This window comes from Jaculus jaculus, chromosome 14, assembly GCF_020740685.1.
Source record: "Jaculus jaculus isolate mJacJac1 chromosome 14, mJacJac1.mat.Y.cur, whole genome shotgun sequence".
Lineage (NCBI taxonomy): Eukaryota > Metazoa > Chordata > Mammalia > Rodentia > Dipodidae > Jaculus > Jaculus jaculus.
The window spans coordinates 31,615,161-31,687,249 of record NC_059115.1 but is presented as its reverse complement, the minus strand read 5'-3'; the positions used below and the strand labels follow the sequence as shown (position 1 = coordinate 31,687,249).

Here is a 72,089-nt window from a genome sequence, read left to right as displayed (position 1 = left end):
CACTATTGCACTTGTGTGAGCATCATGTCAGGTTGTTTGCTGCTGAGTAGTTTAGACCACGAGTCGCTTGTACAGATGTTGGTCATTTCCCCCCAGTCACTCATGTAGCACCTTATGGCACTAGATGAGCTAACTGTCTGGGGACTGACTCTCTTCCAGATTCCAGCCAGATCACTCTGTGATCCGTACCTACAGCATATGGTGTTTCTGACAGTAGGGTCTCACCATTGACCTTTAGTGGGTCATCAAGTACTCTGACAGGAATCTGTCTTCTTTTGGGAAACTTTGTAGGTGTCTGTGATCAACAGCTTGTTGTGAATGTTAACCACACTGGTACTGGGAGTTTCAGGCCAGTGCCAAGGGAAAAGAAGGAAGAAAAAGACAAGTAACGTAAAAGACAAGGAGAGAAGAGGGAGAAGAGAGAGGGAGAGAGAAACAGGAGAAGATTAAGGTTAGTCTTCATCATACACTCTCCAAGCCCTGTGATTCAGGAGTTTCCTCTAAGGACCTGATGAAGGTTCAACCCTTTAGTCTGTTTTTCAGGATATAGGATTTTACGGTACCAGTTCAATTTGGGTCCAGTTTTGTGTCCCCCACCCTTATCCTCCCCTCCAGCCACACCTCCATATTGTCCAGTTCTTGAGATGTGTATTAGGTATGTCGGCATCTCAGGCAGGTTGAGGTTAGGAGCCACAGATGAGTCAGGCCAGGCAATGATCGTCTTTCTGTGATTGGGTGATGTTTTCACTGAGAATGATCTGTCCCAAGTTCAACCATTTTTCTTCAAATTTCTTTGTGTGACTTTTTCTTACTGCTGTGTAGAATTCCCTTGTGTAGAGATACCACATCTTGGTTTTCCATTCATCTAATGATGGGCATGTGGGTTGATTCCACTTCTTAGCTATTATGAATTCAGCAGCTATGAACATTGTTGAACAAATTTCTCTGAACTGAGGCATGGAGCTTTTAGGGTAAATGCTCAGTAAGGGAATAACTGGATCTGTTGGTAATTCTATAGTCAACCTTTTTCGGAGTCTCTATATTGCTTTCCATAGTGGTTTGTACCATCATACATATCCACCAACAGTGAATGAGTGTTCCTCTTTCTCTACATCCTCACCAGCATTTGCTTTCATTCGACTGTTTCATGTTTGCTATCCTTACTGGGGTAAGGTGAAATCTCATAGTTGTTTTAATTTGCATTTCCCTGATGGGTAGGGATGTTGAACATTTTCTTAAGTGTGTCTTTGCCATTTGTATTTCTTCTTCTGAGAACTCCCTGTTCAGTTATCTGCCCCATTTTGTGAGTGGTTTGTTTGACTTTTTCTTTTTCTTCTTCTTCTTTTTTTTTTTTTTTTTGTTTTTTGAGGTAGGGTCTCACTTTAGTCCAGGCTGACCTGGAAATCACTATGTAGTCTCAGGGTGGCCTCAAAGTCGCAGTGATCCTACTACCTCTGTCTCCTGAGTGTTGGGATTAAAGGTGTGTGCCACCACACCCAGCTGTTTTATGTTTTATTGTTTAGGATTTTATGTTCTTTGTAGATTCAGAAATTAGTCCTCTGTCAGTTGTATAGCTGGCAAAAATTTTCTCCCATTCTGTGGGTAATCTATTGGCTCTGCTTATTGTATGTTTGTCTGTGAAAAACCTTTTCGGCTTCATGAGATCCCAATGGTTGAGTGATTGTTTAATTTCCTGAGCTACTGGGATTTTGTTCCTGAAGGCTTTTCCCATTCCTATATAAGGGAAAAGTCCTCCTATTTTTTTCTTCCAGTAGTAGCAGAGTTTCTGGTGTTATATTGAGGCCTCTGCTCCATTTGGACTTCATTTTTGTGCATGGTGAGATATGTGGATTGAGTTTCATTTTCCTGCATATAGTTATCCATTTCATCCAGCAGCATTTGTTGAAGATGCTGTCTTTTATCCAGTCTACATTGTTAGGGCCTTTGTCAAATATCAAGTGGCTATAGTTACTTGACTCAAAGTCTGGGTCCTCTATTCTGTTCCATTGGTCTATAATCCTGTTTTTATGCCAGTGTCATGTTATTTTTGTTACTATGGTTTTGTAATTTAGCTTTATATCTGGTATGGTGATGCCTCCAGAGGTCGTTTTTTTTTTTCTTGTTTGTTTGTTTATTCAAGATAGGGTCTCATTCTAGCTCAGGCTGACCTGAAATTCAATGTGTAGTCTCAGGGTGGCCTCAAACTCATGGTGATCCTCCTATCTCTGCCTCCTGAGTGCACCACCACGCCCAGCTACCAGAGGTGTTTCTTTTCCCGAGGCTATGCTTGGATATCCAAGGTCTTCTGACATTTCATATGAAAATATGGAGGCTATTTTTTCTATCTGTGTGAAGAAAAATATTGGGATTTTTTTATTGGTATTGCATTAAATCTGTATGTTGCTTTTGGTAAGATTGCTATTTTCACAATGTTAGTTCTGCCTATCCAGGAACATGGAACCAAGGGAGGGGGTAGGCTAGCCTGCTGACCTGAGTCCACTTAGCCTGTGGGCAGCGCAAGAGGAATGGGTGGTGGGGAGTGTGGCTGGGAAAGCTGCGTGAGGGGTCGGGGGACTGATGGGCTACCTGAGCGCATGGCAATCAGAGAATTCCCTACTTTGTGCCTCCGTGCACGCCTACTGGAGGTCTGCTAGGACCTGCAAAGGGCTAAAAACTCCAAAGAACCCCAAAGAGCTTGCCTTTCCTTTCTGGAGATGTGCAGCATGTTTAGGCAGACACCATCTTGACCAGAAGACCACTTTCTTCCATTTCATCCAAATACTTGTTCATGGCCTCATTAAGATTGTTTAATAATGGGCTGGAGAGATTGACCAGTGGTTAAGGCACTTACCTACAAAGTCTAAGAACCCAAGTTTGATTCCCCAGTACACAGCTAAACCAGATGCACAAAGTTGCACATTTGTCTGGAATTCATTTGCCCTGGCATGCCCATTCTCTCTCTCTCTCATAAGTGAATAAATAAAATATTTTTAACATTTGTTTAATATGCTTATCATAATTTTATTTTGTAATTGTATTTTGGGTTTACTCTATGTTTTCATTGAGGCTTCCATCTATCTTGGTAGAGATTTCTTAGTTTGGTGTCCAGCATTATTTGTCATGTGTTGGCAATTGCCCATCTTAAGACCAACCTCTTGTTTGCTGTGAGTGTCCAGATAGCAGCTTTTGAATGGCCTGTGTTGGGATTTGATCAAGGTGTGTGTGTGTTGGCAGTCTATCTGCTGGATTTGACTAGGTCCACTTGAGCCTGTGGTGGGTCTTATTTCTCCTGACAGTTCTCTTTTTAAATATTTAATATTTAAATTTTATTTTTTGAGATAAGGAGAGAGAAAGAAGGAGAGAAAGAGTGAGAGAGAGGGAGGGAGGGAGGGAGGGAGGGAGGGAGAGAGAGAGAGAGAGAGAGAGAGAGAGAGAGAGAGAGAGGGAAGGAGAATGGGTGTGCCAGGGCAGCCAGCCATTGCAAACAAACTCCTGGCACATGTGCCACTTTGGGGGAATTGAACCTGGGTCCTTAGGCTTTGCAGGCAAGTTCCTTAACCACTAAGTCATCTCTCCAGCCTCAGACAGGTGTTTTAAAGACCTCTGTAGGCCCGGATTACATACTGACTGCATCGGGCTCTGCCTACTCTCCAGTGGTGTCCACTGCTCAGAGCTATTAAGATCGGTTCCACGTCTGTCCTGGGGGCTTGAGTGCAGATGCAGTTGGCCTCTGTTTCTGCCTTTTAGACTTTCATTTGGATTCACAGGCTGGGTTTGCATGAGAGAAACTCATCCCAGTAGATGAGCTATTCCTGGCTAAGGGATGACTGAGACTGACTAGTAGCAATGTGTCCCCAGTGGCTGCACAGCTAGAGGGCAGCTTCCTGTGTGTGCCGGCTGTGATGGGGAAGGGTTCCTGGAACGCTCTGGCTTTGACCCACCCATGAGTTGCCCTGGGGGAACTATCCCAGGTGCTGGCTTTGTTTTTCTTTTTCTTTTTTTTTTGATTGTTTGTTTATTTTATTTACTTATGAGAGAGAGAGAGAGAGAGAGAGAGAGAGAGAGAGAGGGAGAAATGAGTATGTCAGGGCCTCCAGCCACTGCAAATGAACTCCAGATGCATGAGCCACCTCATGCATCTGGCTTACGTGGGTCCTGGGGAATCGAGCCTCGAACCAGGGTCTTTAGGCTTCACAGGCAATCACTTAACTGATAAGCCATCAGCTCCCCTTTTGGTTTTTTGAGGTAGGATCTCAGTCTACCCCATGCTGACCTGGAATTCACTCTGTACTCTCAGACTGGCCTCGAACTCACCTTCTACTAAGCCTCCCAAGTGCTGGAATGAAAGGTGTGCACCATCACACCCGGCTGAGATTGATTTTCTTTTTTAAAGTGTATTTATTTATTTATTATTTTAGAGAGAGGGAGAGAAAAAGAGGGAGAGAATTGGTGGGCCAGGGCCTCAGCCACTCAGTCGAACTCCAGACTCTTGCGCCCCCTAGTGGGCATGTGTGACCTTGTGCTTGCCTCAACTTTGTGCATACTCTTTACATGGGACTTTCCTTTCTATTCCCATGGCCCCAGATTTTCTTTTTGTCTTGTATCCTTCCCCTCTCCTCTTAAAACCTTGTTTGAGGTAGACCCAGCACTTGGGAGGCAGAGGTAGAAGGATTGCTGTAAGCTTGAGGCTACCCTGAGCCTGCCTACATAGTGAATTCCAGGTAAGCCTGGGTAGAGTGAGACCCTACCTAGAAAAACAAAAACAAAAATAAAAGAGAGACCACGCTGGCTCAGAGGGGGAAATTAGAAGCTCCTTGGCCTCCTGCTTATTTCTCACACCATGTGAGAGTGACATGCATCGGAAACTTGTCAGCTACCCTAATGGTTCTAACAAACACTCAGCCTTAGGATCTGTTTATTTACTTATTTATGTAATAACTTTCACCATCTTATTTTATTTACCTTCATATATTTTATTTTTATTTACTTGTTTGATGGAGAATCACTCAAATAAATAAATATTTTAAAAATGAAAACCCCTGGAGAGATGGCTTAGCAGTTAAGATGCTTGCCTGTGAAGACCAAGGACCCAGCTTCAATTCCCCAGTACCAATGGAAGACAGAAGCACAATGTGTGCATGGATATGGAGTTCCTTTGTAGTGGCTAATGGCCCTGGCATGCCCGTTGCTATCTCTCTCTATCTGCCTCTTTCTTTCTCTCTCTCAAATAAATAAAAATAAATATTTATTTGAGAGAGAGAAACAGAAAGAGGCAGATAGAGAATGGGCACACCAGGGCCTCTAGCCACTGCAACCATTGCAAATGAACTAGAGTGAGACCCTGCCTTGAAAAACCAACGAACAAAACAAAACAAAACAAAGAAAACAAAACATAGCAATGGTCATCCAGAGCACTTGCCATCCAGAGTCTGCCTGAGACTCATGAGAAAAAGCATCTCAGCCATTGGGTTTTACTGACATCTGAATGAGGTTCATTCTGGCAGATGGTGAGGAAACAATTTTCCAGAATGTGTCCTGTCACTTCCTTGTAGAGTTTCTCTTTTTGTTATCTAAAATATTTCCAGTGATTGTCCTAAGTCCCCAGTCTGGTCCAGCAACATTCAACATTTCCAGCTGCAGTGTAGCTGTGGAAAGAAAGTGGTGAGAAAGGAGCGCTAATCGTAGATCACCGTGCCACCTACTGTTCAGTATTGAAATTGCATCCTGTTCAAAATTTTTCATTATTATTATTATTATTATTATTATTATTATTATTATATTTTTGGTTTTCCTAGGTAGTGTCTCTCTCTAGTCCAGGCTGACCCGGAATTCACACTGTAGTCTCAGGCTCACCTGGAACAGACAGTGATCCTCCTACCTATGCTTCCAAAGTTCTGGGATGAAATGTGTATGCTGTTACATCCAGCCATTGTTTTTTAAGTGTTAAAATTATTTGGCGTCTGGAGAGATGGCTTAGTGGTTAAGAAACATGCCTGCCAAGCTAAAGGACCCAGGTGGGATTCCCCAGGACCCACATAAGCCATACGCACAAGGTGGTGCATGCCTCTGGAGTTCATTTGCAGCACCTGCAGGTCCTGGCACACCCATTCTCTCTCTCTCTCTCCTTCTTTCTTTCTTTCTCTCTCAAATGAATAAAAAAAAATTAAGAAATTATTTGGAATCTCTGTAGCAGAGGCCAGTAAGCTAGAAGGGGGCTATAAGAGGCAGAGAAGAGCGGAGGACTTAAGAGGATGGTACTGTGTACATGTAAGTAGTAGAACAGATTACTGAGGGTGGAAAGCTCTAAGTGAGGTCAGGGGAAAGAATGAGTAAAGGAAGGGTGGGGAGGGTTAATCAAAATCTAAGAGTGCATCAATAAGCCATATGGAATCCTACTTTTGGAGACAATGACATAGCTAGAAGCTGTAGATTATTACTAGAAAAATTTCAGTCCAGATGTGGGAATACTTTCCAGTGGGTTGTTGGCCAGGGAGGTCCCTGATGTCCTCCAAACATTACAGGCCATTGCCGAGGCTCTTGGTTTCCCACCAGGAATAGATGGTAAGACCCTATTGCTGAGGACTTCACATGCTTGGGCTGCAAAATACCCAATGTAAAGCGGCTTGTCGGAGGAAATGGCTTATCTGATAAGGCTCACGGACTGGAGGGGAAGCTGCATGACGGCTGGAGAAAGCACAGCACGGCAGAGGCTGGCCACCGCCTCCGCAACAGTGCGTGCAACCCCGCAGCGTGGCAGTGAGCTCGCTGACGACGGCAGGCTGGGGGCCAGTGAGTCTCAAGGTTCAACCCCAGCGCGTTCCTCCTTCAACAGAGTTCCACCTCTACTGTTTTACCAGACGGGAACAGCATGCAGATCACGTGACTTTAAGTGGGATCCCTATTCAAACCACCACAGAGGGTGTGATAGATGTCTCAGTGGTGAACACTCAGTTGTCCTTCTTCTCGGTGACTTTGGTGAGCACTGCAGTGGTGACTGCGGTCTATGCTGCAAGCGCAAAGGGAGACATTTTCTGCAATGGTGTGGCCACTGTTACCTTAGCCCTCAGCATGCTCACGAAATGACATTGGACTAGCTGATAAGAAAAGGATTCAGCAGGAGGAGGACAAGCAAAGGCATCAGGCTGACCTGGGGGCCATGGGCTTTTAAGTATCATGTGCCATGTCAAGAGACCAGATCTGAGGTGTCATGGCCTGACCAGTGGGAAATGGCATCTGGAGAATCTTGTCCTGACTTGCCGGGTCTGAGGTGGCATGAACTGCTGGCAGAAAGTACCTAACCACAACCAGTTTTGTGGCATACACACTTGAGGGAAACTTCATGGTGGCAGGGAAAGCTATGGCATGAGCAGAGGCTGACGTCACCTCTGCCACAGCCGGTGGAAAACAGCGGGAGGAGAGTGCAGCCAACACTGGCAAGGGGAACAGCGATGCCACCCCAAAGCACAAGTACAACCCGGTCACGGACTTCCGGTTAAGATGGCAGTGTAGGAACCACGCCAAAGCAGACTAGAGGAGAAAGAGAAGAAAAAGAAAAAAAAAAACCACCAACAAACAAATATTCCCTCCCCCACCCCAGCAAAGTGCACCCTTTTACTAACAAGTAAAGATGCCCAATCACATACCTCCTCCGGGAGACTCCTTTTCCCAGTGCGTCGTCAGCTTGGGACCTAGCATTCAGAGGACGTGAGTTGAAGGGGACATCTAATTCAACCCAGGACAGGGTCTGAAGTGTGATGGGCTGACTAAGGAGCCATAGTTTCATGCACCTAGTGGCAACAGGAGCTGATGTGTTACAGGCTTAAAAGGGAATCATGTCTGCTGAGGTATCCTATTCTGCCAAAGGGCTGGAGGAGGTGTGTGAAGTGTCCTGGGCTCACCATGCTGCAGAGGGCTGGAGGTACCAGGCTGCTAACGACTGTGAGGTAAGGGTTACTATAGCAATGAGCCTATGACCTTCTTCTTTTTTTTATTTTTATTTTTGAGTTAGGGTCTTGCTCTGGCCCCGGCTTACCTGCTGTTCACTATGTGCTCTCAGGGTGCCTCAAACTCATGATGATCCTCCTACCTCTGTCTCCTAGTGCTGGAATTAAGGTGTGCACCACACACCCAGTTTTTAATTTATTTTTAAGTAGGTTTTACGTGGTTTCTTCTGTAATATTCTGGGACAAATATCTTCAAGGGCTATTTATACCCAACAAACTGAAGAACTGGAAAGAAGAAACATGATTATTACTAATTAATTTCCTCGTTGGCACATTGGCATTCCTCTTAAGCCCTGAAAGTGTTCAAGACAATTCCAATACAAAGGCATCCCAGGTTGAGAGTAATCCAAGACTACCACGTCCTCTGTACTTACATAAAGATAAGAAAAAGTATCCTTGGTAAATAGGTAAATAGGCAAAACCCAGAAATTGGCATTGTTATATCCTGAGTAATTACAAATACATACTTCAGTTATGTGACTATGACTTTTTTCTTTTTCAAGGTTGGGTCTCACTCTCACACAGGCTGACCTGGAATTCACTATGTAGTCTCAGGGTGGCCTCAAACTCGGAACAATTCTCCTACCTCTGTCTCCCTAGTACTGGGATAAAAGGCGTGTGCCACCATGCCTGGCTTAGTTATGTGACTTTTTAATATAGAAACTTGAGTGCATTATATGTGTCCATTTCTTTCGGTAAGATTACCATTTTCACAATATTGATTCTTCCAATCCAAGCACAAGGCATGTCTTTCCATTTCCTAGTGTCTTCTCCAATTTCACGCTTGAGTGATTTAAAGTTTTCATTGTATGTAGAGATCCTTCACTTCATTAGTTTTGTTCCAAGGTACTTTATTATTATTTTTTGATGCAACTGTGAATGATTCTCTGATTTCATCCTCTGTTTGTTAGTTATTAGCATATAGGAAGGCTACTGATTTCTGTGTGTTTATTTTGTATCCTGCTACATGGCTGTAGGTGTTTATCAGCTCTAACAGTTTGCTGGTAGAATCTTTAGGGTCCTTTATGGATAGAAATATGTCATCTACAAGTAATGATAACTTCATCTCTTTATTTCCAATTTGTATCCTTTTATGTGTGACTCTTGCTTTATTGCTATGGCTAAGACTTCCAGTATTATATTAAATAAAAGTGGGGACAGTGTACAGCCTTGTCTTCTTCCTGATTTTAATGGGGAAGCTTCAAGTTTTTCTCCATTTAGTATTATGTTGGCTGTAGGTTTGTCATAAGTAGCCCTTATTATGTTGAGATATGTTCCTTCTATTCCCAGTCTCTGTAGGACCTGAAGGTATGCTGGATTTTGTAGAATGCTTTTTCTGCATCTAATAAGATGAACAGGTGATTTTTATCTTTCAGTCTATTTATATACTGTATTACCTTTATCAATTCACATATGTTGACCCATCCCTACATCTCTGGTATAAAGCCTACTTCATCGGGGTGAATGATCTTTCTGATTCATTCTTGTATTCTGTTTTCTTTTTTATTTCTACTTCCTTATTTATGTCTTCCTTATTTCATTAAATTAGTTTCCTGTGTCTTCTTTGATTCCTTTGATATACTCCTTGACTCCTTTGATTTCCTCTTTGATTTCTTTGAACATATTTATAATCATTCTTTTGAATGATTACAGCAGTGTTTAAAAAGAGAGATTAGGACACACACACACACACACACACACACACACACACACACACACTCAGAGAAGACCATGTGTGGACACAGGAAGATGGTTATTGACGAGGGACAGAAAGGCCTCAGGCATTTCCTCTAAATCAGTTCACTGGAGGTCATTTCTGATGTATTAATACCTTTTGTTAGATTTATATTGTCTTGATTTTTTGTATCTTATATTATTATGAGGAGATTTTTGCATCTTGGATTAATTTAATGCTTGGATTTTCTAATCTGCAGTGTTGTTAGATGTATCAATCAATCTGATGTTATATATTTTAAGGATAGGAGCTTACGGTGCTATGTGTGGCTCTTAATAGTCTCAAAGTAGCCAAAAATGTGACCCTACGTGTTGAGTGTGCCTGCTATGAGTGTATTCAAGTAGGCTGAGTGGAACAAAATACAGGCAGATTCTACAATTTAACAAAACAATGTACACATTCAGTGAAAAACAGCACAGAGTATTTATGCAAGAGTAGGTATTATGACAACCAGATCCTCTATCAAAGTCACAGTCCCTAAGGATGTGGTTGCCCCACACCCTAAATCCTGCCAAGTGGGAGACAAAGATTTTTGGTCTGTGGAGAGTTCCAAATCAGATTGTGACCAAGTGAGATCCTTCTCCATCGAAGAACAGAAGAGGGAACAAAGACATTATAAATTAGGAAGTAATAAATGACAAGCCCAAAATATAGCTTATTTAAGAATGGCAAATCTGACCATCCGTCCAATTTAACATATAATTTACCCTGACATGGAAGGTGCAATTGGCACTTCTGATTCAAGACTATATACCAGGCTTATTTGGTGGGTACTGACCTGGTGTAATCCCAGTTACATTTTGGGATGGCTCTGGTCTCAATTATGCTGCGCGCCTGCTTGCGTCCCTCTTTGCTGTGCTGTGGACTCAGGTAGGCTGACTGGGTCAGTGGGTCGGCGCTCTGATTGCCTGGGCCAGATGCTGTGTAGTTGGGCTCCCTTCCCCAGGTCTCTGGCGCTTGCTAGCACTTGTGCTGGTGGTGGGGGAAGGGAGGCTGTGGATGGTGGCTGAAGTTCTCCTGCTGGTCCTGGTGATCCTCTCCTGCACGAGCCGCTCCATTGGTCCTGGCCGTCCTCCCTTCATGTTTCTTGAGTTTGTGGGGCCAATGTGAGTGGAAAATCTCACCTGCCTTTTCCTGTAGCTCAAGCTGAGGTTGTGGCTGTGACCATGAGGACCTGGTGCCGCTGCTGCTGGAGCGGCTTCTGCCTGCTTCTGCGGTCTCTGGACACTGGTCTCTCCTACTTCTCTGCTGCAGTTGATAATTTCTTATACACCTCACTTTTTAGTAGAAGAGGGTATTTTGTGGGTTTTTTTTTTTGACTTTTTTCTCCCTAGGCTGTTTTGGTGTAGTTCCTACACCACTATCTTTACTAGAAGTCCATAAACTGATTTTTATTGTCAATTTTCATATGTAAACAAAATGTAATTTACAAGCACGTGTCTTTAACCACTGAGCCATCTCCCACCCTCATAATGTAATTGATCAATCCCCGTCTAGTATCTTCTTTTGTCCGCCCTGAACACTCCTCTTCCACTGAGCCCTTCTTCCCAACTAGTCCCCTTCTATTTTCATATATTCATATTCCTCCTCCTCCATCATCCATGAGGAAATGTTGAGGAGGCCAGTACTGTGCAGGTCTCATGCAGGTACTGGCAGCCACCATAAGGTCATGAATGCAACAACCACTTCACATCAGAGGACAGAGTTCCGAAGCCCGCCTCCCATCCTCTGGCTCTTACTTCTCCTGCCATCATTTCTGCAATACTCCAAAGCATACATTTTCTCACAGCTCTGGAGACAGGAAGTTCAACGCCAAGGTGTCAGAAGTGCCTTTCTGTCCCTCGTCAATAACCATCTTCCTGTGTCCACACATGGTCTTCCCTGTGTGTGTGTGTGTGTCCTAATCTCTCTCTTTTTAAACACTGCTGTAATAAGGCACTAGTGTAGTTCTTTCTTATTTTTGGTGAGGGAGTGAGAGGATGCATGTGCCAGGGTGTACGTATGGAGGTCAGCGGACAACAATGGGCATTGGACTTGCTCCACCTTGAGTCAGGGTGTCTCAAGCTGGCCATGTTGTTTTGGACAGATCAGCTTTCCTGTGAACTGGTGGCAGTCCTCCTGTCCCCTTCCCTCTCTCGCTGGGAGCATTGGCATTACAGACGCTAGTCCTGCAGTGTAGCCTTGATGTGGGTTCTTGGGATCGGCACTCAGGTTCTCATGCTGTCTCAGTGAGTTCCACTGAGCCGTCTCCCCACTCTCTTTTTTAAGTACTTTATTTTTATTTATTTGAGGCGGGTGGGAGGGAGGGTCTACCCACTGCAAATCCAGACACATGCGCCACCTTGTGCATCTGGTTTACGTGGGTTCTGGGGAATTGAACCTGGGTCCTTAGGCTTTGCAGGTAAGAGCCTTAACCACTAAGCCATTTCTTCAGCCCTGGGACAAGACTTTTATTCTGTCCTTGACTTAGGTAGCTGTCCCTATCCGGTGTCCAGGAGGCAGTCTAAAGGCCACAGAGCTGCAAGAAGCTTCCACAGGATCTGGTTGGAAACCATAGGGAGCCCAAAGCCTCCTGGGGAAGTCTGGCAGTGTCCACATGTCCCAGGCCTGCTGGCCTGGCAGCCTGTCCTCCAGATGCATGTGCCACCTTATGCATCTGGCTTTACCTGGGTACTGGGGATTTGAACCCCGGTCCTTAGGCTTCACAAGGAAGCACCTTAACTGTTGAGCCATCTCTCCAGCCCCAGCCTGTCCCTTGGAGTCTACCACATTGTCCAAGTGTAGACAGCTGCTGGCCTAAGCATGTGGGATATACTTGGGGATAAAATCCTCCTTACACAGCCCTCATACAGAAAGGACTCCAGCCTAGAATTTCTAGTCTATACCTAAACCAAGACTGAGGAAAAGAACAGCCTTATTTTTTTTAATTTTTTTTTTAAATTTAATTTATTAGTTTTCTTTTCAGTAAATACAGGCAGTTTGGTACCATTGTTTAGGCTTCTCTGTGATCTACCCCCTCCCATTGGACCCTCCTTGTTGATGTAAATGGGTCATGCATTGTGGAGTTAGCCCCCAGTTATTGGTATGATAAATGTCTCTGCAAATCATGACCCAACATGTGACTCTGACATTCTTTCCGCCCCCTCTTCCGCAAAATTTCCCTGAGCCATGTTGGGTTCATTTTTGGTCTGCTTCAGTGCTGAGGTGTTGGGGGCCTCTGAGGCTCTGGCTCTCTGATTTGGTAGGAGTTGATTTTTCTCTGCATTGGTCTCCTTCCCCCTTGTGCTGGTATCCAGTTCACAGGAAAATATCACCCTTGCTTGTTTCGCCAATTGTCCTTAGTTTCAGTTGGGCCCCTTTTGAGGTATGTTGGGGCAGCTCTCTCCTTAGGATCTACATCTATCTGAAAAAGAGAAGCAGATTCTCCAACGGAGAGTAAGTTAGCACCTGGAAAATTGAGATAACACTTACTTTTTTGATAGACAGTATGGTAGGTTTAGGCCCTCTTATACCCCGTGATTGATGGTAGCTTGATATTGTAGAGTGGGCTTGTGTTTGGGTATGGTTCTGACTTGAAGAACAGCCTTATTTTAATTATTCCAAAACAAGGGACACAATTTCAGGTCTGGGCTCAGCAGAGGATGCATGTGTATGTGTGTAGAAGACTTGTTTCCCAAAACATCAAAGGGAGCAAGATGGCCAAAGTGGCCTCTTGCTTTCCTGGAAGCTGCCCCACAGGCGGCTACTTGGTCCAGCTGACTTTGGGGATATCACAATGCTCTGTGAGCATCTGTTGACGTCCTCTACTCTCTATTTGTGGGTTTTGGATGCATTCTTCAGGATTTTTTCCATTTGCTGCTTCTCCTGCATCTTCTCGCAGGACGCTTGCTACGGGGTCTGCTTGTCCAGGCAGCGCCTCTTCTCCTCCTGGCTCTTCTTGCTTGTTCCCACAGCTTCCAGAAGCTTCACCTTGTCCTTGTCCTTCTTTTTCTTCTTTCCCTTAGTTACGCTGACCTCTGCAATACCTTTCAGCTTCAGAGGTCCCTTTTGGACCTGTTCCTATGCTTCCATAGCAAGCAGGCAGTGGGGGAGGGGGGAGACTGCCTCCCCACTCTTTACTAGTGTTCTTAGTTAGCACACAAAGCATTGGGTATCATAACATTGTCCTACTGACTTTGTTTTTGTTGATCTTCCTCCCTCAGGCCCCTCCCATCACAGCAGTGTGCTGATCTCTCTTAATTAGAGATCCTGACATATTCCAACCAGGGCCCACCATAACAACCTCATGTCTGCTTAGTTACCTCTTTAGAGATCCTACCTCCAAACAGAGTCACATGCTGAAGGGACTGGGGGCTGGGAGTTCAACATTGTATTTGGGAAAGACACAATCCAGGCTCTAACAGTGGCTACATATCTGTGTGTTTGGAGAAACCTGCAGTCCACGTGTCTGTCAGTGATGAGGAAGAACCCTGCAAAAAAAGAGTGCTTGTGACAGCACCGGGAGCAGCGTGCCCATAGGGAGGAGGCTCGGGCCAGGAGCAGGGCTGCTGAGTGTGGGACTGAGAGGAAGCCTGGCCAGGGCGGAGTGGAGGTGCGGGACAGGTGGTGATGTGACCTGTACTGCTGTCTGCATGCGTCACTTGTGAAGGGATCCCTGAGATTTGCAAACAAATCTACCTACCCTGTCCACAATCTCTGGTGCCCTCTGCTGTACATGAATCACAAAATTCAAGCGACCACAGTAACAACACAGAGAAATGTACTTTTAAATTTGTTTAAATTCAGTGAAAATCTCATTTACAGTACAGGTAAATGACTCAGTCTGCAAAGTTTTTGCCACACAAGAATGAGGACATGAGTTAAGTATAAGGCAGAGTGTGGTGCATCCGTGACCCCAGCCCAGGGAGGCAGAGAGAAGAGGGTGTCTGGAGCAGGCTGGCTGCCTGGCTAGCTACATTGTTGAGCTCCAGGTTCACTGGGAGACCCTGTCTCAAAAAATAAGACGGAGAGAGATTTAGGAAGGAACCTAACATTAACCTCTGACCTCCACACTCACCTGCACACCTGTGTTAACACATCCCCAAACCATCATTTACACGAGTCAGATCTCAAGTTCTCAACAAGTCATAGAGGTAGTGATATACTTTCTGCATAAGCACAAAGAATATTTCCAGCACTCCAGAAAGTTCTGTGTGATGTACTGCCTGTGGCCTTTAAGTCTTCTCAAAAACCTGCAAAAAATGGGAATTGCCAACTTCTCCCATCCACTCACTATCTTCTCCCTGCCCCCCAGGCAGATACAAACACACTTCCAGAGTCTCCATCAGCTTGGGACTGGAACTTCATTTCTCAGGGGCACTTCCACTTCAGAACAATACTGTCCTTGGCTAAAAGCAGACACTGGCACACACAAGGCTTCCCTCCATCAGAGTCTTACCCAGAGCTGGCAATTTCAGTATGTGGAGACAGAGGGCCACAGGTAATAATTGCTGCTTTAATAAGGAAAAAAGAAAAAGAAAACAGGCTGGGGAGATGGCTTAGTGGTTGAAGCCACTCGCTTTCAAAGCCCATGTAACAGGCTTGATTCCCTAATGCCCACATAAAGCTAGGTGCTCAGAGTGTGACATGCTTGCAGTTCACACACTAGTATTCCCTTTCCTTTCCTCCCTCCTTCTCTTTTTATTTGTTTTTTTAAGGTAAGGTCTCATTCTAGCTCAGGCTGATTTGGAATTCACTATGTATTCTCAGGGTGGCCTCAAACTCATGGTAATCTTCCTAACTCTGCTTCCCAAAAGCTGGGATTAAAGGCATGATCCACTATAACTGGTTTCAAATATTTAAAAAAATACTATGAATATGATATAGAAGAGATAACAGTTAAATGCATTCATTCATAGTGTCCAATCAATATCTGGTTTACAAAGCAGTCCCTCTCTCTCTTTCTCTCTCTGTCTTTCTGTGTGTGTATTTAGGGACATGGTCGTGCAGAGAGCGATGGCACTGTGAGGGGACCAGATGCCAGCCGGCTACAGGTTTCCAACGGGAGCTTAGAAGTGAGGTAGCAGCTGTCTCAACCAAGACCCAACAGTAGGCCAGGCCACAACCTTGGTGCTTTTTGCTGGAAGTAGACCCACAGACCCCCAGGGGTCAAAACCCAGGGGTTGCCTGTAGGATAACCCAGTGGTTAAAGGTGTTTGCTTGCAGAGCCTACTAGTCCAAACTTTGGGTTTTCCCAGCATCAATGAAAAGCCTGGTGAAAACAGCACCTGACATTTGTTTGCAGGGGCAAGAGACCTGGCACACTTGTACACATACACACACCCATACATGCAAAAAGAAAGAAAGAAAGAAAGAGAGAGAGAGAGAGAGAGAAGGAGGGAGGGAGGGAGGGAGGGAAGGAGGAAGGAAGGAAAGAAGGAAGGAAGGAAGGAAGGAAGGAAGGAAGGAAGGAAGGAAGGGAGGGAGGGAGGGAGGGAGAAAGAAAGATCACCTTAGAGAGGATCTCCTGGGTTATCTTATGGCTGAGTGTGCTTGTGTGGGTGTATGTGAGCGTGTGCGTGAACAGGCCAGAAAGTGACAATGTCTCCCTTAGAGGCTCTCCATACCTTCTTTACTGGAGCAGATTCTCTCACTTAAACCCAGATTTTATGCTTTCTGCCTGTCACCTTACCCAGCATGCACCACAGATCCCTTCCCTGTCATCCCAGCACAGGGATTATAGGCGGCCATTACACACACAAGCATACGCCCAGGCTCTGGAACAAGGCAAGCACTTTATTCACCTGAATGGACACGAGCAAAGTTACCCACAGGCAAGATGGAGGGCCTGCCTACCCTGGAGCTCCACCCACCAATGCCCCCTTAAGGATCCCTGAACAAAGGGAATGTGACCTTACTGACACTTTTACTCTACAATCCACATGGAGCCCCTGCCCCTAGGATAACTCCAAGGCTCAGGGGACCCACAACCAGTTGTCATTGCATTGTAGGTGAGGCACATAACAGAGAACACCAGGGAGCAAGCAGAGTACAAGCCATCTTGGAGGTGGCTTGTCACGTCTCTGGTTAACTTTCTTGGGTACCTAACTGGGCTGGGTCTCCCTTTGGGCTCTAGGCACAGTAGCATGCACTATTATGACATGGCCATCTATTGCCTCACCTAGATCCTTTCCAGCAGGACACAAGAATCTAGTCGCAGCCAGCCATTAGCCAACAGAATACAGCGAGGAAATCCAACAGTCAGAACCAGACATAGGGAGCACCAGGAGACCCCACCTGGGAGAAAAGGCCAGGTGGTTTGAAATGGACACAGCAGTCCCCTATCCTGGAGTTCTCCTGACTACTGATGGAAGATGTCCACCTGGATGTAATGGCAGCAGTGTCCATCTGGCCAGGCTGCCCTGGAACTGCACCAGGCTCTGTTCTGATCAGATAGTCCTGCACACAACACCGCAGAAATGGCCAACAGAATGCATCTGGTGGTCCACTGGGCACAGTGGTAGAGACTTCCAGGGATGGATGAGGAATACCTAGGTAGAAACAGTGATAGCAATGACACTTGATCGCTATGTGTCATCACCTCAATGATGTCACTATCTTCACTCTAACCTCAGCCTGTTGTCCTTGGCCACCACACCTCATTTAAAGCCTGGCATCCCAGGGTCACATGAGCTCCCAAGTGGGGCCTCCTGAGCCCTGACAGCCTGGGTGGATCTCGAAGAGCTGCAGCTCCACCAGGCCTCAGGTCCCTCTCACCTTCACACCAACATCCCTGGGTACTGGGTCAGGGCAATCAAGGTTTCTGAGAAAGGGTGGGTCATAGCTCATCACAAGAGGTGACTGTCCAGGCCTTGGGTCTCACCATTGCGAGAGGCTTCTCAAGGATACATAAACACATACAGGAATTTGGGGGGGGGGGGAATGACACAGAGCCACATCTGTGAAAATTGCCATTTATTTCCAAAGTTGTCAAATTCATGACCAAGGATTAACTGAAGGAAGTTCAAACAGTGACTGGGAGTGTCAGGAATTTGGAGAGAAGAGGGATGGGTGTGGGAACTACTGCTGTCCATGCCCCTTCTAAGGCCACAGAAAAATGTCCTCCTCTGGCTAGTCTGCTTCCCTTCTCCTGTGTCCAGTCTCTCTCTGGGGAGGAGGTTTGGGGACTTGGGAAGACAGCATAGTGTGAGTGGGCCTCAGGATGGGGAGTGTCCCCCATTTTTCATGCACTCCCAACACTCATCTCCAGAGAGAAGAAACTAGAAGAAGCCAGCTGGGCCAGGCCTCTCTGCAGCCCTGGATTACAGGAGAAAGGGGCTAGTGTTGGGGGCTGGAGGTCTTGGGGGAATCACCAGAGTCAGTCCTGGGCCTTCACCAAGAGGTGTAGGAGAGGGTGATCCAAAGGCTGGGGACACAGGGTAGAGTGAGCTGGCTCAGGTCGGCACCACAGGGGGTTCTGGCTGGGAAGGACTGGTGACAGATAGGCTGGTGAGCAGAGATCCCACAAGGAGAGTCAGTTCAGCACATGCTGGTCCACTCAATTTCAGTCTGGCATGTATCCAGGTGGGAGCAGCATCCCAGTCCCTCAGGCCCCTGCGCTGGAGAGAGTGCAGGGAGGACACAGGGCGCAGGAGGCCCATGCTCCATGCTCACCCCTGCCAGGAGTGTGTTAGAGGACCCGGCTCCTGATGTTGTGCTGCCCTGCAGGCTCACCTGTGAGTCCTGGATGACTAGAGTTGTTTTGGGCTCCTGGAATAATTCCAGAGTCTTCCATGTGGTGTGTGTGGGCAGTGGGGAAGTGACAGGTGAGCATTCTCCAAGGTCTCTTAAAGATCCACCACCCTGCCCAAGAGCTGTGGCAGAGCACCTCTCCTGAGAGCAGCTCCAGCTCCCCTGGAAGGAGCCAGGACAGGGCTCAGAAAGGTAAGCTGGCAGGGGCACCCAGGAACAGAAGGGAGGAGAGCAGGCTGACCTTGTAAGGTTGGCATCTGAGACCTCAGGTAGGACAGAAGTCAAATCCAGGCACCACTCATCCAAGGCTGGCAGACTGAGTGACACAGTCCAGCAGCAAAACTACGTGGGTCATAGAACAGTGAACAGGTGCTGAGAATGATGGACTTGGGGGTGTCACTGATAACCAGAGGGGTGAGCTTCAGTGAAGAACCACCGAGAGAAGGTTCAGTCCCTGAGAGGTAGACAGGGCTGTCTATGGGACACTGCCAGCCTCCTAGGACCCTCCCCTAAGGAAATCCACTGGAAGTAAGTCCCCATAGAGGAATGCTGTACTGGAAATAACTGGCAGGTGCCAAAGTCTGGTACAGTTGATGGCATTTGATGGTTTAAGGTTTGGATTTTCTCTTCAACCATTCTAAGAACTCTAATGAAAAAGGCACAAGGGCTGGAGATACGTCTTAGTGGTTACACATTTACCTGTAAAACCAAAGGACTTTGGTTTGATTCACCAGGACCCATGCAAACCAGATGCACACTGTGGCACATATGTCTGGAGTTCATTTGCAGTGGCTAGAGGCCCTATGGTGCCCATTATATCTCTCCCTCTCTCTTGCTCTTATAAATAAATAAATAGGCACAAATTTGTATTCAGGAGAAAAGTTCCAGAAAGAGTGACTATCACACACTCAGCAGTTAATCTCAATTAATCCTGCTATGAGAGAGAAGGGAAATTTGGGGATCTTTCTCCCTGCAGGACTTAATCAGTGCAAACATACATCTATACCACAGTCAGCTCCTGGACAGAAGCTGATTCCAGGCAAGTAAAACCAGCTGTGGAGGCCCATGTCGCAATCCCAGCACCTGGGAGGCTGAGGCAGAAGATGGACATTCTGGAAGAAATGAAAGACGAAGGGAGAGGGGCATGTAGGAATGAAGTCAGGAAGGAGGGGAGACAGGGAAGAGAGGGAGGAACTAAGGAAAGAAAGGAAGCAAAGAAGAGGGCTGGAGGCGCAGCTGCATGGATGAGAACTTGTCTATCATGAACAAGCGTATGCATCTGATTCCCAATATCAAGAAGGACACAAAGTACAAAGTATAGGAAGGAAAGGGGAGAGGACAAAGAAGAGGCCGAGGAGAGAGAACAGGAGAGGAAGAGAATGAAAGGGGAAAAGAATTTAAAAGCACAGGGAAAATCATGGCTACCGGTGGGTACCTGTGATGTGACCCCAGCTGCTCAGATGCCTGCTGGTTCAACAGGTTCAAGGGGGATCCTAGGAAATTTAGCACATCATCTCAAAATAGAAAGAAAAAAAAGGAAGAAAGGAAGAAAAAAAAATAGGATGGATGTCAGGGAGGGAGGAGAGCAAAACAGTGACCAAGACAAGCACGGCCCTCAAGGACAGATGTGGCTGTGGTAAGACACTAATAAGGAGGCCCAATCTCACTGGGGTTATTTCCAGCCAAGATGAGGACACCTGGCTGGATACACAGAGACCATTGGAGGCTGTTGCTGCCCCACCCCAGGCTGACCTTAGCCAGCTGATTTAGCAGAGGGCTGCCAGAGAGCAGCAAAGAATGCAAGCAAAGGGATAGCATAGGACACCAACTTTTGATTCCTATCCCCACTCAATAAATGATCCAGAGGCAGACCGTAGTGGGAGGGTCATGTGGGTGGGAATCAGCTACACATCCCCTTGTGAGGAGGGGTGTCTGGTTCTGATTCCTTCCACCACACTGCACTACACCAGGAAGCACAGTCAGCCCTGCCTGGAGCAAAGCAGAGACGAGGAGGGGAGGGGAACTTAGTCAGCCAGGAGGAGGGGTCTCACCTGTGCTGCTCCCAGAGATTCACACAGCCATGGGGAGTAACTGGAACTGGACAGCTCCTCCGCTTCTGTCAAAGCCCCTGACAGCCGAGGGGACCAAGGTGGTCAGCTCAGCACTGCCCGTGGCCAGTGGGCAGCCTCCTCCACCTTCAGGTCCCAGGCCAAGCTCTCACTGAACACTCCACTCGGGGCTCTGCAGTGTCGTGAGTGCCTGGCTTGGCTCGTGAGCCCTGCTAGTGGTGCTGGAAGGCAGGAACTCAGTGCCCAAGCATAGCAAGCAGGGGTCCACTGGTGGGGACCTCCTCCGTAAGGAAGGACACATGAGGGGCTCATGACCTCTCCTGTTGGGACAGCCATTCTCTCTAAATCCCTGAATCACTTCTAGGCCCTCCTCCCTAGAGCTCAGTTCTCCAGTCAGGTTAGGGCCTCACTCACCTGTCCTACTGAAAGTCCTCTAGTCCCCTTAGGACTGCTCCCCTCTACTTTGTACTGCCATACTCCTGGCCCCTTCGTAGCCGGCCCTCCACAGCTTCATTTCCTACCCTCTCCAGATACTTCAGTCATGATCTGTGCCCTGGACATCTCGTCTGACCACCCTCCCCAAAGGCATGGTGGACCAAGGAGACTACAAAAGAGTGGTGGTGCTCTCCATCAGACATTCACCTCACGTTGGGTGGGGGCTCCTCTCCAACTGCAGGGTCTGGGCTCATACCCCAAGGGTCAGCAGAGGGACCCACAGGGACTTAAGGCCTCCAGAAGTCTTCAGAGCCTGGGGTGGGGTCAGATCACACTATGGATTACCATCTTCAGGCAGTGTAGGTCTCTTGAAGGGTCTGAGACAGGAGAAGCTATGTAGATAATAGATGCTGGACCCCCTCAGGGGTTTGAGGCCTGCTGAAGGGCCTAAGCTGTGAAGACATCAGCCATGTCCATGAAGGAAGACATATTTGACTACTGGAAAGACCTTTTTATAAAGAAGAGGTTGACTCTAGATTATCTTGGCCTTAAAATTTCTAAATTATAGGGCTGGAGAGGGCTTAGTGATTAAGTGCTTGCCTGTAAAGCCTAAGGACCCCGGTTCAAGGCTTGACTCCCCAGGACCCACGTTAGCCAGATGCACAAGGGGGTGCACGCGTCTGGAGTTCGTTTGCAGTGGCTGGAGGCCCAGGTGTGCCCATTCTCTCTCTCTCTCTCTATCTGCCTCTTTCTCTGTCTGTTGCTCTCAAATAAATAAATAAAAATATTTAAAAAATTCTAAATTATACATACACACACACACACACACACACACACACACACACATATATACATGTTTATGTTTCAAGTCTTTTAAATGTTTGCTTTAGCACTTTATTTTACCTTGATATAAAATCACAGAAATATCTAAAGATCATTTTATTAAATATTTTATTGAGTTTCAGGAGTTAATTATTTATTTTTCATTTCCTCTGATTATTTTTTAATTGAAGAATTCATCATTTTTCTTTTTAGATATGGACATATTTGTATATAAACATCCCATGTTGGTAACATCCTTTTCCTTCTCCCTGCCCCTTTTCTGAAGAGGCCTTCCTCACTGGGGATGCAGGTCAACCCCATGGGAATTGTGGGTCATGCATCACTGGGGCATCAGTCAGTTATGGGGGAGAGGCAAAGTCTCTGTGCAAAATGTCCCAACTTGTGGCTCTAACAATCTTTCTGCCCCCTCTTCCACAAAATTCCCTGAGCCATACTGGGAGCATTTTAAGTCTACATCAGTGATGGGCACTTAGGAACATCTAGATGTCTGGTTTGGCAGGTGTTGAATGTCCTCGGTATCTTTCTCCATCACCCTCGTGCTGATATCAGCTTAACTAAGAGAGCGGCATTCTTGCTCATTTCTCCAATTCTTCTGTGGTTTCAGCTGGGGCTGGGTGGAGTGAATTGGGTCATTTATCTCCTCAAGTCCAGTTCCCATAAGAAAAAGAGAAGCACAAAGAGAGAGATGGAGGGGAAGGGGGGAGAGGGAAAGAGAGAGAGAGAAAGAAGCATATTCTCCAGTGGAGAGTGAAGTCGGTGCCAGTTAAATGGGATAACTGTTATTAATTTAGAGAGAATTATAAGGGTTTAGACACTTTTATGGTGTACGGTCAGTGGGAGCTTGACAATGGAAAGCACAACCATTATCTGGATATGATTCTGACTTGTTTCCCAGTTCTAGATATGGTTTCCTTTCCACTGAGAGGATCTGTTAGCCAATCAAAGAACTGTTGGATACCCACCATGGCTGTGTGCCACTATTGCACTTTGAATTGTCTGGACAGATGTTGGCCACTTTCCCCTGGTAGCTCATGTAGCACCTTCTAGCACTAGATGGGCTAATTATCTGAGGATTGGCTCTTCTCCAGATTCCAACAAGGTCTCTCCATGGTCCGTACAGACAGGTTTTGGTGTTTTCAGTAGTAGGGTCTTACCATTAACCTCTGGGGTAATCAAGGGCTCTGACAGAAGTCTATTTACTTTGTTTTGGGAGATATAGTAGGTCTTTCTGATCAACAGCTCATTGTAGATAGACCACATCCTGGTACAGAAAATTACAGACCAGTGCCAAGGGAAAAGAAAAGCCAGAGATGAAATAGAAACAAGAGAAATTTGAGTCCAGGGCCCTCTGATTCAGGTGCTCCCTCTAAGGTCTGCTTGAGGGTTCCACCTTTTAGTCTGATATCCAGGATAAGGATTTTATGTTACCAGTTCAATTTGGGTTCAAATTTTGTGTCCTCTTCCCCCTTTCCCTACTCCCTATTGTCCAAGCCTCTAGATGGTATTCAGTTATGTCAACAACTTGGGCTGATCCAGGTTAGGAACTTCAGATGAGTAAGATCATGGGATGATTGTCTTTCTGTGATTGTATGAGTACACTTAAAATGACCTGTTCCAACTTTGACCCTTTTTCTACAAATTTCAATGTGTTATTTTTTCTTACTGCTGAGTAAAATTCCATTGTGTAGATATACCACATCTTGGTTATCCATTCATGCAATGTGGGCACCTGGTTTGATTCCAGTTTTTAGCTATTATGAATTGGGCAGCTATAAACATGGTTGAGCAAACAGTTTTGAACTGAGATGTGGCATGTGTAGAGGAAATGCCCAGTGAGGGAATAACAGGGTCTGCTGGTAATTATAGTCATCATTTCCAAGAGTCTCTAAATTGATTTCGTACAAACTTACATTCCCACCAACAGTGAATGAGGGTTCCCATTTCTCCACAGCCTTCCCAACATTTGTTTTCATTTGATTTTTTAATGTTTGCTCTTTTTTACTGGGGTAAGGTGGAATCTCATAGTTGTTTTTATTTGCATTTCCTTAATGGTTAGGGATGTTGAACATTTTCTTAAGTGTGTGTTAGCCATTTGTGATTCTTCCTCTGAGAACTACCTATTGAGTTCTCTGCCCCACTTTTGAAGTGGGTTGTTTGATTTTTTTTTTAAAGTTTTTTGAGTTCTTTGTAGATTCTAGATATTAGGTTTCTGTCAGTTTTATAGCTGGCAAAGATTTTCTCCCATTCAGTGGGTAATCTACTGGCTCTGCTTATGGTACATTTGTCTGTGCAAAAGCTTTTTAGCTTCATGAGATCCCATTAATTGAGTGCTTGTTTAATTTCCTTGGCTACTGGGGTTTTGTTCAGGAAGTCTTTTCCCAGTCCTGTATTTTGGAGAGTGCTTCCTATTTTGTTTCTTTCAGTAGTTGAAAAGTTTCAGGTCTTACATGGAGGTCTTTAACCCATTTGGACTTGATTTTTGTGTATGGCGAAATGGGTGGGTCTAGTACTATTTTTCTACATATGGTCATCCAATTTTTCCAACACCATTTGAAGATGCTGTCTTTTCTCCAGTCTACATTATTGGCAAACCGTTGTCAAAGATCAAGCAGCTGTGGTAGCTTGCCCTAAAGTCTGGGTCTTCAATTCTGTTCCATTGGTCTATGTTTCTGTTTTAATTCCAGTACCATGCTGTTTTTGTCATCATTGCTTTGTAATATAGCTTTAGATCAGGTATGGTGATACCACAGAGGTGTTTCTTTTGCTGAGGATATTTTTGGATATCTGAGGCCTTCTTCCATTCCATGAGAATTTTGAGATCATTTTTTTCAGTCTCAGTGAAGAATGATGCTGGTATTTTTATTAGTATTGCATTAAATATGTATGTTTTGGTAGAATTGCCATTTTCACAATATTAATTCGACCTATCCAGGAACATCGGAGGTCCTTCCATCTTCTTAAGTTCTCCTCTGTTTCTTTCGTGAGTGTTTTTATGTTTTCATTATAGTTCCTTCATGTCCTTTGTTAGTGTTATTCAAGGTATTTAATTTTTTTGTTGCCACTGAAAACGGGAGGCTCACTGATTTCTTTCTCTGTATATTTGTCCTTTGCATATAGAAAAGCTACTGATGCTTGTGCTTGATTTTGTATCCTGTCACTTTGCTAAAGGAATTTATCACCTTTAGAAGTTTTGGGATGGAGCCTGCCCACAACCTTTTTTTTTTTTGAGATTGTACCTAATACAGCTTAGAGAAGTCTTGATTACATATCTACAAAGGAAACATGGTATAAAGTAGTGTTTGTCAAAGGGTTGTTGGAGGGGACAATATTCATTGTATCTCTTCTTGGAGGTGGTGTCTAAAGAGGGTCAGATGTTCATCCCTGGATGTCAGGCATTGGGTTGTGATGACTGTAGTGGCAGCTCAAGGTAAGGTGTCACCAAGTGAGATGGAATCCATAAGTTCCCATAGAGACAAAACTACAGTACATGCTTGCCCCAGGCTACAGGTTAAAGGGCCTTTTCATCAAGATCCATCTTGTATATTTTAATTTTTTAAAAATATTTATTTGCAAGCTGAGAGGTAAAGGGCAAATGGGCAAACCAGGACCTCCAGTGGCTGCAAAGGAACTTCACATGAATGTGCCACTTTGTGCATGTGAATTTACATGGGTACTGGCTAAGCTTTGCAGACAAGCACCCTAAGTATTGAGCAATCATCTCTGTATTGCTGGTATGGTTTAATATATATGAAGCCAAAGGTTTCCCAGAGTAGAGCAACTTTTTAAAAATTTCAGAATGTGTATTTGTTCTTGTAGAATTTTTAAAGTTGAGTGTAAGTAGTCTATTAGCTTGTTTTGTAATGGCTTGTCTTGTGGGATTATAAGTAATTTTAGATATTTGCTGAGTACCCTAATATTTGTAGACATTTTTGTGTTTTTTTTTTTGAGGTAGGGTCTCACTCTACTCCAGGCTGACCTGGAATTCACTATGTAGTCTCAGGCTGGCCTGGAATTCATGGTGACACTCCTGTCTCTGTCTCCCATGTGCCAGGATTAAAGGTGTGTGCCACCATGCCCAGTCTAGTTTAATTTATTTCAGGGTTAATAATTATAATAATAGTGTCTATTTGACATAATTAGCTCCTTGACTGGTATTTTTACAAAGAGGTTGATTTTGGGCCTGAATATTATTATTAATATATATTTTGATATATGTATATTTTCATAAATGTATGTATTTTTAGCCTTGCAAATTCTTACTTTATTATTTTATTTTACTTATTTGTAAGTAGAGAGAGAGACTGAGAGAGATAATAGGTGTGTCTGGGCCTCTATCCTCTGCAAAGGAACTCCAGACATGCACTTTGTGCATCCAGCTTTATTTGGTGCTGAAGAATAGAACCCGGATGTAAAGAGAACCACCTAAAAACTTTAATTAAATACTGTACAGATTTTTAGAGAATTTCCTTATTTATTTAATTATTTTTAAGCAATAAGAATCTTTTTGAAATTTAGAATTGAGACAGTCACATTAATAAAAAGTTCATTAAGCTGGGAGTGGTAGCACACACCTTTAACTCCAGCACTAGGGAGGCAGAGGTTGGAGGATCTCCATGAATTCCAGGTCACCTGAGACTACATACTGAATTCCATTTCAGTCTGGACTAGAGTGAAACCTTACCTACACACACACACACACACACACACACACACACACACACATACATACATTGTTTATTAAGAGTATGTGAATATAGATATCTTAATAAATTATAATATTTTGGTTGTAATAATATTGAATATTGACACAGAAGTTTAGAGTAATTTTCAGGTTTATATAAGAGGAATTTTCTTCAACATTAAAGCAATTTTATGTTTTAATCTATAACAAATTACTTTTCACATATTGCACTTAATTTGTATGTATCTGTTATAACAAGGGTAACTGTAGTTAAAACAAAGTACCTTTTTTGAATTTAATGAATTTGCAGTGATCATAGCTTATACTGTCAGAAATAACCTTGTGAGATTTTAGGGGGGGGTTCTGTGCTTTAAGGACCTTCTTACCTCAGTTTATCAAAGTTTTTATGTCATCCCATATGGGTGTTTGTCACAGGGTTGTTGACAGAGGTAGTATTCATGGTGTGTCTTCTTGAAGATGGTCTCAGGAGGGGCCCGGTGTTCAGTGGTTGATGTCAGGCATTGGGATGTGATGACTGCAGTGTCAGCCCATGAGAAGGTCTCACTAGATGTGAAGGAAATCATAAAGTTCCTGCACAGACAAAACTGCAGCATGTGTCTTGACCCAGGTTAGAAGCTGAGATGACCTTTGCCATTGAGATCTAACTATTATGTTTTTTAAATACATCTAAAACTAAAGGATTTCACAAGAAGAACAATTTAAAAAAAAGAATTTAAGAGATGTGTATTTGTTCTTTGGGAATCATATTATCTTCTTGATTCCTCCTTTTTCTTTTTCTTGTTCTTTTTTCTTTCTTTCTTTTTTCTTTCCTTCTTTCTTTCTTTCTTTTTTTCATAGGTACTGTCTCATTTTAGCCCAGGCTGATGTGGAACTCACTCTGTAGTTCCAGGCTGGCCTTGAACTCACAGTAATCTTCCTTCTTTTGCCTCTCAAGTGTTGGGATTAGGGGTCTGGGGCTGAAGGGATAGCTTAGTGGTTAAAGCACTTGCCTGCAAAGCTGAAAGACCAAGGTTCTACTCCACAGGACCCACACAATCCAGCTGCACAGGGTGGCACATGCTTCTGGAGTTTGTTTGCAGCAGCTGAAGGCCTAGCTGTGCCCATTTTCTCTATATACCTCTTTCTCTTTCTCTCTCAAAGAAATAGAATGAAAGTTAATTTTTTTTTAAAGTTGTGTACCACCATGCCCTGTACCTTTCCTTTTTAAATTGAATTTCAAATTAGTTTGTTTTATATTGGCTTGTCTTGTGGGGTTGTAAGTAATATTAAATATTTGTTGACTACCCTAATGTTCATAGAAAGTTTTGAAAGACAGTGAATTATAGGTAGACCTATTATCTGCTGTAAGTTTTTGAGTTTGTTGTTAGAGACATTATCCAATAATATGTGTTTTTTACCATGTCAGTTACCCTTTCTCGATTGACATGTGGCATGTCAGATAATATGTTGAGAGATACAAAAATATATTATAATTTATTAAAGGGTTTATCATTGTACTTGTGGCTATTTGACATAATTAATTCCTGGAAAGACCCTTTTATTGATCTTCTTGGTTAGAAGAGAAGCTTCTCTTTTCAAATAGCAGTGACCATTGAGATGACTCAAAAGGCAACACAGTGCTGAGAAGAAGTGACAGAGGAGTGCTCAGCAATGAAATATCTCTATCACACCCTCCAAGGCTCAGGATACACTGTGGAAGAGGTGGCAGAAAGAATATAAGAGCCAAAGGAAGGGCACCACTCCTTACAATGCAACTGCCCAGTTGAAATTGGCCTCGATATCCATGACTTCACAGTGCCTAGCAATACCTTCACAGGACCATCATAATAGGAGAAAAAGATGATATCAAAATAAAAGAGGGACTAATGGAGAGAGGGAGGGGATATGATGGACAGCGGAGTTGTAAAGGGGAAAGTGGGGGAGGGGAGGGAAATATGGTTTATTGTCTATAAGTATAGTAGTTGTCAGTAAAAAATTAACAATAATTATTTTTATTAGATATGGACATATTTAGTATGTAAACAACACATGTTGGTACCACCCTTTCCCTCCTCCCTGCCCCCTTTTGGAAGAAGCCCTCCTCCTTGGGGATTCAGGTCATCCCCATGGTGATTGTGAGTCATGCATTGTGGGGGCAACAGTCAGTTAAGAGGCAGAGGCCACGTTTCTGTGCATAATGTCCCAAGTTGTGGCTCTAACAAGCTGGAAAGGCCTTTTTAGAAAAAGAATGATTCTAGATTGTTTTGGCCTTAATATTTTTGAATATACATATTTAAACATAAACATATTTATTTATATTTATGTATGTTTAAAGTCTTGTAAATGTTTAACTTTGCTATTTATTTTTACGATAACATAAAAGAGAACCATCTAAAATCTCGTTATTAAATATTTTATTCATAGAAACTTAAATTATGTGCTTATTTTTATGTAATAGGAGTCTTTTGTGATACTAAACTTGACAGTCACTAAATAAAATATTGGTTAAAGATATTTTTATTATCTATATTTCTATAAATGATAATACTTTGGCTTAACAGTATTGAATCTTGAAAGAGAAATTCAGAGTAATTAATCTGATGAGAGGCATTTTGTTTAACCTAAAGCAATTTTATGTTTTTAATCTATGATTATTAAAATAGATGAAGTTTATATTAAGATGCCCAAATGTTTATGTGTAAATGCTATTAGCATTGTTCATAAATAACATATTTTAGTGTTGTAACTTGGGGTTAACCCACTTAGACCTATGAATTGAGGTTATCTTAGAATATGAACTTGTTTTTATTATCATTCCTGTTATTTTTTTTTCCAAGGGCCAAATGTGCCATGTTTACTTACATGTGAAATGTGGTTAATACAGGCGTGAGGGATGTCGTGCACCCACCTGACAGGAAGACGTCTCTAACGTTGACTTCAGTCTATCATGCAAGTATCTGAAGATACACAAAAGGATGTCTTTGCTTAGGAAAACAAAGTAAAAACATGTTGGGGGATAAATTCAAGTTATAAGATGCAACAGAAAACACAAACCCAAAATCTAACTTTCCCAGAGAACTATACATGGAAGGGACAGAGTGTTCGTCAAGCAGGACCACGGGTGTGAGTGACGAAACCCAGTGGCTCAGGGCGTCATCTGCGGGCCGGTGCAGAGTGCAGGCTGCTGCATTGACAGGTCGCGGTGGGCGGCGCTGTGCATCCCAGCTCCTGAGTACCAGAACATGTGGCAGTAGCACCCAGAACAGTTAACGCCAACTGTGCAGCTAGCAAAGGGTTAAGTCACCCATGACTTTGTGGTTTTTTTCCCTGTCAAGCGCAGAGAACTACTGATATTCTGAGTAGTGTAGTAGTTCCTCAGTCACGTGATAAAAACCTGACGACTGAGCGCTAGGCCCAAGTACAGATGTGTAACTTTAGGCAGTCCAGGCCCCGCCCCTGCCCCGCCCCACCCTTCCCCTTGTGCTCTGTAAGCCAGCCTTGCAGGGGTCCCCAGAAAAAAATCAGCCCCACCTATTTCTTTCTTTAGAATCACTTTGCCATTCTTTTTGCACATGTGCATAATATATTTCAATCATAATCCCATCCTGCCTCCTCCTCTCCACCCCCTCTTGCCCTATCTTCATTCTTCAGGATGGGGGTTAAGGTTGTCCATGCGCCTTACTGGATTGCTGACCTGTTTTACTCACTTTCAAGAAAAAAAGGGGGGCCTGTAAGGCTGCAGGAACAGCAGTGTGTCGGGCATGGCCTAGGCTGGAGCACAGTTGTCCCAGGAACCCAAGGCAAAATTCTTGTTATTTTTATGACAAAACATTATAATGAATGAAAACAGATTATTTTTATATAAAAAAATTGACAAACCTAGTAGTGACTACTTGGTAGAATTAGCATCATTTAGTTTTTGTTGTAAACTCTGATATATATAGGAAAAAATGTTTCAAAATTATAGCACATATATATGTATATGTAATATATATATATAAATACAGCACATATATGTGTGTGTGTATATATATACATACCTATTTATGTGTGTGTAATTGTAGCTTTATCAAAGAAGAAACAGTACTTTACTTTGATTTTATAGTTTAGGGTATTTTTTTGTAGTTGACAGAGAAACATAGTTAACTTGATTATACATTATATATTTAGTTTATGTAACCATTATTGCAAGCAATTTAATATGTTAATTGAATTGTAAGTATAAAAATTAAATATATAAATATATTAGCTTATTAAAACAGTTGAAATCTCAATAAGTTTATATATATATATATATATATATATATATATATATATATGTATATATGTTAGTAGTTTTGTGGTTTTTTTTTTTCAGGTATGGTATTTTTGTCATTTCACTTTTGAGTTAATTCCCTTTGACCCATGAATTGAGGTCATTTTAGAGTATGGAGTCAGTAATAACATAATAATAATAATTTTTATTTTATTTTATTTTTATTTGAGAGTGACAGAGAAAGAGGCCAAAAGATAGATAGAGAATGGGCATGCCAGGGCCTCTAGCCACTTCAAAGGACCTCCAGATGCATGCACCCATTGTGCATCTGGTTAATGTGGGACCTGGAGAATCGAGCCTCGAACCGCAGTCCTTAGGCTTGCCAGGCAAGCACTTAACCGCTAAGCCATCTCTCCAGCCCTAAACATGATCAGGTTTTATTCATTATAGAAACTGTTTGTAAAAATTTATTAGTAGGGCTGGAGAGATGGCTTAGCGGTTAAGGCGTCTGCCTGCAAAGCCAAAGGATCATGGTTCAAATCTCCAAAACCCATGTAAACCAGATGCACAAGGTGGCACATGAATCTGGAGTTTTTGCAGTGGCTGGAGGCCCTGGCATGCCCATTCTCTCCCCCCCCTTTCTGTCTCTCAAATAAATAAATAAATAAAATATATTAAAAAAAAACCTGATCATGTTTATATAAAATTTAAATTATAAACATAATAGTCAATATATGGTAGTATTAGCATCATTCAGCTCTTGTTTTTACCTTTGAGATATATATGCACGTATTTATGTATTTATAAAAAGTGGAATCAAATAAGGAATCACTAACTTTTTTTGTTTTTTTGAGGTAGGGTCTCATTCTAGCCCAGGCTGACCTTGAATTCACTATGTAGTCTGAGGATGGCCTTGAACTCATGGCGATCCTCCAACCTCTACCTCTGAGTGCTGGCATTACAGGTATGCATCACCATGCCTGAGTAACTCATTTTTTAAATTAGATATGGACATATTTAGAATATAAACAACAAATGTTGGTACCATCCTTTCCTTCTTCCCTGACCCTTTTCTGAAAAGGCCTTCCTCATTGGGGATGCAGAGCAACCCCGTGAGGATTGTGGGTCATGCATTATGGGGGTGGAGAGGCAATGTCTCTGTGCAAAATGTCCCATCTTGTGGCTCTAAGACTCTAATAATCTTTCTGAACCCTCTTCTGCAAAATTCCCTAAGCCATTCTGGGAGCATTTAAAGTCTACTTCTGTGATGGGCACTTAGAAGCCTGTGGATTCCTGCTTTGGAACAGTTGAGTGTCCTCAGTGTCTATCTCCATCACCCTTGTGCTGATATCAGATTCACTAAGAAAGCAGCACTCTTGCTCATTTCCCCAATTTCTCTGTGGTTTCAGCTGGGATCAGGGTGGAGTGCACTGGGTCGTTTATCTCCTTAGGGCCAGCTTCTGTCTGAAAAAGAGAAGCAGACTCTCCAATGGAGAATGAAGTCAGCACTGGTTAAATGGGATGACCATTATTAATTCAGAGAGAACTGAAAGGGTGTAACCCCTCTTATAGCCCAAGGTGAGTGGGAGCTTGACAATGGAGAGCACAGCCATTATCTGGATATGATTCTGATGTGTTTCCCAATTCTGAATATGGTTTCCTTTCTACAGAATGGATCTGTTAGCCAATCCAAGAGCAGTTGGTTACCCAACATGGCTGTGTGCCACTATTGCACTTCTGTGAGCATCATATCAAGTTATCTGCTTCTGAGTCTCTTAGAGTTTGATTGCTTGGACAGATGTTGGCCAATTTTCCCCAGAGCTGAATGTAGCTCCTTCCATCACTAGATGGGCTAATTGGGGACTGGCTCTCCTCTGGATTCCAACCAGGTCTCTCCATGGTCCATGCTGACAGCCTATGGTGTCTTCTGTAGTAGGGTATTACCATTAACCTCTGGTGGGTAACCAAGTGCTCTGACAGAAGTCTGTCTTGTTTTGGGAGATATAGTAGGTCTCTCTGATCAACAGCTCTTTGTGGATATAGACCACATCCCGGTATAGGAAATCAATGTGAGCACCAAGGGAAAAGAAAAAAATAAAAAGACAAAAAAAAAAAAAAAGAGAGAGAGAGAGAGAGAGAGAAGCAGGAGAAATTTAAAGTTACATTTCATCTCACTCTCTCCAGGGCCCTTCCATTCATGTGCTCCCCTAAGGTCCTCTTGAGGGTTCCACCTTTTAGTCTGACTTCCAGGACATCGGGTTCTATGATACCAGTTCAATGTGGGCTCAGTTTTGTGTCACTCCCCAACTTTTCCCTTCCCCAAAGCTCTACCCGCCCTATTGTCCAAGCCTCGAGATGCTATTCAGGTATGCTGGCAACTCAGGCTGATCAAGGTCAGGAACTGCAGGTGAGTGAGGCCATTTTACAGTTGTCTTTCCGTGTTTGCATGAGTTCACTTAGAATGATCTGTTCCAAGTTTGACCATTTTTCTACAAATTTCAATGTGTCAGTTTTTCTTACTGCTGAGTAGAATTCCATTGTGTAGATATACCATATCTTGGTTATCAAAGGAATAAGTAATTTAAAAGCAACTGATTTTATGATTTAGTTCCTTTGTAGTTGATGTAGGAACAGCTGACTTGATTTAAACATTTAAAATTAATTTCTATAACAGTAATTATGATCAATTTAGATCAGTTAATTGAATTGGAACTCTAAAAATGAGAGATAATTTTACAAATAAATATATTAAATTATTAAAACAGTTGGATCAGAATTAGGTTCATGACATCATGTAACAAATTATGAATAGTTTTTCCATATTGTACTTAATTTTTATATTTACTTTATAACAAAGATATTCTTAACTCTATTGACTTATCAGAGACCTTTCAATGGCAAAAAAGAAAAATAGAGAGATAAGTCTCTCATTACCTTGTTTGTTCTCCTTTTCCGGGTCACTGGGCCAGGTGAACATGACTGTCTCAGCACGAAGTCAGGAGGAACATGGTACAAACTTGCTTGAGGTCTGAGGTGGGGGGCAACCTCTTCCCAGAATTCAGCTCACCATGGTTTTAAATAACATATGTTTTACCCCAGATTAAACGTTGAGTTGGGCCTTGTCACCAAGGTCCATCTGCTACATTTTAAGTTTTTAAAACTATGTTTATTTACTTATTCATTTATTTATTATTTTCAAGCAGAGAGAGGTAGAGAGCAAATGGATATACCAGTGCCTCTAGCTCCTGCAAAGGAATGACACATGCATGTATCAATGTGCACATCTGGCTTTATGTGGGTACATGCATGACTCACAATCCCCATGGGGTTGACCTGCATCCCCAATGAGGGGGGCTTCTTCCAAAAGGGGGCAGGGAGGAGGAAAAGGGTAGTACCAACATGCACGTACCACTTTGTGCATCTGGCTTTACTTGGATACTGGGGAATTGATCCCTGGCAATAAGGTTTTGCAAGCAAGCATCTTTAACTGCTGAGTTATCTATCCAGCCCCCAATTACAGTTTTTCTAGTTATGGTATTTCATTGTAGCTTTTTTATAAATGAGAAATCAGTAATTAAACAATAAACTTGTAAGTTTTAGGGATTTTGTAGTTGACAGAGAAAGATAATTAACTTTACCACACTTTTAGATATGGAATAAAGGCATCCAGGAAATACATTTTGGCTTGTGCAACTACCAGGGGTGACATGTCACCCAAACTGATGGTGATTATCAGCCCGAATGAAAGCTCTATTTATCAATTATGAAATATCAGAATTTCCTCAGCTCATGCAGAAAGCAGCTGTTCTCAATTTGAGAAGAAATTGCTATTTTCTGGTCTGTTTCTCTGATAATCCAGGTAACAGTGATTTTCAACTCACCTTGGGAACAGTGAGCTCATCAACATCAGGTCAGAGGACACAGTTGAACCAGGTAGGTCTCAGCTCATCAATGTTGGGATGTTTGTTAATGAAAAGGAAAAATCCTCCTGAGGCCATAAGTTAACTGACATCAGAGCAAACAAGCTCAAAAGAAAATCTGAGTTTTCTGTTCTCCGGTGAATAATTATCTAAGTTTGATCATATAATAGCAGTTACGAAGTCACTAACTCATAGGAACCTCAGGTTTTTAAGATTCCCTGTTTCCATATTTCAGGTAACAGTGGTTCTAACTTAGCTTGGGAACAGTGATACAGGTCACATAAGGTCAGACACTGCCGATGAACCAGATGAACATGGTCTCAGGTCACCAACATGAGGATGTTTCTTGCTTTAAACAGTACAATTCTGAGGTGTTGAAGACCATGGACATTGTAGCTCCCATGTCGGACAGTAGTTCTAAATTCATTCAGGGATCATGATCTTAACAACTCCAGGAACAGTGAACTAACTCTGTGGATAAGTTCACTGACACACTTTGTAGAAGATTTAGGGAAATTCGATGAACCTCAACTTTTAAAGTTCTTGACCTTTTGAACAAACACTTGAGGAAACAACCTTCAAGAAGAGTAAGTTATGAATTACAAGGTTTATGTAGGGGAAACTGCTATTCAGGAGAAGGCTAGAAAGACTTGGGCAGAAGGGAATTCCTTCCAGCTGGAAAAGGAGATCCAGGGAATGGAGAGAAGACGTGGAAAGGAAGCCTCCATGGGAGAAGATCATAGAGAAGACATGGGAGGCAGAGCATGGGAGCCTGGGGTAAAAGATTCAGAAAAGGCCCAGAGTTAGGAAAGTAATGGTGAGAAGGAATAAATTTTCCTGCCCCATCCCTGCCAGGCTGAGAAGGAGGAGGACTTACCAAAACATATCCAGGAGCCTCAGGTGCCCTGTGAATGAGTAGTTAAGGGAGTGGCTATGCACGTGGCAAGCCTTTATATAGATAGTTAGAATGGACTTTGTCATCAGACTCAGGTGTGTAAGGGAGAGCCCTGTCTTGTTTGTGGGTTCAAGGACTGAGAGGGGCTGGCCCACTAGGTGTGTTAAGAGTGGGGACGAAGTAGAGGGCACTGTGTCTGAGGAATTGCTTGTAGCCATTTTAGGTGAGACTGGGTCAGATGCAGAGTTCTAGCTCTTCCAGGGAAGGTGAGGTAGTATCTCTTTGTTCTCCCTTTAGAGCTTTGTCCCTGAGTGACTACCTATAAAAATGCTGCTTTGCCCCTGTTTCTCCTTTCACATGGTAACAATGCTGTCTTTCCCTCAGGTTTCACTGGCTGTCCACCCGCTCCCAGTACACACTGGTTAACTCCTCATCCAGTTAACAGTGTTATGAGTACACGGAGAACACTGTTAACTGGATGAGCTTTGAAATCTGCATGTGGGTGATCTGATCACCCACATGCAGATTTCAAAGCTCATCTAATGACTGTGATCTCCACTCTCATCACAACATAGCTTACAGCACAATGACGTCTGCATTGCCAGATATCCACGGTGACATTCTCCTGAGTGTATACACATTCATGTTCTTTCCTTTCACGAAGTAGACAGTGGCTTTCCTCTCAACAATGAAATCATTTCTAATCATACATGTAAGGTCGGTTCAGTTCACATAAGTAACCATAGTGACCAGGCCAGAAGGAAAGTACTGATCTTCTCTCCAGTGTAACAATCTGCTCAACTTAATCATGTCCAGTGCTTCTCAACTCAATGATGAAACACTAATCTCACATCTCAGGGATATAAGTGCTTCTGCAAGTTTGCAGGCCATGATTCTCAGTTGACTTTGGGAAGTGATCTCATCCATTTCAGATCCCCAAGGACAGAGATGAATCAGGGTAACTGTGGTCTCAGTTCTTCAATGTTTTCCTCCATTCAACATGTCCCAACTCCCAGAGGTGACCTTGCTTCTCAACTCATTTCCACCAACAATGTACTCTGCAAGTCCATGTGAGGATGATCATCAACATCATGATGGAGTGGACACTGCTCCTGCAAGTTACAATGGTTGTCAGCCTCCTCCTTCAAAAATCAACACTGGCAGAAGGCCACACAAATAACTGTGATCTCCCACCACCCAGGTTCAGATTTATAGGCCAAGGTAATATAATAATGGACTCAGCTTCCAGATTAGCAAAGATCTCACCACACCCATGTATCTTTTGTCTGTATATTCAAGATAAATTTCTTCTTAATGTATCCACATTAAAGTTGTCTGAGCTCACAAGGCTGACAATGGTTTGCTGGTAAGCAGGAAATATTTTCTGGGCTTGTACACCTATGGAGTAGCATCACCTACTTTGATTGTGTTGATCACCATTAAAGAAAAGTTTACTTGTTGACAATGCAAGACAATGAAGTTTTTACAGAGCTTGGGAAATGCCTCAGAGCTTTAAGGGGTTTGCCTGTTTATACTAATACCCCAGGTTCAAGTCCTGAGTCCCCAACTAAAGGCAGATGCACAAGTGGCATGTGCATCTATTATTGCAGAGCCTGAATGCCCTGTTGTGTCATTACTTTCTTCCATCTCTCTGTGCTTGCTAATAAATAATTAAATTATGTTTTTCAAAAACAAATTTCTCAGCTCATCCATATAAGAATAGTTCTCAACTTGACAAGAAAATACTATTGTCAGGTTTTTTAAAAAAGTTTTTAAAAATATATTTTATCTATTTGTGAGAGAAAGAAGCAGATAGATGGGGGGTGTAGAAAGAGTGTGAACTAGAACCTCTGGGCACTGCAAACAAACTCCAGATGCATGTGCCACCTAGTGCATATGGCTTTATATGGGTTCTGGGGCACTGAACCAGGTCCTTTGGCTTTGCAGGCAAGTGCTTTATCCTCTAAGCCATCTCTCCAGCCCTATCCTCAGGGTTTTGAGGTTTCACTGTTGCTCTGATTATGCAGATAACAGTGACTTTCAAACTACCTTGAAAACAGTTATCTAAGTAACTTCATATCTGGGATGCAGATGACACAGGTAACTGTGGTCTTAGCTCAATACATTTATAGGGTCTTCAACTCAAAAGGAAAATTCTTCTAAGGCCATGTCATATGTTACATACACAACAGTCGGTGCTGAATTCCTTTTTAGTGGCTGTCCCTGCTACTTCCACTGCAGGGGCCATCGCAGAGGAGCTTTAACCCAGTCTATCAAAATTGCACATTTGAAAGCTAAAGAATAGATAAAACCTACACATTGGAACATTAAAAAAATTAACCTCTGCATTCCTTGATCAAGCTAGTATTGATCAAGAAATTCTAGACAGGGAGGAGGCTTTTGAAGCCTCTGTCCTTTGGCTGGACTAACAACATCAGATTCTATGGAATCAAAGCCACCTGTCTTGTGGCTCCACGATGGCAGGGGAAAATGATGGCATGAGCAGAGGGTGTACATCACCTCCTCAGGTGAACAAAATCAGCAGGATGGTTTGTCAGACATTGGCAAGAGAAAAGGGCTATAATACCCATAAGCCCACCCCCAACAATACACTGCCTTCAGGAGGCATTGATTCCCAAACCTCCATCAACTGGGAACTTAGCATTTAGAACACCTAAGTTTATGGGGGACACCTGAATCAAACCACCACAGCATCTCATCAAGTTTTGGGTACCTTGTCTTGTTCCTAAGTTGTTTTTGCTCTCACTTCTGGAGGATATTTTATTAGTATTAAAAGTCCCCGTGGAGGGACTGGAGAGATGGCTTAGCGGTTATGTTGCTTGCCTGCAAAGCCTAAGGACTCATGTTCAACTCTCCAAGTCCGACATAAACCCCGCACCCAGCGACATAAGCACTCAAGGTCACACATGTGCGCAACAAGGGTGCATGTGTCTGGAGATCAATGGCAGTGGCTGGAGGTCATGACACACCAATTCATTACTCTCTCTCATAAAAAAGTCAGTCTGTCAGGCTTGTCTCAAAAAAAGTTTCCAAAGAAAAAGCTGTGTTCATTCTCCTTGGGAGGCAAATTTCAATAAAGAAAGCTTGGATTTAGTTTTTTCTCAATGTATCATATGCTCAAAATTTCCTTCTATCTGTTTTACTAGATGATGATATGGATTAGATTATAGATGAATTTTAGATGAAAGATAGATAACAGAAGAAAAGACAGGAAGATAGAGATCTAGAAATTAGACATATAAATAGATATTGAAAGATAAATAATATACACCTGGTGGAAATATAAATGATTGATAGATAAGAGATAACATAATTGGATACATATACATGGTAGATGGTAAATGATAGGTAATAGACAGTAGACAGATGGTAGATGGATACACATGAATTACATAAGATAGTGAGAGAGGGGTTGGGCGCTGCGGCGCTGCCAGCTGGCTCGGGCTCCCGCTGCCCGGCATTTAAATGGGACGCGGCGGCGGCAGGGGGGGGGGGATGGGGGCTAGGTGGAGGGGCCAGCCCAGAAGCACATCATCCACAGTCCCTTGGGACTGATGGGACCCGGGAGCCCAGAGCTCAGAAACCCGGTGGGGAGTGGACAGACATCGAGTCCCTCCCTCAAATCCCGTAAGCACCCCTGGCTCCATCCTGCATCCAGACAGCTTACCTACAACCCCCTTCCCACTTTACACTCCTAACTCAAGCCGGGACAGACCGAAGCCGCTGCTGCCTCCCACTCCCCTCACACACACGAGTTCTGGACAACAGCTGGAGGCCAACAAAGTCTGTACAGGTGGTGCTCGGGTGATGTGCTAACATGACCAGGAGGGCGGGATGGCTGCGCAGGGCACACCGCGCTTCCTCCTGACCTTTGACTTCGATGAGACCATCGTGGATGAAAACAGCGACGACTCCATCGTGCGCGCCCCCCCCGGGCCAGCAGCTACCCCGGAAAGCCTTCGTGCCACCTACCGCGAGGGTTATTACAACGAGCACATGCAACGGGTCTTCAAGTACCTGGGCGAGCAGGGCGTGCGGCCGAGGGACCTGCGCTCCGTCTACGAGGCCATCCCCCTGTCGTCAGGCATGAGCGACCTGCTGCAGTTCGTAGCCAAGCAGGGCTCGTGCTTCGAGGTGATCCTCATCTCGGATGCCAACACGTTCGGGGTGGAGAGCGCCCTGCGCGCCGCGGGCCACAACGGCCTGTTCAGTCGCATCCTCAGCAACCCGTCCGAGCCCCACGTGCGGGGACTGCTGTCGTTGCGTCCCTTCCACACGCACAGCTGCGCGCGCTGCCCCGCCAACATGTGCAAGCACAAGGTGCTCAGCGACTACCTGCGCGAGCGCGCCCGCGACGGCGTGCACTTCGAGCGCCTCTTCTACGTGGGCGACGGCGCCAACGACTTCTGCCCCATGGGGTTGCTGGCGGCCGCGGACGTGGCCTTCCCGCGCCGCGGCTACCCCATTCACTGCCTCATCCAGGAGGCGCAGAAAGCCGAACCCTGCTCCTCCCGCGCCCACGTGGTGCCCTGGGAGTCGGCGGTGGACGTGCGCCTCCATCTGCAACAGGTGCTCAAGACGTGCAGAGAACAGCCGCCGCCCAAGCAGGGTGGGGGACCCGGAGTTGGGGGGGACGAGGGTGTTGAGAGAGAAAACCTGGGCTGTTTTGGTTTTGCTTTTTTCTTACGAGCCTTTTTCTTTCCACCTTCGCTTTTGCTATGTGCTCTTCCTGAATTTGTGAAATTCCATCTACTTGGGGAGTTTGGGAGCGGGGTTCCAAGCCGGCCCTATCTATGCATTTAAAAACCCAGCGCCGCTGCCTCCCCGCTTCCTTCCACCGCAGCCCAGTCCTACCGTTAGGGAGGGTGTGCGTACCTGGAAAGGCAGCAGTGTCCCCCTGAACTGCGAGGAAGGGTCTCCTGGTAAATGAGAGAAAGAACAGCTCCCACTGCTTTGACCGCTGCCCGGGGACTCCCCTCCCCCAGCATTCCCTCAAGGGGACCCAGGATCCCTAAATCAGCATGCCAACACGGGACTCCCCGCGAACACAGCACCAGGTCTCCTAGATCTCGCTTCAGCCAAGGCAAAACCTCCGCTAGGGCGCTCTACACCTTCTGCCCTCCTCCCATTCCCCACTCCGCCAGCCAGAACGAGCCAGAGGGAACAGTCGCCTCCTGGTGGTGGTACGAGGTAGCGCACTAACCACCCGTGGTAAAGCCCACCTGGGACCTCTGAAAGAGCGACTACATGTCCTCGCACCGCAGCCAGCCTCATCTATGCAGCAAGAAGAGACCAAGGACTTTACCAAAGGAGTCTCTGCACTCCCCCCTCCAATATGGAACAGAAAGCCATGATGATTTTTAAGCAGAGCCAGGGAAGCCCAAACCCTGCCACCCTCTGATAATCCAGACCTATAAAAGTGGTGAAGGGGAAAAAAAAAAAAGATATTGAGAGAGACCAAGACAGATGAATAGTTTCAAGGTAATTATAGATAATAGATGACTGGCATATATATTATTAATATAGATGCATAGATAGAAGATAGACAAGACTTCAAGTGACAAAACTGTCCCCTTGCACACAATGCAAAGGGCATAGTGGGAGCTCTTAAAGAATTTTTAAAAGTAATATTTTACTCAGTTGTGGTGGCACACAGCTTTAATCCCAGCACTTTAGAGGCAGAGGTAGGACAAGTGCTATGAATACACTGCCAGCCTGAGGCTACATGAATTCCATGTTAGTCTAGGCAAAACTGAGAAGCTACTCCGAACAAACAAAAAAGGAATATTTTAACAATCTGACCCATTTTCAAAGACTGAGGAGTTAGTAAATGTTCTGGCCACTTACAGGGAACACCTGAACCACAAAACACTGGAGGGGGTATGATGAAGACTAACCTTAATGTTCGACATCTTCCCTCCCTCCCTCTCCCCCTTTCTCTGTCTTCTCTCTAACTCTTGTATATTAGTTATCTTTTTCCTCCTCTTAGTGGGCACTGACCTGTAACTCCCAGTACCAGCATGTGGCTATCATCCACAATGAGCTTTTGATCAGAAAGGTTTCCTAAAAGAAAGACAGATTTCTGTCCCAGTACTTGATGACCCACCAAAGGTTAGTGGTAAGACCCTACTTCTGAAGACACCATATGTGGTTGACAAGCAAAATGGAATGGCATGGCTGGAAGCTGGAAGAGAGTCAGTCTCCAGACAGCGCGTCTAGTGCCAGAAAGTGCTACATGGGTGACTGGGGGACAATGACCAGTATCTGTCCAAGCAACCCATGGTCTAATCTACTTAACAGTAAATAACCTGTTGTGATGCCCACACAAGTGCAATAGTGGCACACAACCATCGTGGGGAACCAACTGTTCTTGATTTGGCTAACTGATCCCATCAGTGGTATGAGACCCCTAGCTGGAGCTGGGAAACAAGTCAGAACCATATCCAAACATAAGCCTGTCTCCATTATCAAGCTACCATCAATTGTGGGCTACAAGAGGGCCTACACCTATTAAATTCTTTATAAAAAAGTAAGGGTTATCCCATTTGTCCTGGTGCTAACCTACTTTTCATTGGAGAATCTGCTTCTCTTTTTCAGATAGATGTAGATCCTAAGGGGAGAGCTTTCCCATCATACCACAAAAGGGCCCCAGCTGTAACTAAGAAAAATTGGCGAAACAAGCAAGGGTGCTGTTTTCCTGACGAACCAGATACCAGCACAAGGGTGAAGGTGATCAACACAGAGAAAAATCAACTCCTACCAAATGAGAGAACCAGAGTTCCAGTGGCCCTCAACACCTCATCACTGAAGCAGACCAAAAATGAACACAACATGGCTCAGGAATATTTTGCGGAAGAGGGGGCGGAAAGAATGTCAGAGCCACATGTTGGGTCATGATATGCAGAGACATTTATCTTACCCATAACTGTGGGCTAACTCCACAATGCATGACCCATATACCTCAACAAGGAGGGGCCATGGGTAGGGGGTAGGTCACGGATGAGCCTAATAATGGTACCAAACTGACTGTATTTGCTGAATACAAAACTAATTAATAAAAAAAAAATGTTCTGGCCATTCCATTGCTGGGTAGAGTCCATCAAAGAAGTGAGAACACAGACTTGAAGCAATGTTTTCAGAGTCAAGTTCATATCAGCATTATTCATTATAACCAAAAAAGCTACATATCATGACACGGGGGTGGGGGGTTTGCAAAGCTGCAGGCTTCATGTGTAGGATAGAGGGAGAGAGAAAAATCAAGGAAGAAGAAGAGAATGAATATGGGGAAGAAAGAAGGAAGAAGGGAAAGAGAAGAAGATGGGAAAAGCCAGGTGTGGTGGCACACCCTTTAATCCCAGCACTTGGGAGGCAGAGGTAGAAGGATTGCCATGCTTTTGAGGCTAACATGAGAGTACACAGTGAATTCCAGGTCTGCCTGAGCTAGAGTTTGACCGTACCTCAGAAAAAGCAGGAAAAAAAAAAAAAGATGATGGGAGAGAGAGGAGAAAGAAGAGTATGAGAAAGAGAAGGAAGAAGAGAAAGAAGAGGAGAGGAAAAAGGAAAAAGAGAAAGAAAGATCGAGGAAGGACGGTGAAGAGAAGCAGGGAGTGTAGGAGGAGACCAGCCTTTGTGATTCCCTTTAAGCACACTCCACCAACACTCAGATGTTTCCACAAGGCCCGCCTCCTATGAGACACAACTCCCCTACAGCACTACCCTGGGCCCAGGGCTGTAACACATAAAACTGTGGGAGACACTGGGATGGAAACTCCATTCATTGCCAGTCCTTCCCTGATCGACAGTCAGCACTGAGGACAGCACTCCCACGTCTGGCTTCCTGGGTGAGCCCTCTGGCTCACTGGCAACGTGAGCAGCAGTGAATGTCTCATCTACCTTGGGGACCAAGTGGCTGTCACACTGTCAAAGTCTCCTTGTAACCCTTAGTGGACGTGCGGATTGGGCAAGAGCAAGCATCTATTCAATCTCCAACAACAAAGCCTTTGTCTGTGCTTGTGTCCTTAGGGTCCTCAGCATGGCACAATTGAGTGACCAAGTCAGCCCTGGTGTCTGGCTTCTTGTTAGACACTTAAAGGTCTACACTTGACGTCAATACGGGTACTAGCACAGATGGATGTCAGGGTGGGACAGACCCAAGGTGCATCCTGAAGCTCCCACTTGGAAGGTCCCAGCAGTGAGCTGTAGAGGGCATGGGAACACCCCCTCTGATACAGTGTGGTGGGTGCCAGACAGAAGTCCAGGAGACCATGGGCCTCATGCAGAGTGGGAGACTGTGATGGGGAGAGAAGTCTCCTCGAGGGCAGCCCCTGACCTTGTCTCAACAGCAGGGGACAAGTCCACGTCTGTGTGCTGGGAAAGAGATGGTGAATAAATGAGGCTGAGCATGGCCCTTTTCGGCCTCAGAGGGGCCGCAGGCTGCAGGGCCCCGGATATGTTGAGGTGACACCCCCAGCAAGCTATGACAGGGACCTGGAGAAGGATGGTTACATTAGCTCTGGTCCCCTCGGTCAACAAGTGAGTTGACCCCAGGCACACACCACACACGAGAATGACATACACCGTCTGGAAACTTACTTCATATACTGTCAACCAGAACTGCACGGAAGCGCCCACAGGAGTCGAATGGTGATGGATGAGAAGCCACGGGAATGCGTTTCCCTCACACCTGAGCCTCCGTGGAGGTGAATGTCTTCACGGGGACGTCGGACATCCAGTGTCAGTGTCTGTGCGCCTGCAACTCCTCTCCCTCCTTCCTCCATCCTTCTTCCCCATGTCCTCCTTCCTTCCGCCTCCTGCTAATCTTCCGAGGGCATCCGCGGAGCCGCCGACACGAGGGGCCGAGAGGGGTTGCTGGGGGCGGGGCGCTTGGACCTCTCCTGAGCAACAGGCCCGGTGACGTCACTTCCGGCCCAAGCACCACGTGCCCGGAAGTGCCCCGATGGACCTGACGTACGGGCAGGGTTACTTCAGCTCTGCTTTCCGCACGGGTTCTCCATCCCACCCGGCCCCTGTGCTCAGCCCATCGGAGCCCTGTGCCCACCGCAGAGTCCAGACCCCAGGAGGCTCTCGTGCTCCTGCTGTGCCCCAGTTCTACCCTGGGCACGTCCGGGCACGTGGTACCTGGCTCGGAAGTGACGTCACGTGCCCTTGCTCTCAGTAGATGCCCAAGCCCACTGCCTCCAGGAGGTCCTGGTGCTTCCTGCTTGGTGTCGGTGCCTCTCTGGATGCACTGGGAAGATTAGGAGGAGGCGGAGGGAAGGAGGACAAGGTGAAGAAGGATGGAGGATGGAGGTGGAGGATTCAGCAGGCACACAGACACTCTTACTCCGGATGCCTGAACCCCCGTGAAGACATTCACCTACGCGGAGGCTCAGGTGTGAGGGAAACCTGTGCAGTTGCTTCTCAGCCATGGCGATCGTCTCCTGTGAGCGCTTCTGTCCAATCTGCTTGACAGTCTATGAAGTAAGATTCCCAACGATTTACGACATTCTCACTTGTAGTGTGTGCGTGGGGAGGTGTTTTTAATTATCCTGGTGACTCAGAGTGCCAGGGCTGATGACTCTACCCTTCTCCAGGTCCCTGTCAAAACTAGGGTGTCACCTCAACATATCTGGGGCCCTGCAGCCTGAGGCCCCTCTGAGGCCAAAAAGGGCCATGCACAGCCTCATTTATTCACCATCTCTTTCCCAGCACACAGACGTGGACTTGTCCCCTGCTGTTGAGACAAGGTCAGGGGCTGCCCTCGAGGAGACTTCTCTCCCCATCACAGTCTCCCACTCTGCATGAGGCCCATGGTCTCCTGGACTTCTGTCTGGCACCCACCACCCTGTATCAGAAGGGGTCTTCCCATGCCCTCTACAGCTCACTGCTGGGACCTTCCAAGTGGGAGCTTCAGGATGCATCTTGGGAGTTTGTCACACCCTGACATCCCTCTATGCTAGTACCTGCAGTGATGTCCAATGTAGACCTTTAAGTGTCTAACAAGAAGCCAGACACCAGGACTGACTTGGTCACTCAATTGTGCCACGCTGAGGACCCTAAGGGCACAAGCACAGACAAAGGTTTGTTGCTGGGGATTAATAGACGCTTGCTCTTGCCCACTCTGCATGTCCGCTAAGGGTTACAAGAAGACTTTGACAGTGTGACAGCCAAGGTTGATGAGACATTCACTGGTGCCCATGTTGTCACGAGCAGGAAGTGGGACAGAGGTCTGGGAGCACCTCCCTTTTCCTCTCCTTATGAAAACAACTCTTACCACTGTGCTCAGGTCAGTGGCAAGATGGCCCATCCTGATAACCTTATCTAGAAGTGGTGTCTTCTGTGCCCACTAGTAGAGCTGGAAGTGGTGTCCTCTGTGCACCCTGGTAGAGCAGGGAGTGCCGTCCTCAGTGCCGACAGGTAGAGCAGGGGTGCTGTCCTCAGTGCCTAGAGGTAGCGTAGGGATTGCTGTCCTCAGTGCTGACAGGTAGAGCAGGGAGTGCTGTCCTCAGTGCCGACAGGTAGAACAGGAACCTTCTGGCAAAGAATGAGACCTACTATGGAGTTTCCATTCCAGTATCTCCCAAAGGCTCATATCTCAAAGTTTGGCCCCAGCATAGTGCCGTAGGGAGGAGTTGTGTGACACTGGATATGGGTCCTGGGGGAAGGATCTCAGTAGCTATTGATGGAACCCCTTCAAGAGAACCATGGGGCCATGTCTCCTGCTACACTCCCTCCACCTGCTTTGCTTTGTCTTCCTTCTACTTTTCTCTATTCCTCCTCTTTCCTATCCTCCTCTTTATCCTCTTCACCATCTCCTTTCTTTCTCTTCCTCCTCCTTTCTCCACATTCTCCTGCTCTTCCTCCATGCTTTTTCCTGCCTCTCCCCCTCCCTCTCTGTCCTGCCCATGGGGCCTGCAGCTTGGCTCCCCTATGTCATGGTGTGCAGCCCTCTTGGCTATAGTGAGTAATGCTGCTATGCTCTTGGTGGTGCAAGTTGTATTTCAAGTCTGTGTTCTCAGTCATTTGACAGAATCTACAAAGCAATGGAATGACTGGAACATGTAGTCACTACTCTATTCTTTGAGGACTGTTCGGGGTATTAAAATATTATCCTTGGGCTTGAGAGATGGCTTAACAGTTAAATGTTTGCCTGGTTCGAGGCTTGATTCCCCAGGACCCACATAAGCCAGATGCATAAGGTGGCACATGCATCTGGAGTTCATTGGCAGTGGCTGGAAGCCCTGCCATGCCCATTCTCTCTCTCTCTCTGCCTCTTTTTCTCTCTGTCTGTCTGTTGCTCTCAAAAAAAAACAAACAAACAAACAAACTACATATGTGTGTGTGTGTGTGTGTGTGTGTATGTAGTATACACACATATATATGTGTATATATATGTGTGTATGTGTATATATGTGTGTGTGTGTATATATATATTCCATCCTTTAAAATGCTTTCAGAGCTGCTAGTATGTGCTTTGCATTGTGCTGATGAGGATAAATTTGTCAATTGGAGTTATTTCTATTTCTATCTTAGCATCTGTATGTTCTGTCTATATCAATAATCTATTAGCATGTCATCTATTATCTATAAAGATCTAGCATCTATTTATCTGCATGTCTCTCTCAATATCTTTTGCCATCCATGTCTATCCACCTATCATCTATTACTATATCATGAATCTGTTACATATCATCTGTGTATAAATTTGTCATCTGTGTTTTCTACCATCTATATCTATACAAGCATAATAGATCTATAATCTCTCAATTAATGTACATATAGTCTGTCTTTCATTAGTCGGTCTGTCATGTATGTACCTTTTTTTTTTTTTTCGAGGTAGGGTCTCACTCTAGCCCAGGATGACCTGGAATTCACTATGGAGTCTCAGAGTGGCCTCTAACTCATGACAGTCCTTCTACCTCTGCCTTCCAAGTGCTGGAATTAAAGGCATGCGCCACCATGCCCGGCTCTATATGCCTATTTTTATATCTATCTGTCTGTCTGTCTATCTGTCTGTCTGTCTTTTATCTATCTCTCATCTTCCTGTCTATAATTTTCCTCACATCTCTAATCCATATCATCGCTCCGCTGCAATTCTGGGAAAACAAGTGAATGATAACTTGCAGGTATTATATGTGGGAAAAATATAGATATGAGCCTTACTTTTCAGTGTGCCTTCCAGATAAAAGGATCACTATTTTTTTAAATTTTTTGTTTATTATTTATTTATTTGAGAGTGACAGACAGAGAGAGAAAGAGGCAGAGAGAGAGAGAGAGAGAGAGAATGGGCGCGCCAGGGCCTCCAGCCACTGCAAACGAACTCCAGATGTGTGCGCCCCCTTGTGCATCTGGCTAACGTGGGTCCTGGGGAATCGAGCCTCGAACCGGGGTCCTTAGGCTTCACAGGCAAGCGCTTAACCACTAAGCCATCTCTCCAGCCCAAGGATCACTATTGATTCTGCCAATTACAATATTCTTCACAGATGAGAGCAAGAAAGACTTAGGAGCTATATGGCATCCCCACAGCCTTGAGGAGATGTGCATGGACTATATTCAGTTTTGTGTGCTGTGTGTGAAAGAGAAGAGGGGGTGAAAGAGGAAGGGGTAGAGATATGGGTAGACATAGGGACAGTAGTGGAGAAAAATGAAGGAGTTGTGTAAGATTTTATAGTTAAATATCACATTTTGATGAAAATATAAAAGTTTCTTTCAAAAATTTAAGAACAGGGTGGGGGAGATGGCTTAGTTGGTAAATCACTTGCTCTGCTCAACTGACAACCTGCATTCAGAAAAATGATGGGTGGGTGTGTCATCCTACCTGTACTCCAAGGACTTGGGAGTGGGAAGCAGGAGATTCTGGGGGCAAGCTGTCTAGCTAGACTAGCTGAGTGGGTGAACCAAGGGTTCAAGTGAGAGGCCCTGTCTCACAAAATAAGATGGACAGCAGTGGAAGAAGACACCTGATGTCCACTTGTGACCTTCACCTGCATGTGCATACCCACGTGCATACCCACACCCACACACTTGTGCCTCCACACATGTGAAATGTATACACATACTACAAACATACACATGTATAAAAATAAGAATAAATTTTTTTAAAATCCTCATTTTATTTTTATTTTTTTAAAGATTTTTATTTATTTATTTGAGAGTGACGGAGAGAGAAAGAGGCAGATAGATAGATAGATAGATAGATAGATAGATAGATAGATAGATAGATAGGGAGAGAATGGGCACGCCAGGGCTTCCAGCCACTGCAAACGAACTCCATACACGTGCGCCCCCTTGTGCATCTGGCTAACGTAGGTCCTGGGGAACTGAGCCTCTAACCAGGGTCCTTAGGCTTCACAGGCAAGCGCTTAACCGCTGTGCCATCTCTCCAGCCCCAAAATCCTCATTTTAAAGTAGATGTTTTTCCACCTTCATTTGCAGCCATCACCTGAGGGACATCTGTTGAAGTTCACAGGAGAGGTCTGGTTGGACACCACACTGAAGGGTAGGAGAGTCGCAGATGTGACAGATGAGCTTTGAAGTCTCTCCCTGAGAGCAAAGGCGCATGCATGGCCTTCCAGAGCTGCAGGACACACCCTGATTCCAAGGGTGAGTTTAGGATTGGCAAGGTTACTGCAGGTACCTTCATGGGTCTTCTCCATCTGTGGGGTGATGAGTCTGTGATGTGCCTCAGAGACTGGGGTAAAACTGGGTTGGATACTAACAAGACTGAGGGTGAGTGACTGTGGGTCATTCTTCTGAGAGGCTGTCACCACACAGGCTGATGAGTCCTATTCTTTTGTCTCTGTTCTTCTCACTGTGGTTGGGGTCACTGGATTCAGAAGTACTCAGCAATGATTCCCTCCCTCCCTCCCTCCCTCCCTCCCTCCCTCCCTCCCTTCCTTCCTTCCTTCTCTCTTTCTTACTGATTTTTATTGAGGTATGGACTCACAATAACTCAGGCTGACCTTGAAATCCTAGACTGCCCCAAACTCATAGTTAACCTCCAACCTCTGCCTCCAGAGTGCTGGGAATAAAGGCGAGTGGAACCACACCCAGCAGGAACGATTTTCTTGAATGGGGTACACATCCTCTTTATCTACTGTGGTATAATTATCCATGGAACACAGGCAAAAGGGCGCATTTCATTATTTTTGCTCTGGAGTAACCTACTGATAATGTTCAGGTTTCACAGGTGTCCCAGGACAGCTATGACTGTATCTAAACTTCTTTGTAGATGCCAGTGTCATGTTGCAATGCCCAAAGTTGGTGTACCTCTGAAATATAAGCAAGGTGGCTCTGAGGGTCTCACAGTCCCTGTCCTGTTGGTGGTTTGATGGTAGGGGGACTGGAGCACCTGGGACTGGTCCTGGTGTGCAGAGCAGAGGAGGACTTTCTCCCTCCTCAGAGCCTCTCCAGCAGGCAGATGGACTTTAAAATCATTGTCAGCAAACTTGTCTGTAAACAAACTATAGAAAAAATATGGCTAAGGATGGGGTTCAGGGGAAGAGTGCTTGTGTAGCCTGTGGTGGTGGCACATGCCCTTGGTTCAGGCCCTGTGAAGATAAAGATGGATCAGGAGTTCCAGGTGTCCTGTGCTACATAGTGAATGTGAGGCCATCCTGGGTTACATGAAACTCTGCTTTGAATAGCATGATCACCTAAGTTCAAATCACCCATGTAAGTTAGGGTTCAGTGGCAAGTTTTTGTTATCCTAGTGCACGTATAATGAGAATGGAGGCAGAGACAGCAGAATCTTCTGGAAGCTCTTGGGCCACCTAGTCTGGTGAGCAAACATGTGAACAATGACACCCTGCCTCAAACAAGGCAAGTACTACACCAAAGTTCTCCTCTGACCTCCACATATGTTCTGTGTCACACAGATACTCGGTCATTCGGGTACCGTGGCACATACCCACCCTCACTCACACATAAGAACTCACCAAGATTGCATAGAGGAAGAAACACAGCCATAAAAATGTAAATAAATTTTAAAACATCTTCTATATATTTATTTGCAAGGAAGTACATATATATCTGTATCTATCTCTCTATCTATCATCTATCTATACATAGAGATCTTAAGTAGTGGTGTGCTTGGCCCTCTACCCTTTAGCCTCTGGTCCAAGTTCTAAATGTATGGGCCACTTCGTGCATCTGGCTTATGTGGGTACTGGGGAATCAAACCTGCGTCATTAGGCTTTTCAGGCAAGGGTGTTAACAGCTGTGACATCTCTCCAGACCTAAATCAATTTTAAAAGAAAACTATCTGTGGGTAACAGGCCATGTCTTCTTGGTGGCAAGGTTTCAGCTCCATCCTGTGACACACAGGCTACCACCACAATATGAAAAAAGAGGCAGGATTGCGCTAGAGAAATTTTCACATTCTTTTTATTATTTATGTATTTATTCACAAATTACGTCAGTAACTTAAAGAAACAAGTGGGGTTATTGCTGCAGGGGTTCTTTGTCCCATTCCAGCCCCTGTGCCCAGCCTATCAGATCTCCTTGCCCCCTGCAGCATCTAGATCCTGGGTAGAGGTATCTTGAGCTCCAGGCATATCCTACTTCTGATGTTGGCACTTCAGCTCGTATCACTGTACTTTGGTTAGATGCTCTTAGTAAAGGTTCAAACACCACTGACTCCAAGAAGCCCTCTTGTTTCCTCCTGGGTTCAGTGACTTCCTGGATGCACTTGGAAGGAAGGTGGAGGGAGGAGGAAGAGAAGGAAGGAAGGAAGAGTGAAGAAGTATCAAGGAAGGAGGGAGAGGAGTATGCTGGCACACTGATTCCGACACTTTTTCTGGATACCTGCAGACGTGTGTGTGTGAAGACATTCACCTCCACATTGGCATCACTTGTGAGTGAAACCTGTTTCAGCTAGTTCTCTCCCTTCACGACTCATCGCCTGTGCACAATTCTGTGCATGGTTGACAGTTCTAAATTAAGTTCCTAGACAACTTATTTCATTCCCATGTAGCGTGTGATTGTGGGGGTGTGTTTACAGTTTTCTTGGTGGCACAGTGGACCAAGGCCATTGACCACACCCTCCTCCATGTCCCTGTCAAACCTTCCTAGGAGTGTCCCCTCAACACGTCCTGGGTCCTGAAGCCTGAGTCCCCCTATGATTCCCACACAGGTCAAGTCCCAGTTCCACATCCTTTTCACCATCTGTTTCCCAGAACACAGATGAGCACCTTGTCTCCTGCTGTTGAGCAAGGTCAGGGGCTGCCCTCGAGGAGACTTCTCTCCCCATCACACAGTCTCCCAGTCTGCATGAGGCCCCATGGCCTCCTGGGCTTCTGCCTGGCATCCACCACCCAGTATTGGAGCGGTGTTGCTGTGCCCTCTGCAGCTCACTGCTGGGCCCTTCCTCATGGGAGCTTCAGGACTCAACCCAGGAGTCTGTCCCACTTTCTGAGCTAGTCACAGTATTGATGTCCAGTGGAGACCTTTAAGTGTCTAACAAGAAGCCGGGCACCAGGGCTCACTTGGTCAGTCAATCGTGCCATGCTGGAGATAGAATAGATAGAATAGATGCTTGCTCTTGCCCACTCCGCATGTGCACTGAGGGTTACCAGGAGACTTTGACAGTGTGACAGCCACTTAGTCCCCAAGGTTCATGAGATATTCATTGCTGCCCACGTTGTCACTAGCAGGAAGTGGGACGGAGGTCTGGGAGCACCTCACTTTCCCTCTCCTAGAAACAGTTCTTAGGAGCATGCTCAGCTGACTGGCCAGATGGCTCACCCAGGCAGGTGGCTCAGGGATGCTGTCCTCAGTGCTGACTGTAGAGCAGGAGGGACTAGCAGTGAATGAGCCCTGCTGCTGGAGTTTCCATTCCAGTGTCTCGCAAAGGCCTTGTGTCACAGGTTTGTTCCCAGGGTAGTGCTGTGGGGGAGTTGTGTCTCATAGGAGGTGGGGCCTTGTGGGAAAGATCTCCTGAGTATTGGTGGAGTGTGCTTAAAGGGAACCACAAGGGCTGGTCTCCTCCTACACTCCCTCTTCCTACTTCTCTTCACCTTCGTTTTCCTTTATTTATTCTTTCTCTTCCTTTTTATCCCACTCTTATTTCTTTACTTCCATATCCTCATCCTTTTCTTTCTCCTCTGTCCCCCATCTTTTTCTCATTCTCCTCTTTCTCCTTCTTGCTCCTCCCTCATGCATTTTTCTCTTCTTTGACCTTGATTTTTTTCTCTCCTTCTACCCCCCTCTGTCCCGCCCATGACATCTGCAGCTCTGCTCCCCCATGTCATGATGGGCAGCCTTCGTGGCTGTAGTGAGGAAAGCTGCTATGAACTTGCCTGTGAGAACAGTGCTTCGAGATTGTGCTCTCACTTCTTCAATGGAATCTACCCATCAATGGAATTGCTGGAACATGTATTAACAACTCAGTTCTTTGAAAACCATTCAGAATGTTACTTGGGAACCAGGTACATACCTGCCCTCACTCATATACACGCACACACACAAAATCATTATATATGGACACATAGCAAGAAAGAAATATACAACTCAAACATTTTTCTTTTTTTAAATTTTTTTGTTTATTTTATTATTTGAGAGTGACAGTCAGAGAAAGAGGCAGATAGAGAGAAAAAGAGAGAGAATGGGCACTCCAGGGCCTTCAGCCACTGCAAATGAACTCCAGACGCATGCACCCCCTTGTGCATCTGGCTAACGTGGGTCCTGGGGAATCATGCCTCGAACTGGGGTCCTTAGGCTTCACAGGCAAGCGCTTAAATGCTAAGCCATCTCTCCAGCCCAAACATTTTTCTTTTCAAGGTAGGGTCTCACTCTAGCCTGGGTTGACCTGGAATTCACTATGTAGTCTCAGGGTGGCTTTTAACTCACTGCAGTCCTCCCATCTCTGCCTCCCAAGTGCTGGGATTAAAGGCATGTGCCATTTTATTTTCCACTTAATGCAATCTGATGATTTATGATCAAAAGCACGTTTGTATTAGTATATTGACTTTTATTAAGAGCACACCAATTTCCCCCACAATAAAACCTTGACCGTGGGTTGGAGAGATGGCTTAGCAGTTATGGCATTTGCCTGCAAAGCCTAAGGATCCATGTTCACTCTCCAGGTCCCACATAAGCCAGATGCACAAAAGGTGATGGAAGCACACAAGGTCGCACATGCCCACAAGGTCGTACACGTCTGGCTTCCACTGCGGTGGCAGAGGCCCTGGCCTGACAAATGTACCTCTCTCTCGCTTTCTCTATCTATCTATCTCTCTCTGTCTTTCTCTCTCTCTTGCTGTTTCACATAAAAATAAATCTTGACTATGAACTCATGACTTTGCCTGAAATGCATTAGGCAGCATTGAAGATTAAATAAATATTGTTTCTATGAAAAAAATAATCATGGGCTGGAGAGATGGCTTAGTGGCTAAGGCCTGTGAAGTCACCATGGACCTGGGTTCAATTCCCCAGTACCCGCATAGTTCCAGATGTACAAGGTGGCACATGCATCTGGAATTTGTTTGCAATGGCTAGAAGCTCTGGCATATCTATTCTCTCCCTCCCTCCCTCCCTCCTTTCCTCCCTTTCTCTCTATCTCTCTCTCTTAATTAAAGAGATAAAATATTTTTAAAAAACAGAATAATCATGGGCTGGGGAGATGGCTCAATAAAGTGCTTGCCACAAAAGCATCAGGACCCAAGCTCAACTCCCCAGAACCCACATAAAGTGCTGGGTGTGATATCATGTGCTTGTGATTCCAGTACTGGGGAGGGGAAGACAGGTAGCCCCCTGGGGCTTGCTGGCTAGCTAATTTAGCCTAGTGGGAGAGCTCCAGGTCAATGAGAAACCATCTCAAAACAGATGGACACTGTTCCTGAGGATGAGACCCAAGGCTGTCCTCTGACCTACACACATACACACACACACACACACACACACACACACACACACACACACCATATCCATCCATATGTAGCCACACACATGTGCACTCATGCACACAGTAACATGCCCAGAAACAAGTATATAAAATGACAGTCAGCGTGTCTAGTGCCAGAAGGCGCTACATAGGCGAGTGGGGGAAGGGACCAAGATCTGTCCAAGCAACACATTGTTTAACCTAAGTAGCAACAATTAACCAGATGTGATACCCACACAAGTGCAATAGTGGTACACAGCCATGGTGAGGAATCAATTGCTCTTGATTTGGCTAACTGATCCACTCAGTGGTACTAGACCCTTAGCTGGAGCTGGGAAACAAGTCAGAACCATACCCAAACACAAGCCCACTCTACAATATCAAGCTACCATCAATCACGGGGTATAAGAGGGCCTACACCTACCAAACTGTCTATCAAAAAAGTAAGTGTTATCTCAATTTTCCGGGTGCTAACTTACTCTCCGTTGGAGAATCTGCTTCTCTTTTCCAGATAGATGCAGATCCTAAGAAGAGATCTGCCCCAACATACCTCAGAAGGGGCCCAACTGAAACTAAGGACAACTGGCGAAATAAGCAAGGGTGATGTTTTCCTGTGAACTGGATACCAGCACAAAGGGGAAGGAGATCAATGCAGAGAAAAATCAACTCCTACCAAATCAGAGAGCCAGAGCCTCAGAGGCCCCCAACACCTCAGCACTGAAGCAGACCAAAAATGAACCCAACATGGCTCAGGGAAATCTTGAGGAAGAGGGGGCGGAAAGAATGTCAGAGTTACATGTTGGGTCATGATTTTCAGAGACATTTATCATACTAATAACTGGGGGCTAACTCCACAATGCACGACCCATTTTCAATAACAAGGAGGGTCTAATGGGAGGGGGTAGATCACAGATGAGCCTAAATAATGGTACCAAACTGCCTGTATTTACTGAAAAGAAAACTAATAAATTAAATTTAAAAAAAAAAGAAAAAAAAATCATGCTAGGACCAAAAGTGAACCCAACATGGCTCAGGGAAATTTTGCGGAAGAGGGGGCGGAAAGAATGTCAGAGCCACATGTTGGGTCATGATATACAGAGACACTTATCGTACCAATAACTGTGGGCTAACTAATGCACGACCCATATACCTCAACAAGGAGGGGCCAATGGGGAGGGGGTAGGTCATAGATGAGCCTAATAATGGTACCAAACTGCCTGTACCTGCAGAATAGAAAACTAATTAAAAAAAATTTTTAAATAAAAATAAATATATAAAAATTAAAAAAAAATCATGCTGGGTGTAGTGGTGCACACTTTTAATCCCAGCACTTGGGAGGCAGAGGTAGGAGGATCACTGTCAGTTTAAGGCCAGCCTGAGACTACATAGTGAATTCCAGATCAGCCTGAGCTAGAGGGAAACCCTACCTTGAAACCTCCCCCCATAAAAAATCACAACCTTCCATAATACTTCAATATGTTTATTTATTAATTAATTTTCCAACTGTTGTCTACCAGGCTGCCTTAATTTTGTTAATATTCTTGATTTTAATTAATTAGACTTTTTCCTCTTTTCTGAGTTTCCAGCATATGTGAAAGCTTCTCAAATTTGTTGTTAATCTTTTCAAAGAACTCACTTTTAGTTTCACTGATTTTTTTTTAGGATCTTTTTCTCTTCTGTATTTCATCAATATGTGCTGTCATCAAATACATATATATGTATGTGTATATAATATATATATATATATATATTATATACACATACACACACACATATATATTCATACACACACACACACACACACACACACACACACACACACACACATGTTCATGTAAATACTAGAGACAGGATGGCTGGGTTGGAATCTTGGCTCCGCTTCCTGTCTGTGTGACTATGACACTCTTGCTACTTTGTCATCCCTGGGACTCACTAGCTATAAAATGGGGATGATGCTGGTGTTTGCTTTGTATTACCATGATGAGGATTTTAAAAACTAATAAGAGTCTGGGAGGCAGAGGTGGGAGGATCACTGTGAGTTCAAGGCCGGCCTGGGACTACAGACTAAAAATGTTGGAAGTAGGCACAGCAGGTTTAGTAAGGGACTGAGGGATCACTCCGTGGTCAAGAGTGCTTTCTGCACAAGCAGGGCTTGAGACTGTCTGAGTTCGATCCCCCATTCCTACATGAACAAATGGGTATGACAACGCGTACCTGTAGCTCCAGTTCTGTGCAGAGCACACACCAGAGAAGTCACTAGTCCCTTGTAAAAGTGGCCGCTCCAGGCTCAGAGAGAGAAATTCTGTCCCAAGGAAATAAGCAGATGAGTGATAGAGGACGACATCTGACATTCTCCTCTGGCCACCTTGCACAGGCACACAGGCCTGTATCTGCACACACATGTATTCACCATACATGCCGTACCATGTGTCCTACACATGTGCATACAAAAATAAAATGGGGCTGGGCATGGTAGTGCATACCTTTAATCCCAGTATTCAAGAGGCAGAGGTAGGAGGACTGCTGTGAGTTCAAGGCCAGCCTGGGACTCCAGAGTGAGTTCCAGGTCAACCTGGGCTAGAGTGAGACCCTATCTCAAAAAGAAGAAAAACAAAATAAAAGGGGTGGGGAGATGGCTCAGTGGGTAAATCTCTTGTTGTACAGGTGAGAATGCCTGAGTTCGTATCAACAACACCTGTGTAGGCCAGCTGCTGTGGTGGGTGTCTGGGAGATGGGAGACCAAGACAAGATAGCCCAAAAGCTCACAGGCCAGCTAGCCTGACCAGCACAGCAATGGGCAATGAAAGACCTGGCTTCAAACAAGGTGAGGAATGACCCCTAAAGCTATCTTTTAATCATGCTGTGGCATGCTCACACTCACACGCATATGAACATGCATATACACCCACACACACACGCGCACAAGCAAAGTCCTTGAAACACTTTCTGTGCCCCATCATCATGTTCCTTGGTTATTGGTTTTTGGCAGTAGCGTAGAACTGACCATGGGTGATGGAGGTTGAAGCATGAGATGGAAGAATGTGGAGTCAGTGTTCAGAGGGAGAGATTTACATGACAGCCACTGCTGCTTCAGTGTGCTTGTCTAGTTCAGCTACGGAGTCTAGATATTTTGATTTTGTTAAATAAGAATGTCTCTCCCTCTCTCCCCTCTGTCTCCTCTGCTTTCTTTTTTTTTAACTCTCTCCCTCCCCCACCCCCTTGGTCTCCTGATGTACTGCATCCATGCAGCCCAGGATGGCTTCAGACTCTTGATCCTCCTGCCTCTGCCCGAGTGCTGGGTTACAGATGTACACTGACCCTTTCAGCTTCCAAGGCTTGCACCCTTGCTTGCTAAGAGTGCCTCTTTTCTTCTCTGAATTACTGGGCCATCTGTCTGCAGAATGAGTTTAGCTAGAAGTGCGTGTGTTGCACAAGGTATTCGAGGTGAAAGTACCTAGAACGAACTGGTCAGCTGAGTCTGAGGGAGGGATAGGCTATGCTGGAGGAAATTTAGAACACAAAAGTTAAATTATGAGCAGCTTCTAATCTGGAGTGTGGAAGCAGGTTGGGAATTCAAAGGACAGGTGGTGTGAAATGCCATCAGTATGGACAAACTCATCAGAGCCATTAGCTCTCTCCCTCAGCGTCCCTAAAGATAAAAATAAGCTGCAGTGGAAATAGAGGTGGATTATGATTTTTGTTTGTTTGTTTTTGTTTTTCGAGGTAGGTTCTCCCTCTAGCCCAGGCTGATCTGGAATACACTATGTATTCTCAGGGTGGCCTTGAACTCACCGTCATTCTCCTACCTGTGCCTCTGGAGTGCTGAGATTAAAGGTGTGTGCCACCATGCCCAGTGGATTAGGCTTTTCTTTTCTGTTTTTAAATTACTTTATATATTTATTTTTATTTGAGACAGAGAGAAAGGGAGAGAGAGAGAGAATAGGCATACCAGGGCCTCCAGCCACTTAAAACAAACTCCAGGCACATGCGTCACCTTGTGCATCTGGCTTCCGTGGGACTTAGAGCGTCAAGCCTGGGTCCTTAGGCTTCACAGGCAAGTGCCTTAACTGTGAAGCCATCTCTCCAGCCCCAAGGATTGGGCTTTTTTTAGGCCACTGAAATCTGATTTTGTATAATAGAAAAATATAAGTCCATTTATTTATAAGTGCACAGTTTAAATATATACTTTATTTTTTGTAAGAAGTGAGAGAGGGGTGTGTCAGGGCCTCTAGCCATTGCAGCTGAATTCCAGATGCATGTGCCATTTTGTGTATCTGGCTTTATGTGGGTACTGGGGAATCAAACCTGGGTTGTTAGGCTTTGCAGGCAAGTGCCTTAACCACTAAGCCACTTCTCCAGCCCAGTTCATGTAGCTCAGGCTGGCCTTGAATTCCTGATCCTCTTGTCTCCACTTTTCAATTGCTGGGATTATAGACATGTACCACCATGCCCTGCAAAAAATGCACAGATTTCTTAAAATACTGTGTATCATGTCTGAAGAGAAGATCATTGTCTGAATCGTCACTGCAGGTGTTAAAGCAGGACTGGAGTGATTTGCCAGGGTATCTTGGGTGGAGCTAATTGTTGTAAGTCGTCTTAGATTCTGTGGTTCAGTTGATGAAGTTCAACTTACTCATTGTTAGATGGAGATACTGAGAAATCAAATTGTTTGACAGTCTAGTGGCCAAATTTGGGGCACTTTCAAGCCCTGTGTTTAAGGCCTACTCAGATAATAGTAGCTTTGCAGAATCCTTGAGAGAAGCATTATGAAAATTGTTTTTTTCTTTTTTTGAAATACCTTTTTTAATTGTGTTGTTTTCCGAGGTAGGGTCTCATCCTAGCTCAGGCTGACCTAGAATTCATTGTGTACTGTGAGGGTGGCCTCAAACTCTCGGTGATCCTCCTACCTCTGCCTCCCAAGTGCTGGGATTAAAGGTGTGTGCCACCATGCCCGGCCAGATAACTTATTTTTATTTTTGTGTTGGGACTGGCCCATTGCTCCCTGCTCACTCTTGTTAGTATACGTCTAGAAATCATTCCCTGTGCAAATGAGTCCTAGTAATAGGTGCTTTGGATAGTGAGTGGGGTAATTTATGAACATTTTAAATTTTTTTGTTTTTTTTTTAATTTATATTTTTTAGAGTTTTTTAGCCCAGGTTGGCCTTGAACTGGAAATGTAGCCCAGGCTGGCCTTAAATTCCTGATCCTTCTGCCTATACCTCCCTAGTGTTGGGATTATAGGTGTGTACCACCATGCCTAGCTCTGGACATGTCATTGCGAAATCTGGAGTGCATCCTCAGTTTGTTACTGAATTTGAAGATCATAGTCAAGATTTGCACCCTTCGGCTGGAGAGATGGCTCAGCACTTAAGGTGCTTGCCTGCAAAGCCTAATGACCGAGTTTGATTCCCTAGTACCTACACAAAGCCAGATGCATAAAGTGGTGCATGCACCTGTGCTGGGCTCCCCCTGTGGGTAGTGCTGAGGAGGGACCAAGCCTGCTGGTTCCTCCCAAGGGATTGAGGAAGAGGGTGAATGTTGGACGACTCAGTACCTCTCCTAGTCACCGTAGGAAAACCACACTGAGTCAGGAGTCTTGTCGAAGCAGGAACTCGCTTTATTGTTACAGGCGGTTGCCTATATAATGTTGAGAATGAAGGCGGGGATTCTAGGATGGGGGGAGAGGTAAGGGCCAACAGTAAAACTGTGACTATTGAAATGATAATTCCAACTCCTGCGCGGAAGTAGTGGGCAAGAAGCCATTAGGCATCTTGCTGAGTCCTAGCTGGCCAGAGACAGGTCACCAAATTTAGGTAGGCTCAGGAAGTTCCACTAGGCCTCACATCTGGGCCTCTCAAGGCCCAACACACCTGGAGTCCCTTTACAGCAGCTGGAGACCCTGGTGTGCCCATTTTGTCTGTCTCTCTCTTCTATCTTTGCTTGCAAATAAACAAAATAAAAGATTTGCACTGTATGTGTCTGAATTAAATGATCTGGCCTCCTATGGTAATCGTCATGAGGTGCCTAACTGTGCTGCTAGTAAGTCACTGCTCAGTCTTTGACGTGGTGAAAATGCCACGTGGGAATTCTTGGTGATAATAATCACCGTGGTAACAACTTTCAAATGTTCTTTGCAATATTCCTTATATGTATTTGGTTTCCATTCCTGCAATGGAAAGCTGTAATAGTGGCTTCATATCTTCAACTGCCCCATACATATGCAACCAAATAAAGGCATACTCTAATGTCCAAATTTTTATGAGTGTATTTGTCACTATTTTAGTATTTTTTTAGTTGTAAATGCTGTAAGTAATGCCAGGCTCTCTCAATCATGGTTAATTTGTACATATTTTCACTACCACAAAGATTTACAGAAGCTTGGAAAGTTATCTTCTCTTCATACTTCAGGGTACACCATTGTGCCCTTGGTGCTAAAGAGGTGCTGACACTTTGGCTTAATTGTTTTCATTATTGCAGTGCTGGGAATCACACCCATGGCCGTGCGCATGCTAGGAAGTGCAGTACCACTGTACTACACCTGCAGTCCTGATATTTTTTAATTTCTTGATTTATTTTATTCTGTTCTTTGAGATCAGTCTGTTACAGTGTAGCCCAGGCTGGCCTGGAACTCAAGGCAATACTCTTGCTTCAGTCTTCCAAGTGCTAGGACTACAGATGTGAGCCACCATACTTGACCTTTGATTTTATGTGTAGTCAGTTGGTGGTTAAATTTAAAATAATTTTTCCCACAGATCTGGGGATGAAATCTAAGGCCTTACACATAATAAGCAGGTGTTCAGCCAGTGAGTTATGTCCACTAAAGAGTACTAATGTATGCCACATGTATGTTGTATTTTCTTTAAGAAGTAGAGGTAAAGCCAGGCGTGGGTGGTGATGCACACCTTTAATCCCAGCACTTAGGAGGCAGAGGATCGCTGTGAGTTCGAGGTCATCCTGAGACTACATAGTGAATTCCAGGTCAGCTTGAACTAGAGTGAGACTCTACCTTGAAAAACAAACAAAAATGAAGAGGAGGAGGAGGAGGAGGAGGAAGAGGAAGAGGAACAGGAGAGTCTGGAGAAAAGTCTCACTGGTTAAGGTGCTACAAAGCCTAAGGACCTGAATTCAGTTTTCCAGTACCCACATAAAGCCAGATACACAAAGTGGTGCATGCATATGGAGTCCGTTTGTAGGAGTTGAAGGCCCTAGTGTGCCTCTTCTCTCTCTTCTATATCTCTGTGCTTGCAAGTAAGTACAAATATTTTAAAAAAAGAAGTAGAGGTGAGCGAGGATTGATGGCACATGCTTGTATACTCAGCTCTGGGGAGGCAAAGAAGGATTAGGAGTTTAAGGCCATCCTTAGCTACATAGTGATGTCTGGGCCAGCATGAGCTACATGGAGCATACTTTCCTTCCTTCCTTCCTTCCTTCCTTCCTTCCTTCCTTCCTTCCTTCCTTCCTTCCTTCTTTTCTTCCTTCTTTTCTTCCCTTCCTTCCCTCCTTCCCTGCTTGCCTCCCTCCCCCCTTCCCTCCCTTTTGGTTTTTCCAGGTAGGGTTTCACTCTAGTCCAGGCTGACCTGACATTTACTATGTAGTCTCAGGGTGTCCTTGAACTCATTGTGATCCTCCTGCCTCTGCCTCCTGAGAGCTAGGATTAAAAGTGTGTGCCAACATGTCCGGTGAAACACTATTTTAATAAGCAGTAGAAGTGAGGAATGAGAATATAAAATTGGGGGTGGGGAGATGGCTCAGTGGTTTAAGGTTCTTGGTGCAAAGTGTGCTGTCCAAGGTTCAGCTCTCCAGGGCCCCTGTGAAACCAGACGCACACAGTGGCACAAGTCTGGAGAATGCAGAATTTAAGAATAAGAGTTACTGTTTTTTTTAATCCTTGGTATAAATGGTAATTGTTAATTCTGCACTAAAGCTACTCTTCTAGAGCTTTCCCCTTTATGTTACTTGTAATTTTTAAAAACACTTTATTTATTTTTTATTTGACAGAGAAAGAGGGAGAAAGAGGAAAGGAGAGAGAGATAATGGGCCTCCAGCCACTGCAAACGAACTGCAGATGCATGTGTCCCCTTGTGCATCTGGCTAACATGGGTCCTCAGGAATCGAACCTGGGCCCTTAACCTTAACCGCTAAGCAATCCCTTTACCCCCTCCTCTTTTTTTGGACTTTTATGATTTTTATTAAATCTAAGAAAAAAATCATAAATAGTTTTTTTTATTAAGGTAGGATTGTTGGGTTCAATAACTTTGGTATTCATGTTTTTTTTTATTTTTAATTTTTTAAAATTATTTTTCTATTCTGCAAGTACAGGCAGTTTGGTACCATAATTAGGCTCATCTGTGACCTACCCCCTCCCCATTGGCCCCTCCTTGCTGAGGTATATGGGTCGTGCATTAGTTAGCCCACAGTTATTGCTACGATAAATGTCTCTGTATATCATGACCCAACATGTAGCTCTGACATTCTTTCCACCCCCTCTTCCGCAAAATTTCCCTGAGCCATGTTGGGTTCATTGTGGTCTGCTTCAGTGATGAGGTGTTGGGGGCTTCTGGGTCTCTGGCTCTCTGATTTGGTAGGAGTTGATTTTTCTTTATGTTGGGCTCTCCTTCCCCCTTGTGCTGGTATCCAGTTCATCAGGAAAACAACACCCTTACTTGTTTCGCCAATTGTCCTTAGTTTCAGCCAGGGTCCTTTTGAGGTATGATGGGGTGGCTCTCTCCTTAGGATCTGCATCTATCTGAACAAGAGAAGTAGATTCTCCAACGGAGCGTAAGTTAACACCAGGACAAATGAGATAGCCCTTACTTTTATTGTAGAGAGTTTAATAGGTGTAGGCCCTCTTGTAGCCCATGATTGATGGTAGCTTGATATTGGAGAGTGGGCTTATGTTTGGATGTTTCCCAGCTCCAGCTATGGGTCTCGTACCACTGAGGGGATCAGTTAGCCGAGTCAAGAGCAGCTGATTCCCCACCATGGCTGTGTTCCACTACTGCACTTGTGTGGGCATCACAACAGGTTATTTGATGCTAAGTAGGTTGGACCATGAGTTGCTTGGACAGATATTGGTCGTTTCCCCCAGTCGCCCATGTAGCCCCTTCTGGCACTAGACACGCTGATTGTTGGGGGACCGACTCTCTCCTGGCTTCCAGCCATGCCACTCCATTTTACGTGTCAGCTGCCTATGGTGTCTTCAGCAATAGGGTCTTACCACTAACCTTTGGTGGGTCATCAAGTAGTCTGACAGAAATCTGTCATTCTTTTAGAAAACCTTGTATGTTTCTCTGATCAAAAGCTCATTGTGGGTGATAGCCCCATGCTGGTACTGGGAGTTACAGGTCAGTGCCCCTTAAGAAAATGAGGAAAAAAGGTAACTAATATATAGGAGTTAGAGAGGAGAGAGAGAGAGAGGGAGAGTGAGGGAGGGAAAATGTAGAGGATTTATGTTAGACTTGATCCTACCCTCTCCAGTGTCTTGTGGTTCAGGTGTTTTCTATAAGGGCCTGGTGAAGGTTCAGCCATTTGGTCTGCCTTTTAGGAAGTAGAATTTTATGGTACCATTGCCATTTGGGTCTAGATTAGTGTTTCCCACCCCTTCAATGCCTTTCTCTCCCTCCCCATCCCTCCTAGTGTCTAGTCCATGAGATGCTTCCTTGGTATGTAAGGTATCTTGGGTAGATTCAGGTTAGGTGCTATAGATGAGTGAGACTATGTGGCAATTTTTTTTTTCCTGTGATTGGCTAATTTCACTGAGAATGATCTGTTCCAGGTTCAAACATTTTTCCTCAAATTTCTTTGTGTTATTTTTTTCTTACTGCCTCATAGAATTCTATTGTGTAGATATACCACATCTTAGTTATCCATTCTTGTAGTGATGGACATCTGGGTTGATTCCAGCTTTTAGCTATTACGAATTGAGCTGCTACAAACATGGTTGAGCAAATCTCTTTGACCTGTGGTTTGAAGGTTTTAGGGTAGATGCCCAGTAAGGGAATAACTGGGTCTGTTGGTATTTCTACAGTCAGCTTTTTCAGGAGTCTCCATATTGCTTTCCAAAGGGGTTGCACCATCCTGCATTCCTACCAACAGTGAATGAGTGTCCCTGCTTCTCTACATCCTCACTAGCATTTATTTTCGTTTGACTTTTTTGATGTTTGCTATCCTTATTGGGCTAAGGTGGAATCTCATAGTTGTTTTAATTTGTATTTCTCTGATGATTAGGGATGATGAACATTTTCTTAAGTGTGTGTTTGCCATTTGTATTTCTTTCTCTGTGAACTGCCTGTTCATCTCTTTGCCCCATTTTGTGAGTGGGGTGTTTGACTTCTTACTGTTTAGATTTTTGAGTTCTTTGTAGATTCTGGAGATTAGGCCTCTATCAGTTGGATAACCCGCAAATATTTTCTCCCATTCTGTGGGTAATCTATTGGCTTTGCTTATTGTATGCTTGTCTGTAAAGAAACTCTTCAGCTTCATCTGATTCCATTGGTTGAGTGACTGTTTAAGATCATGAGCTACTGGGGTTTTGTTCAGGAAGTCTTTTTCCATTCCTATATTATGGAAAGTACTTCCTAAATTTTCTTCCAGTAGTATTCGAGTTTCTGGTCTTATATTGAGGTCTTTGATCCATTTGGACATGAGTGTAATGAATGGTGAAATGTGTGGATCAAGTTTCAGTTTCCTGCATGTTGTTGTCCAGTTTGTCCAGCAGCATTTGTTGAAAATGCTGTCTTTTTCCAGCCTATCTTGTTCAGGCCTTTATCGAGTATCAAGTAGCTATAGTTGCTTGACCCAAATTCCGGGTCCTCAAGTCTATTCCATTGGTCTATACTCCTGTTTTTATACCAGTACCATGCTGTTTTTATTACTATGGCTTTGTAATATAGCTTTACATCAGGTATGGTGATGCCATCAGAGGTATTTCTTTTGCTGAGGATGTGTTTGGATATGCGAGGCCGTCTGCCTTGTCATATGAAATTTGAGATCATTTTTTCTATCTCTGTGAAGAACACTGTAGGAATTTTAATTGGAATTGCATTAAATCTGTATATTGCCTTTGGTAGGATTGTCATTTTCACAATGTTCATTCTGCCTATCCAGGAGCACGGGAGGTCTTTCCATTTTCTCAAGTCCTCCTCAATTTCTTTTTTGAGTGTTTTCATGTTTTCGTTGTATAGATCTTTCACTTCCTTGGTTAACATTATTCCAAGTTATTTTATATTTTTTGTTGCTATTGAAAATGGGACTATGTCCCTTATTTCTTTCTCTGTATCTTTGTCATTTGAATATAGAAATGCTACTGATTTTTGTGCATTGATTTTGTATCCTGCTACTTTGCTATAGGAGTTAATCACCTTCAGGAGTTTTGGGATGGAGTCTTGGGTCTCTTACATATACAATCATGTCATCAGCAAATAGAGCTAACTTAACTTCTTCCTTCCAAATTGTATCCCTTTTATTTCCTTCTCCTGTCTTACTGCTTGAGCTAGGACTTCCAGTACTATATTGAAAAGCAGAGGTGAGAGAGGACAACCCTGTCTTGTTCCTGATCTTAATGGGAATTCCTCCAGTCTCTCTCCATTAAGTATTATTTGGGCCTTCGTGGCTTTTTATATTGCCTTTATTATGTTAAGATATGTACCAACTATGCCCATTCTCTCCAATGTTTTGATCATGAAGTGATGTTGTATCTTGTCAAAGGCCTTTTCTGCATCTATTGAAATGATCATGTGGTTTTTATGTTTAACCTTGTTTATGTGTGGTGTATTACATTGACCGATTTCCATATGTTGAACCACCCTTGTGTTCCTGGGATGAATCCCACTTGGTCAAGGTGGATGATGCTTCTGATGTGTTGTTGGATTTGGTTTGTGAGGATTTTATTCAGGATCTTTGCATCTAAGTTCATTAGGGAAATAGGCCGGTAGTTTTCTCTGCCTGGTTTTGGAATTAGGGTGATACTGGCTTCATAAAAGGAGTTGGGTATCTTTCCCTGTTCTTCAGTTGTGTGGCACAGTTTAAGGAAGATTGGTTTGAGTTCTTCCATGAAGGTTTGATAGAATTCAGCTGAAAAACCATTTGGTCCTGGACTCTTCTTTTTGGGAGGTTTTTTTTTGTTTTGTTTTGTTTTTTTTTAATTACTTTTTCAATCACCATGAGTGTGATGGGTTCATTGAGGTGATTAATCTGCTCTGAGTTTAGCTTTCATAGGTGGTATGCATCCAGGAATTTATCCATCTCCTCCACATTATCCAGTTTTGTAGAGTAGAGGTTTTTGAAATAAGTCCTGATGATTCTCCCAATTTCAATTATGTCTGTTGTGATCTCTCTTTTTTCATTTTGTAGTTTGTTAATTTGAAGCCTCTCCATTTTTTGCTTGATCAAATTGGCCAGGGGTTCGTCAATCTTGTTTATTTTTTCAAAAAACCAGCTCTTTGTTTTGTCAATTGTCTTAATTGTTTCCTTGGTTTCCAATTCATTAATTTCTGCTCTGATTTTAATTATTTCCTTCCTTCTGGAGCTCTTTGGGTTGGACTTTTCTTGTTTTTCCAGTGCCTTTAGGTGGATGGTTAGGTTATTGATTTGGGATTTTTCTGTCTTTTTTATGAAGGCATTGAGTTCTGTGAATTTTCCCCTGAGGACCACCTTCATTGTGTCCCATAAGTTTTGGTATGATGTGTTCTGATTGTCATTCAATTCCAGGAATTTTGCAATTTCATTTTTTATCTCATCCACTATCCATTTATTGTTTAAGAGTGTGCTGTTCAGTTTCCAGGTGCTGTTGGGATTTTTGGTGGGTCTTTTGTTGTTGATTTCTAGCAATATAGCATTGTGATCTGATACCATGCAGGGAATTATGTCAATTGTCCTAAGTATGTGGAGGCAGTCTTTGTGACCCAGTATATGGTCTATTTTTAGAGAATGTTCCATGGGCTGCTGAGAAGAATGTGTAGTCTGTGGATTTGGGGTGGAAAGTTCTGTAGATGTCTGTTAGGTCTAACTCATCTATAGTTTTTTTGAGCTCTCTTACTTCCCTGTTGAGTTTCTGTTTGGATGATCTGCCTATTACTGATTATGGTGCACTGAAGTCCCCAGCTATGATGGTGTTGGTGGTTATTTCTGTTTTATTGTCAAGGAGGTTTTTTTTTTAATGAGGTGTCCCTGTGTTTGGTGCATACAGATTTATGATTGTAATATCCTCTTGATGGATCGTTCCCTTGATAAGTAGGAAGTGGCCTTCTTTGTCTTTTTTGATTATTTGTGGTTTGAAGTCTATTTTATCTGATATTAATATAGCTACACCTGCTTGTTTCTTATTCCCATTTGCTTGGAATACTGTTTTCCACCCTTTCACCCTCAGAAGATGTCTGTCTTTAGTGGTGAGGTGGGTTTCTTGAAGGCAACAGATTGAGGGGTCTAATTTTTTGATCCATCCTGTTAGCTTGTGTCTCTTGATGGTTGAATTAAGGCCATTAATATTTAGGGTAATGACTGTGAGATTTGATTTGATCCCTGCCATATTGTGATGGTAGATGTGTGTTAGTGTTTTCATGGGCTGTGATGTTCTTTGTGTCTACTCTGAGTTTGGTTGTTGCGATATGCTTCTTGTAGGCATTTGAGTTTGGTTATTTGTTTCTTCTTTGTGGAGAATTTCCTGAAATACTCTCTGTAGGTTTGGTTTTGTGTTCATATAATTGTAAAGCTGAGTTTTGTCATGGAAAGTTTTTCTTTCACCATCTATTATGAGGGATACTTTTGCCGGGTAGAGTAATTTGGGTTGGAAGCCATAGGTTCTTAGACTTTGGAGTGTTTCATTCCAGGCCCTTCTAGATTTCAGGGTTTCCATTGAGAAGTCTGAAGTAATTCTGATGGGGTTACCTTTGAAAGTGGTGTGCTGTTTTTCCCTAGCTGCTTTTTAGGATTTCCTCTTTGGTGGCAATGTTTAGAGTCTTAATGATAATATGTCTTGGGGAGTTTCTCCTTTGGTCCAGTCTGTTTGGAGTTCTGTTGGCTTCTTGTATCTTGATGGGCCTTTCTTTTAAGAGACTGGGGAAGTTTTCTTCAATTATTTTGTTAAATAAGTTCTCCATGCCTTTGGTCTTAAATTCTTCTCCTTCTGGTAGTCCATTGATTCTGATATTAGGATGTTTAAGTGTATCCCACAATTCTCTCATGTTCTGTTCACAGGAACTTTTAACTTACTGAAGTCTTTGAACTCTTGAACTGTTTCTTCCATCTTGTCTTCAAGATCAGAGTTTCTATCCTCCACTTTGCTGACTCTATTCTTGAGAGCCTCTAGAGAGTTTTAGACTTGTTCAATTAAGTTTGCATTTTCTACTACTTTTCTATGTATCATTTCCATTGCTCTGTCAATCTCCCTTTTCACATCATTTTCTGATTTTCTTGATGATTCTTGGAATTCATCCTTGCATTTCTTTATGTCTTCATTTAGCACGGCCAGCTGATTTTTAAGGTCCTCTTTTTTTTTCACTGACCCCCAAATCTCTTAAGGCTCTTTGAACTCCTTCCAATCTATTATCAATTTATTCTAGCTTAGCGATGGTAGCATCCACATGATTATTGGTCCTTTGTTGCTTTCCTGCAAGTTCTACCAGTAGATTGGTCAGGGTTGCATTGTTCATAGATTTAATTTGATGTTCTGATCCTAATGACTCTTCTATGTTTTGGTTAGATTTTTTTTTCTCTTCACTATTTTTATTAACATTTTCCATGATTATAAAAAATATCTCATGGTAATACTCTCCCCCCCCCCCGGGAGGATGGCACCACTACAGGGCGTGGGATGGGGTGCGGGACAGGGCACTGAATGGGGCATGGGATGGGGGGTGGGACGAGGCTTTGTGATGGGGCGCAGGTTGGCTGCATGACAGGGCACCATGACAGGGCATGGCAGCGGGTCACCCAGCTATTTGGTGGAATGTGTGTTCTACCTGCCCATGAGGGGATCCGTGATTCCCTGTTTCCCCCACCTCTGAGCCCTTCCACTGACAAGAAGATCCAGAAAAACCTTAATGTCTTACCTGTCTTTTCCCAGGATTTGCAGTGCAGCTAGGTGGTTGCCATCTTGCCAACCCCTCCTCTTTTGAGATAGGATCTCACTCTGTAGCCTAGGCTATCATGAACCCACTGTGGCCTTGAACTCATAGTGATCTACTTGCCTCAGTCTCCAGAGAACTGATGTTAATGTGAGCTACTTTATTTGCTTTGTATTTTATTTTATTTTTATCTTTATTTGATGTTATTAGTGATAGGGTCTTGCTTTGTACTTGACCTTCAACTTCCTGTATATCCCTGTCTGGCCTTGGACTCCTGATTCTTCTGCTTCAGTCTCTGAGCTCCATGTCAGGCTACATAATTTAACAAACTGTAGAAATGATCCCTGAAAGCATAGTCTTTAGGCTTCATAATTTAAGATCATGGCATTGAAGACAATGATACTGTGGTATTTATTCCATGTTATAAATTTAGTGAACTATTCTACATTGTCTTGTTGCTGTTTCCTTTTTTATTTTAAGTAGGGCAGGATGTCCTGGAATGGGAATATAGAAAACCAAGAACATAATGAAAGCGTGTATTGATTTGAAATGAAATAAACTTGAAGATTCCTTTACCTAGGAGCAGTTCATAGGATAGGATGGCTCATTTTTGTGATGTCTGTCATGATTGTGTATATTGAATCAGATGATTATTTAGTAAATTTCCTAAATCAGAAATACTGAGCCGGGTGTGGTGGTGCACACTTTTATTCCCAGCACTTGGGAGGCAGAAGTAGTAGAAGTGGTGCATGAATTCAAGGCTACCCTGAGATTACATAATGAATTCCAGGTCAGCCTGTGCAGTAGTGTCTCATTGTATCCCAGGCTGAGTTGGAATTCACCATATAGTCTCAGCGATCCTCTGACCTCTGCCTCTGGAGGGCTGGGATTAAAAGTGTGAGCCACTACGCCTGGCTCGAATGAAGCTGTTCTAAACATGTATGTAAGGCACAGTGCAGCCTTCCTGGCTGTGGGGGGTTTGAATAAAATGTCCCACTTAGGCTAATGTGTTTTGAATACTTGGTCCTCCCCTGGTGGCGATTAGGAAAAGTTGTAGTATCTTGGGAGGTAGAGCCTTGCTGGAGGAGGTGTGTCGCTGGGGTGGGCCTCGTGATTAATTACTCCAGCCCAGTGGGTGTTCACTTGCACCACTTTCTTCCTGCTGATGTGGAGATGTGTCTCGGGCTTCTTCCTCAGGCCTGTCATGCTTTCTCCCCTGGAAGCTATGTGCTGAAATGAACCTTTTCCTTCCATCAGCTACAGTTGTTTGGATGTTTTGTCCCAGCCATGAGAAGGTGACTGTGACACCAGCCTAAGGTCACGAGACTGACCCTTTGAGGCTATTTTAAACAGTGAAATGACCAACAAAAATCTAAAAGACATGGTACAAATCAGATCAGGAAAAGGAACTTGGTTTAGACAGGTGAGCTGCTGCAAGGTGACTGAACATCCCCCTTTAACCTCAGCTGGGAACACGTACCTATCAGGTGATGGAAATTTCCACCACTTTGCACATGCCTATTCCCTCAAAAGTGTTGCGGTGTTGGCTTTGGGCCACATTTCAGCAAATATTCCAAATCACAAATATGGAGTTCATGAATAACGAGGACTGCCTGCACTCTGTATAAATGTGTGTGTGTGCAGTGTGATCGTGTAAATGTATATATCAGTGGCTCCCTCAGGGTTGGTAGGGATAGGGAGGACTTATAATTCTGTTCTCAACACTGCCTTGTACTTTTAGATATTTAAAAAATATTTTATTCATTTATTTGAGTTATAGAAAGAGAGAGAATTAGCATACTAGGGTCTCTAGCCACTGCAGACATGCTCCAGATGCATGTACCACCTTGGGCATCTGGCTTACATGGGGCAATGGGGAATTAAACCTAGTTCCTTAGGCTTCACAGGCAAGTGCATTAACCCATGAGCCATCTCTCCAGCCCCTATTTTTAAAGAGTGAGAGAGAGAGGACCAAGTATTCAAAACACATGAGCCTAAGTGGGACATTTTATTGAAAACCACACAGCCAGGAAGGCTGCACTGTGCCTTACATTCATATGTTAGAAAAGCTTCATTGGAGCCAGGCATAGTGGCACACACCTTTAATCCCAGCCCTCCAGAGGCAGAGGGGAGAGGATCACTGTGAGTTCAAGGCCAGCTTGAGACTACATGGTGAATTCCAGCTCAGCCTGGGCTACAGCGAGACCCTACTGCGAAAAACAAAAAAAAGAAAGGCTTCATTCAGGCTGCCTCTGAGTGAAAATATGAATGAATTCTTGATCTATATTAATAAAGTGCCTTTATGTGTTGAGTTAGGATAAAAATGCATGGTTTCAGCTTCCTCATCTGCATAACGAGAATGACAGTGCTTTCCTCATGCATCTCTTGTGACAGTGAAGCAAGATGAGTCCGGTTCAGCACATTAGCTGTCATCTGTCTCTGTGCACAAATGTGACTTGCACCCCGTGACATCCTTTGAAAATGCCTGATCACGGATCTTCCCTGCCCCAACTCTGTTACTCCTCTCATGTTCCTGTTCTGACTCAACTTCATTGCTACC

The 72,089-nt window shown here is 44.3% G+C and overlaps 1 protein-coding gene and 2 pseudogenes across 1 annotated transcript; 1 reads left to right on the top strand and 2 right to left on the bottom strand.

The window, feature by feature from the left end:
- Nucleotides 1–627, bottom strand: part of LOC123454652 — a 6,001-nt pseudogene extending 5,374 nt beyond the window's left edge.
- Nucleotides 628–13,350: 12,723 nt separating this feature from the next.
- LOC123454872 lies at nucleotides 13,351–13,809 on the bottom strand (annotated as a pseudogene).
- A 19,310-nt stretch (nucleotides 13,810–33,119) lies between these two features.
- LOC123454651 (phosphoethanolamine/phosphocholine phosphatase-like) lies at nucleotides 33,120–40,941 on the top strand. Its single transcript, XM_045133376.1, has 3 exons — nucleotides 33,120–33,158; nucleotides 39,413–40,210; nucleotides 40,732–40,941. The coding sequence occupies exons 1-3, from the start codon at nucleotides 33,120–33,122 to the stop codon at nucleotides 40,939–40,941; spliced, it is 1,047 nt and encodes a 348-aa protein (XP_044989311.1).
- The last annotated feature ends 31,148 nt before the right edge of the window (nucleotides 40,942–72,089 follow it).

Bases quoted from the DNA above. Each gene is read 5' to 3' on its own strand.
- LOC123454651 (XM_045133376.1), top strand. From the start codon at position 33,120: ATGCTGGCAACTCAGGCTGATCAAGGTCAGGAACTGCAG. The intron at 33,159-39,412 runs GTGAGTGAGGCC...TAACATGACCAG, and splicing joins ATCAAGGTCAGGAACTGCAG to GAGGGCGGGATGGCTGCGCA. The intron at 40,211-40,731 runs GTTGGGGGGGAC...CCACTCCGCCAG, and splicing joins AGCAGGGTGGGGGACCCGGA to CCAGAACGAGCCAGAGGGAA.